The 72,089-nt window shown below is 53.4% G+C and overlaps 2 protein-coding genes across 2 annotated transcripts; both read right to left on the bottom strand.

The window, feature by feature from the left end:
* Window positions 1-30,078: 30,078 nt before the first annotated feature.
* Window positions 30,079-33,248, bottom strand: LOC142924131 (uncharacterized). The gene is made up of 4 exons (XM_076065776.1): window positions 33,024-33,248; window positions 31,998-32,616; window positions 31,135-31,850; window positions 30,079-30,830 (listed from the first exon to the last, which is right to left on the bottom strand). Exons 1-4 carry the CDS (start codon window positions 33,170-33,172, stop codon window positions 30,482-30,484), a joined length of 1,833 nt encoding a protein of 610 aa, XP_075921891.1. The 5' UTR covers window positions 33,173-33,248; the 3' UTR covers window positions 30,079-30,481.
* Window positions 33,249-34,277: 1,029 nt separating this feature from the next.
* On the bottom strand, window positions 34,278-57,988 carry LOC142924138 (dual specificity tyrosine-phosphorylation-regulated kinase 3-like). The gene is made up of 10 exons (XM_076065787.1): window positions 57,643-57,988; window positions 49,083-49,137; window positions 47,864-47,963; window positions 46,102-46,259; window positions 44,429-44,565; window positions 43,041-43,187; window positions 41,908-42,046; window positions 37,319-37,400; window positions 35,349-35,521; window positions 34,278-34,380 (listed from the first exon to the last, which is right to left on the bottom strand). Exons 2-10 carry the CDS (start codon window positions 49,083-49,085, stop codon window positions 34,279-34,281), a joined length of 1,041 nt encoding a protein of 346 aa, XP_075921902.1. The 5' UTR covers window positions 49,086-49,137; window positions 57,643-57,988; the 3' UTR covers window position 34,278.
* Between the last annotated feature and the right edge of the window lie 14,101 nt (window positions 57,989-72,089).

Raw genomic sequence — 72,089 nt, 5'->3', positions numbered from 1 at the left:
TATTCTCAGCAACCCACGACCTCGACCAAACCCTGCAGCACCTCACGGCTCTCCGAACCTCCGAGGAAAGGCTGCGGTAAGCCTTATTCTCCGACGTGGGATGCTCTAGCCGATGAGAGTTGGCCTGGCGCTTTGTCTCACTCAGCCTGAACACCTCCTCTGTCAGCCAGGGTCTCTGGGGAGGTCTGGACCGTGTACCCAAAGCAGCCATTGCAGCTGCAAGAGCCACAGTCCTAAATATCGATGATTTTCCCTCGACATCTGGAGAAGTGGGGGACGATGACAACCCCAGCTGCAAGTTATGATGGAATTCTCGCTTGCAACTTTCATCAGCTAGCTGAGACTATGCCACTATGGGTTTAAATGGGATCCTGGGTAGTATACCCACCAACGGAGTGGAAGAATGGCAGGCGCATCTTACAGATGACAAGTCGATGGTCAGAGGGCAGATAAGCTCCACGGTAGGTCCTGGTGTCAAGGACATGGGCCCGCATCCACTGTTCCGTCACTATGTAGTCCAGCAGATGTTCTTGCTTAGTCCCGGCATGCATCCATGATGTTGTGTGGATGCGCCGATGCTGGAACAGCATGTTGCTAATAACAAGCCCATGGGCTGCACAAAAATCTAGCCACCTCCTGCCATTGTTATTGTTCTGATCTGACCCATGCCTTCCAATCACTCCAGACCAGGTGCCAGCATCATGACCAACTCGGGCATTGAAGTCACCCAACAAGATGACTCTATCCTGAAGGGCCACTTTAGCTAGCACCTATGACAGGAGGTAATAGAAGGCATCTGACTCATCGGCCTTGCCTGCATTCCTCCACGGATGTTCGTCTTTGGGGTGGAGTATAAGTAACCACGACCACCACTCCTCACCTCTGGATGATGGAAGGCGAGCCCAAAGTAGCCTGGGGCTTACAGCTTCCCACACCTCAAGAAGAGCCACTTCCTGTTGTTTGACAGTCTCCTGCCCCAAGTAGAGGACTGTCCACCCCTCATAGTGGCAGGAGCCAGAGCTGGTCCACCGGACCTCCTGAATACCACAAAGATCCAGGCAAGGTGGTACCGGTCCAGCTCCCGACAGAGAAGTTGCAGCTTTTCCTCCGCAGTGAGCGTTTGAACATTCCACGTGGCCACCCGTAGTGGTTTTTTGTTGTTTCTGGAGAAGCCCCGAGGGTAAGGTTTCGGTCTCCTGGCTCCGCTAAATGGGGTTTGGCCAGGAGACAATCCCCATTCTGTCCACCTGGGCCTCCGGCACAAGCTTTTTAAGTGCATTTTTCAGTCGTGGTTTGGTGGTAATTAATTGAAGGTGGAGGGGTTACCAGCCACTCGCACCTGTTCAGAGCCCCCGTTTGGCCGCTGTGGTGGTTACAAACGCCATGAGGGGAATGGCCAATCTAATATTGGCCCTCCCCCTACGGCACTGCCCACCACAGCATTGCCGTCCGGCACCAACGAGGAGGTAGCGGGTTGTTTTTGCCGGATATTCACACTCAATCTCCCACTCACTTGTTCACCCTGCCAGGAACTCGTTCACTCTCCCACTCATTCGTTCACCCACCCACTCACCCTCCCATTGACTCGGTCACCGACCCGCTCACCGTCCTACTCACCGTCCTACTCACTCATTCACTCTCAAAACTCACTCGTTCACCCACCAACTCATCCTCTCACTGACCTTCCTACTCACTCATTCACCCACCTACCCACTCACCCTCCCACATATCCTTCCACCAACTCACCTTCCCACTCACTCACCCTACCATCCATTCGTTCCTGCTGCCACTCTTTCACCCTCCCACTCACCCTCCTACTCACTCGTTTACACACCTACTCACTCGTTCACCCTCCCACACACCCACCCACTCACCCTCCTAATCTCTCGTTCACCCTCCCACTCGCTCATTCACCCTCCCACTCGCTCGTTCATCCTCCCACCCACCCACTCACCCTGCCACTCACTCATTCACCCACCCACCCACTCACCCTCTTACTCACTCGTTCACCCTCCCATTCACACCCACTCACTCGTTCAACCACCCACCCACTCACCCTCCTACTCACTCATTCACCCTCCCACTCACTCGTTCACCCACCCACTAACCCTTCCACTCACACGATCAACCCCCACTCACTCGTTCAACCACAAATTCACCTTGCTACTCAATTGTTTACCCACCCACTCAGCCTCCCACTCACTCACTCCCACTTACTTACTCTTTAAATAATTCGTTCCCCCACCTACTCACTCGTTCCCTTCCGCTTACTCTCTCACTCAACACCCCACTCACTCGCTCACCCTCCCACACCCTCCCACTCACCCTCCTTCTCACTCTTTCACCCTGCCACCCACTTGTTTGCCCACCTACTCACCCTCCTACTCACCTTCCCACTCACTCGATCACCGACCCGCTAACCCTCCCACTCACTCGTTAACCCACCCACTCACCCTCACATTCATCTTCCCATCCACTCACCCTCCCGCTCACTCGTTCACACACCCACTCAGCATCCCACTCAATCGTTCACCCTCCCACTCACTTGTTCCCCCTCCCAAACCCTCCAAATCACACTCCTACTCACTCGTACGCCCTCCCACTCACCCTTCCACTCGCTTGTTCACCCTCCAACTCACCTGTTAACCCACCTACTTACCCTCCAACTCACAAGTTCACTTATCCTCCCACGCACTTGTTCACCCTCCCACTTACTCGTTCACCCTGCCACTCACACTCCTACTCGTTCACCCACCTAATCACTCTCCCACTTACTCGTTCACTCACTCTCCCACTCGGTGGTTCACGCTCCCACTCAACCTCCCACGGATCCTCCGACACATTCACCCTCTCACTCCATCACCCACCCACTCACCCTCCCACTCACTTGTTCACCCTCCCACTTACTCGTTCACCCAACCACTCACCCTCGTATTTCACGCTTCCACCCACTCGATCACCCTCCCGCTCACTTGTTCACCCACCAACTCACCCTCCCACTCATACGTTCAACCACCCACTCACCCTCCCACTCACTCGTTCAACCACCCAGTCACTCTCCCACTCACTCGTTCACCCACCCACCCACCCACTCACCCTCCTACTCACTCATTCACCCTCCCACTCACTCGTTCACCCACCCAATAACCCTCCCTCTCACTCGTTCATCCTCCCGCTCACTCGTTCACCCACCCACTCACCCTCCCACTCACACGATCACCCTCCCACTCACTCGTTCAACACCCCACTCACTCGCTCACCCTCCCACTCACTCTTTCAACCTGCCATCCACTTGTTTGCCCACCTACTCACCCTCCTACTCACCTTCCCACTCACTCGTTCACCGACCCACTAGCCCTCCCACTCACTCGTTAACCCACCAACTCACCCTCACATTCATCTTCTCATCCACTCACCCTCCCGCTCACTCGTTCACACACCCACTCACCATCGCACTCAATCGTTCACCCTCCCACTCACTTGTTCACCCTCCCAAACCCTCCATATCACCCTCCCGCTCACTCGTTCACACACCCACTCACCATCCCACTCAATCGTTAACCGACCCACTCACCCTCACATTCATCTTCCCATCCACTCACCCTCCCGCTCACTCGTTCACACACCTACTCACCATCCCACTCAATCGTTCACCCTTCCACTCGCTTGTTCACCCTCTCACTCACCTGTTAAATCACATACTCACCCTCCTCCTCACTCCTTCACGCTTCCACTCACTCGTTCAATCTCCCACAATCTCCCATTCATTCGTTCACCTATCCACTAACCCACCCACTCACCATCCCACTCAATTCTTCACCCTCCCACTCACATGTTAACCCCTCCTACTTACCCTCCCACTCGTTCACCCACCCAGTCACTCTCCCACTTACTCGTTCACTCACTCTCCCACTCGGTGGTTCACGCTCCCACTCACCCTCCCACTCATCCTCCGACACATTCACCCTCCCACTCACTCCATCACCCACACACTCACCCTCCCACTCACTTGATCACCCTCCCACTTACTCGTTCACCCAACCACTCACCCTCCTATTTCACGCTTCCACCCACTCGATCACCCTCCCACTCACTTGTTCACCCACCAACTCACCCTCCCACTCACTTGTTCACCCAATCACTCACCCTCCCACTCACTCGTTCAATCTCCCACAACCTCCCACTCACTCGTTCCCTCACCCTCCCACTCACTCGTCCACCCTGCCACACCCTCCCACTCACCGTATCACTCACTAGTTCACACACCCACTCACCCTTCCACTTACTCGTTCACCCACCCACTCACCCTCCCACTCACTCGTTCACCCTACCACTCACTCTTTCACGTTCTACTCACTCGTTCACGCTACCACTCACTGATTCACCCTCCCAAACCCTCCAACCCACCTTTCTACTCACTCGTCTACCCTCCCACTGACCCTTACACTCACTTGTTCAACCTCCCACCAAACTGTTCACCAACCTACTCACCCTCCCACTCACGTGTTTACTTACCCTCCCACAGACTCGTTCACGCTCCCACTCAATTGTTCACCTTCCCACACCCTCCCACTCACTTCATCACCCTCCCACACCCTCATACTCACTCGCTCACTCTCCCACACTCACCCACCCACTCACCCTCCTACTCACTCGTTCACCCACCTACTCACCCTACCACTTACTCGTTCACCCACCAACTCATCCTCCCACTCACTCGTTCATCCACCCACTCACCTTCCTACTCACTTGTTCACCCTTCCATCCATTCGTTCCCCCACCCACTCAATCGTTCACCTTCCCTCTCACTCGTTCAATCTCCTACAACTTCCCACTCACCCGCCTAGTTACTCGTTCACCCTCCTGGTCACTCGTTCACCCACCCACTCACCCTCCCACACTGTCGTTCGAAAATTTATAAAATTATGCAAATGTACGAAATTATAAAATTAAGCAATATTTATAAAATAATGAAACGTGTGTATTTCATGTTAATTGATGTTAATTTAGGGTAAGTGTGATGTGATCACTCGTATGTGTGATTAAACGTGTGTAAAATATCACGTGGAAAAGTAGGTATATGATCTATATGTGTGTGTTTCGGAGTATTATTAATGTGTGTCTGGCAAGAACAACCCCCTACCTCCTCGTTGGTGCCAGACGGCAACGCTTTGGTGGGTAGTGCCATGGGGGGAGGGCCTTTTTAGATTGTCCATTCCCCTCATGGCGGTTGTCACCAACTACAGCGGCCAATAGGGGGCTCTGGACGGGTGCGAGGGGCTGGTAACTTCTCCACCTTCAATTCATTACCCCAAAACAACGACTGAAATTTTTAATTAAAAAGCTTATGCCGGAGGCCCCGGGGGGACAGGCGTCTATGACGTCTCCTGACCAAACCCCATTTGGCAGAGCCAGGAGACTGAATCCTTACCCTTGGGCCTCCTCCAGAAACAACAAAAAACCACTACGTGTGGCCACGTGGAATGTTCAAACTCCCACTGCGGAGGAGAAGCTGCAACTCCTCTGTTGGGAGCTGGTCTGGTACCGCCTGGATCTCTGTGGTATTCTGGCGGTCCGGTGGGGCAGGAAACTGCCAACAAACAGGGATTGGCTCTTCTTCTGAACAAAATAATGAAGGGAGCGTGCCGGTGAGGTGTGCGAAGCTGTAAGCCCCAGGCTACATTGGGCTCGCCTTCCCATCAACCAGAAGTGAGGAGTGTTGGTCGTGGTTACTTATGCCCCCACCGAAGACGAACATCCGTGGAGGGATGCAGGCAAGGCCGATGAGTCAGATGCCTTCTATGACCTCCTGTAAAAGGTGCAAGCTAAAGTTGCCCCTTGGAAAAGAGTCATCTTGTTGGGTGACTTCAATGCCCGAGTTGGTCATGATGCTAGCACCTGGTCTGGAGTGATTAGAAGGCATGGGCCAGATCAGCTCGATAACAACGGCAGAAGGTGGCTAGATTTTTGTGCAGCCCAGGGACTTGTAATTACCAACATGCTGTTCCGGCTTCGGCGTATCCACACAACATCATGGATGCATGCCGGGTCTAAGCAAGAACATCTGCTGGACTACATAGTCATGGAAGAGCGGATGTGGGCCCATGTCCTTGACACCAGGACTTACCGTGGAGCTGATCTGCCCACTAACCATCGGCTTGTCATCTGTAAGATGACAAGTCGATGGTCAGCCAGCCCTGTGAGTGGCTGGCTGAGGTGCCATCTGTTGAGAAATTACCAAAGGCGATCCGGAGTCTGAGACCAGGAAAGGCACGGGGCAGAGCTGATCTCCCAAGCGAAATGCTGAGGGAGGGTGGCGTTTGTGCACATGGCACATGCCATATTTTCTGTCCGTCTGCTACAGCAAAGACGTAGGGAATTCCAACAAGACCTACATCTCTGCATTATTGCCCTGGTCAAGGTCTATGATACCATCAGGCCTGGGCTCTGGGTTGTTCTTCATGATTTCAGATTTCCTGACCCTCTGCTCACGATCATTAAGGACCTTCATGATGGTGAGCGGGCCCGGGTAAAACTACATGGCCGAGAGTCGGAGCCTTTCCCTGTACACCTTGGGGTGTGACAGGGATGTCCTCTGGCTCTCACATTTTTTAGCATCTATTTCAACCACGTAGTTCGTGAAGCCTTCAACAACTGTACCGGAGGAACTTCCATCTGGTACAGATACAATGGGAGGCTGATCGATGCCCGGGTGTGGTCAAGGGATGGCTCCCTATTGGTCAACCATGTTAGGTATGCTGCTGAACTGGAGCGTGCCACTAAGCAGTGGGGCCTTACCATCAGCTCCACCAAAACGAAGCACCTGTCTGGGTATTTTGTAGCATCGGACACTCCTCCCCCACAACTCTCAATTGGTGATGAGGCAGTTGTGGAGAGAGTGGAGAGTTTCCCATGTCTGGGCAGTGTGCTCATGACCGGCTCTGGTTTGACAGTCGAGGTCTCATTTCGAATCAGTCGAGCGGCATTATCTTTTCATCAGTTACTGTACATAACGCTGTGTGGAAGCTACCTGGTCTGTCGTCAATCCCCCTAATGGAACATCTTCGCTGGTTAGAAACATGTAGGCTGGCCTGCCTACGACCCATCCCCGGTTTATCCAGGCTGGCTTGTGAGGAGCTCACAAATCCTTGAAAGATCTGGACAAAGTCCATTGGTGAGCTCCTCCGGCAGGCAAGGCTGCGTTGGATAGGTCATGTAGCCCGCCTGCCCAGCCACTGCGTGCCTAAACAGCTTTTGCTTGGCCGGATTAAGGGGGCTAAATGGGCGTGGCACGGGCTAGAGAAGAGATGAAGTGATGTGGTATAGGAGGATGTGGAGCTGAGTGGACTTGCCGATGACTGGATCCATCGGTGTCAAGGTCGGGCTCTTTGGAGGAGGCTCGTGAAGGATGCTACTGGGCAATTGGAGGCAGTCGCCCTCCAACAACAACGGAGGGCAGAGGAGCGACGCTCGCAACAAGGAGCTGAGCGCCGGGTGGCTAAAGCACAGCAATTTGGCACAGTAGTGGGCACAGATGGTGCATCAGCCAGTCTTTTTTAGAATGAATCATCAGCCAGTCATCTCAGTCAGTCGACCCCTGGCACCTGGGTCTGCCCCGCAACCTCCTGGCAGCAGGTGTTCGACATTTCACGTGGCCTCAACGTGTACATAGCCTGGCAAAGGTCTCGTGTTGACGTCACCGCCACTTAGTGGCGAATGGCGGTGTGTTAGTTTGTATTACGATCAATAGGTGTGTGTAGTTACATGTATTATTATTGGCTCTTTCGTTGTCTTGGGGGTGTATTATGTGTGTCGTTATTTGTAATTGATGTGTGATTGTGAGGGTGGGGCTAGGCTTCATTGTCTAGGGGCGTATTGTGTGTGTGTGATTAACCTGTGTATCTATGTGTAATGCTTACCATCGTTGTTTAGGGGTGTATTCACAATTTTGATAATACAATAATTTTCATTTTAACTTTTACTGATTATGATTCTCGCTTAAACATTTACTGATCATGATTTTGTGTATTTATGTCTGGTCTCAGGACTGAGATCTCGCCACAGGATCTTACAATTAAGATAATTACGCATGAACTTAGGAAGGAAACACTCACGATCTTCTGTGTAAGCAACTTTTATATCCAGGAACACTCTAATGTTAACACACTTATGTAGGTGGTGATACAATCTTGATTTGAAGCTTTTGTGACTGCGGGAATCTATACTCTTTGATTATTTCGGTAAAGTCACGCAGGTAGAAATAAAATCAAACAAATCATGATGTTTCGATCGCAACAGAAGCAATCTTCATGAGGTGGAACAACCACAGCAAGAAAAATGCTGAAGTAGGCGAGAGAGCTGCCGTGGCAAAGGTTTTATCAGTAAGAAAGGCGGGAAGGGCAAGGGGAGATAGAGAGAGGGGGGAGGGGGTGTGGAGCAGGGGAAGGGGGGCTGTGTGAGTGCTAGGGGGAGAAGAAGTGAGGCTGGGGGGGAAGTAGGCGGGGCTAGAAGTGGGAAGCTGAGTGTGGGACACGGGGGGAAAGTAACTCGGAAAAATTATACTAGTGTAGAGTAGGAGTTAGTGACGTCATGTCACGCTCGCCCTCTGGTACGATGACGTCACGGATGGTGACGTCATGCACAGGGGGCGGGACGTTGACGTCATGTCCCCCCTCGGGGATTTAAGCCGGAACCCGTCACGGGTTCAGGGTCGTCTGGAGAGTCCGGGAACGTGTACTGCACAGTCGGGACCCGGGGGGGGGGGGGGGGGGGGGAATTGGCACCAGGCTAGGGTAGCCTGCGGGTGTGCTAGGGACCTCCCCAGTACCTTTCCCCTGGGGTGTGGAGTGTAGGCACTGAGTGTGCAGTACACGGAGTCGTGTGCGGAGAAGTCTTTAATAAAACAACTGGCGTAAGCCCTTAATAAAACTGGCGTGAGCCCCTACACGAACATCTGCCTCGGAGTCATCATTTACGCCTCACCAACTGACGTCAGGAGTGGACTTTTTCAAGGCGATGCTCTTGAAAAAGCGGAACCCACTTGTTGCGTCTTCCAACGACGCAGAGGCGGCAACCCGGGACCGGACGATCCCGGGCTCCGTGGCCCCGGTTATTGCGGCCACGGCTGGTGTGTCTACAGCACCAGTGAAGGACATCGGGCGCGCTGGGGAGACGCCATTACAGGTCCTCTAGCGACCACGTGGCAGGCCGCCGCCATCTTGACCATCGCGGTGGAGAAGCGGGCGGGACCGGCCATTTTGGAGGTGTCACGTGGTGCGCAGCCTGCTGCTGAAGCAGCTGTGGCACGGGAAGGAGCCGCGAGCAGAGGACGCCGTCGTCGCTTCGGAGGGCTGGTCGGCGTGCAAGATTCTTCCCAGCGCTCCACCCTGCCGTCCTCCGCTCGTCACAGCTTGTCAGGCGAGGTGTGACGCGCCACACACCGGCCCCTGTTGACACCTCATCCATCTTGCGTGCGCCTGGTTGTGAGTTAATGTTATTTTTTATTGTTTTCCCGCCGGGATGCCGGGTGTCCAATCGCTTTTAATAATTTGCGTCTGTCCGTGGCGTTCATGTCGGGTGTCCGCATATACCATTTTTGTTCATTACGGCGTCGGGATCGTTATGTTAAGGAGCCAGTTAATGATTAATTTGGCTAGGTGGGGGGTCTCGGGCTCCGTTAAGATCCAGTGGATTGCCGGGTTTATGATTTGTTGACACTTGTTGGTTACCGTTGCGTAGTCGCGATTGTTTTGGGTATACAGTATGGAGCTTCGCTTGTGAGTGTTGTCAACGTGTGACTGTGGAAAACTCTGTTCATCATTGTTAATGTATAGCTGTGCTGTGATTGTTAACAGTTTATAGACTGTATGAAGCATTGCTCGAGATGGTTAGCTGTATGCAGACTGCATAGACTGCATATACTGTATTACCCCATTCGGCGATTATTAGGCATTTTGTGTATTAAAAAAAAAATTGGTCCTCAAATTGGAATGCCTGAGTCCCATGGTAAATGTTGAGGGGGGTTTTGAAATGCAAGGTTCAAATTGTACGTGTTTGTGAGGGTGTGAGATTGCGATTGTGCGGGGGATGATTGCCTTGGTTTGTGGCTCTGCCGTCATTGGTATGGAGCATTTAAATTGAGATGGTGACATGCTGCCGGTGGTTGGAATTGTTGTGCTGGCTGTCAAATTTCTTGGGGCGCAGATCCTGACCAGGAGGGTCCAGGGGGTGTTGCGTGCCTAACATGTCAGTTGTGGTCCCGTCATGCTACGGCTGACGGCTTGACCTGGCGGCCCGGAGGTTGAGACCCTCCGTGGTGCATCTGGAGCTGGAGGCTCGCCCTTCCAGCCTGGAGATCGAGACACTCCGAGGCGCGTTGCAACAGAGGGCTGGTGATTCGTGGTGTTCGGGCGTTGTTGTCCAGTTGCGTTGAGACTGTATCCCTCCGTTGTTAGGGTGCATGTCGTGCAGTAAGTGAGCGCTAGACGATTCTTCCATCTTCGCTCTATCACAATCTGGTGGATGGAACGGGGGCTGGGGGTCGGGGAACCCTGCCACCCGTGTTGTGTGGGTGAAGGTGAACGTACAGTTGTACCCCGGAGATCAAACTTGATTCGTTCCAACACCGATTTGTTCCAACACCAATTAGTTCGGGTTCTGGTGCATTCCATCTCCGAGGTTCTACTGTATTTGGGTTCATCGCGGCGTTGGTTGTGCATCCAAGGCGTCTGAATTTGTGTTATTTTGTTCTTCTCCTCTCTCGCGCCGGCCGGAATCCCCTCATCTCAACTACACAGGGGGCCGGGTGTCTGTTGTGTCCGCTGAGCCGGGCCGCACGAGTTGTGATGGCGCGAGCGATGCCGTGCCTTTGTGTGCGCCTGCAGAAGCCCCGCCAATAATTCCACCAGCGGCGCCTCACCTGGCGGATTGGCCGGCAGACTGGACACCTGCCAGCACACCGCCGATTCTGACGCCGACGCAGCACGGAAGAGCCGGCCAGCGTCACGCACATGCTCGCGGGGCAAGCGGATACGGTGATGGACAGTGGGGCCGTTTCTTCATCCCCTGCCTTCGTCGGACACGTTCCGGTGTCCCCTGTGGGGAGTTGTCTTCCCATTCGGGTTGCCGGGCTCTGCTCTCGTAATGGTTGCAGCCGGGTCGGCTGATTTTTTTCACGGGGCGGGGGGGTGATGTAGAGTAGGAGTTAGTGACGTCATGTCACGCTCGCCCTCTGGTACGATGATGTCACGGATGGTGACGTCATGCACAGGGTGCGGGACGGTGACATCATGTCCCCCTGGGGGATTTAAGCCGGAACCCGTCACGGGTTCAGGGTCGTCTGGAAAGTCCGGGAACGTGTACTGCACAGTCGGGACCTGGGGTAGGGGGAAATTGGCACCAGGCTAGGGTAGCCGTGGGTGTGCTAGGGACCTAACCAGGACCCTTCCCCTGGGAGAGCGATGGGACCCCGGGATAGGGGGAAATTGGCACCAGGCTAGGGTAGCCGCGGGTGTGCTAGGGACCTCCCCAGTACCTTTCCCCTGGGGTGTGGAGTGTCGGAGAGGTCTTTAATAAAACAACTGGCGTAAGCCCTTAATAAAACTGGCGTGAGCCCCTACACAAAGATCTGCCTCGGAGTCATCATTTACGCCTCAACACTAGTACCCGGCACGTATGATGGAAACAACCACAACCAGTTAAAGCTTTATCTGGTTAATAGGATTCTTCCAATGATTGCTCAATTTGTATCCATCTTCTCGGTTCAAGTTATGTCTATGTTTATTTATCTGGATGGCTTCATGAACAAACCTCTGATAGTTGCCAGAAGGTTTGCAGATCACCTTAGTCTCGGAAAAAACAATATCATGTGAGCCCGTAGCATTATAAAAATGGTCAGCCACGGCAGAGGTATTGGTTCTGCCGTGTTTCAGATCTGCCTTGTGTTCGCAAACATGGTCCGAGACATGTCGTTTCATTTCCCCAATGTATCTGCTACCGCAGGTACAACTCAGTTTGTAGACTCCAGGATATTGCATGTCAGGGATTACCTCCTTCACATATGGGATTAGATCACGGATTTTGTATACTGTATTGAATCGGACATGGATCTTGTGTTTGTATCAGATTTTAGAAATATTTTTGGTAACACCTGTTATGTATGGTAAAGTGATGGTTTTGATTGGCTTCTAACGGGATTGATTCTCTATGATTGGAGAAACAGCTTTGCGAATAATGCCTGGTGTACGTGTTCCAGTTCAATGGCTAGGTGGTGTTGGTCGGAAATGCAGTGGACCCTATGGTGTAGTGTTTTGATGAGGGAATTCTTCTGTGCCGAGTGGTGGTGTGAAACAGGTTTCAGATAGGAATGTGTGGGTGGCTTTCCTGTGGACAGAGTGTCCCAACGAGCCATCAGGTCTCTTCTCAAACAAAACATCCAGGAATGGTAGCTTACCATCCTTCTCCACTTCCATGGTGAATTTTTTGTCCATGAAAACATTCGCTATCACTGGTGTTGAGGGGGAACCCATGGGGGTACCTTCATTTTGTTTGTAGAAAGTACCATTCCAGGTGAAGAAAGTGTTGGTAAGGCAGTGTCTAACCACAGTTGGTACATCAGGATTCAGTCCATCTTGGACCAAGTTTTCAATTAATGCTCAAGTGTCAGGTACAAGAGCCTTGGTGAACAGACTACATCAAAGCTTATTCTTAGCTCTTTCGGTAAAGTCACGTTGAAGGGAAACAATAAATAATAAAAAATATATAAAATATATATATAAAATAATAAAAATTCTCACGATGTTTCGACCATAACACAAACGGTCATCATCAGGTGTTATGGTCGAAACTTCGTGAGAATTTTTATTGTTTTATATATATTTTATTATTGTATTGTTTCCCTTCAATGTGACTTTACCGAAAGAGCTAAGAATATGAATTACTGCAGTCACGAAAGCTTTAAATAAAAAAAATACATCAAAGCTGACAAGCAAATCATCTGGAAATAGTGAAATGCCCTTGATTAGAGAAACCAAGTGAGCTGAGTTACGTACTGCTGAGGTAATCTTGCCCGTGAATGGAAGCAAGGTCTCGGACAAGTAGGTGAGTTGATAGTGGAAACGATGGGCCGAAGTAGAGTACCTTCTTTATGGACTTTTGGAAGACCATAGAATCTGGGTGGTCTAGTAGGAGAACGTTTTAGGGAGAGCCGCTTGAATGGTTAGATTACATAAGTCGAATTGGTAATTATGTTGGTTTTGTAGCCAGGTGGTTGATAGGGTCTTTGTTGTTTTTGGTGTAACTGCCATCATTATGAAGGTCCTGGATTTTCTTCTTGTACGTGGTTTTATCCATGATGACAGTAGCATTGCACTAGTCGGCTGCGAGGATGACTATGTCCTCTCTCTTTTTCAATTTGGCGAGTTCAGAACGCTCGTCTTTGCTGATGTTATTAATGGGGTTCTTAGCATTTTTAAGGATGGTGGCATTTCATATCTTACCATGTCTGTTGTGATGTGTCCCAAGCCTTTGAGGGCTACATCTACGTTGTTCAATTATATCATCCACTGGGATGTGTTTGGGGGTGAGAGCAAAATTCAGCCCTCGAGCTTGTACCGATTTTTTGGCTATCGGAGATTGTGCTGTTACTCTGACTGATAACAGTCTTGTTAACATCTAGCTTTTTAATGTGTGGATCTGGTTTATTTTTTGACAAGTTATTGAATATAGGAATAAGGTTAACCTTATATTTGGAAAACTGTTGCGGCAGAAGCAGTCATGTTATCTACAAGGTTCCAATCAGATGTGGACATTTTATCTGTCAATGTTAAGTGTGATTGTAAGAGACATTTGTCTAAATTATCAAGTTCAAGACTGAATAGTCGTATCCTCTCTGAGATTAGAGAAAGGCTAGCTCTGAATAAGATCCGGTTAAAGTTAGGAGAAGTAACAGAAGGAGATGTGGGTGTAAATGTGGTCGGTATTACCTTGTTGTCGTGGAATTTCTTCAGAAAGGTGAGAGACTCGATCATGTGAGCCTTCTTGTCTCACAGTCTGTTAAAGGCTCTAACAGACGTGTGGAAAACCTCTCCGTAGAGGTGGTTCAATCTTGATTTGAACTTTTATGACTGCAGGAATCCATACTCTTTGGTTTTTCGGTAAAGTCACGTAGGTAGAAATAAAATAAAATAAATCACGACGTTTCGATCGCAACAGAAGCAATCTTCATGAGGTGGAACAACCACATCAAGAAAAATGCTGAAATAGGCGAGAGAGCTGCCGTGGCAAGAGGTTATATAGGTAAGAAAGGGGGGAAGGGCAAGGGGAGAGAGAGAGGGGGGGGGGTGGAGCAGGGGAAGGGGGGCTGCATGAGCGCTAGGGGGAGAAGCAGTGAGGCTGGGGGGGAAGTAGGCGGGGCTAGAAGTGGGAAGCTGAGTGTGAGACACGTGGGGAAAGTAACTCAGAAAAATCTACTAGTACCCAGCAGGTTTGATGGAAACAACCACAACCAGTTAAGGCTTTAACTGGTTAATAACATCCTTCCAATGATTGCTCAATTTGTATCCATCTTCTCGGTTGAAGTTATGTCTATGTTTATATATCTGGATGGCTTCATGAACAAACCTTTGATAGTAGCCAGAAGGTTTGCAGAGTACCTTGGTCTCAGAAAAAACAACATCATGAGAGCCCACAGCGTTATAACAATGGTCAGCCACGGCAGAGGTATTGGTTTTGCCTTGTTTCAGATCTGCCTTGTGTTCACGAACACTGTCCGAGATATGTAGTTTCGTTTCCCCAATGTAACAGCCACCACAGGTCCAACTCAGTTTGTAGACTCCAGGATATTGCATGTCAGGAATGACCTCCTTCACATATGGGATTAGATCACGGATTTTTAGTACGGTTTTGAATCTGACCTGGATCTTGTGTTTGTTTAAGTTTTTAGAAATCTTTTTGGTAACTCTTGCGATGTATGGTAGAGTTGATGGTTTTAAATGGCTTCTCAAGGGATTGTTTCTCCATGGTTGGAGAAACAGCTTTGCGAATAATGCGGTCCGAGTACCCATTCATTTTGAGGGCCTGGTGTACGTGTTCCAGTTCACTGGCTAGTTGGTGTTGGTCGGAAATGCAGTGGGCCCTATGGTGTAGTGTTTTGATGAGGGAATTCTTCTGTGCTTGATGGTGGTGAGAATCAGGTTTCAGATAAGATTCTGTGTGGGTGGTGATGTTGATGGTGTTAATGGTGGTGTTGGTGGTCGAGTTGGTGGTGGTGTTAGTGGTGTTGATAGTGGTGGTGTTGATGTTGCTCGTCGAGCTGGTGGTGATGTTACTGGTGTTCGTGGTGGTGTTGGTGTTGATGGTGATGTTGTTGGCGGTGGTGTTGGTGGTGGCGTTGTTGGTGGTGGCGTTGTTGGTGCTGGTGTTGCTGGTGGTAGTGATGTTGGTGGTAGTGTTGGTAGCGGTGGTGTTGTGGGTGGTGTTGTTGGTGGTGTTGGTGGTGGTTCCTACGATCCATCCTGGGTTTAACCTAGCTGGATTGTATGAGGAGGTCACAGATCCTTGAAAGATCTGGACACATTTCCACCAGTAAGCTCCTCCGGCAGGCAAGGCTGTGTTGGCTGGGTCTTGTAGCCCGCATACCCAAGCAGTTTTTTCTTGGGCCACATAAAGAGGGCTAAACGGGTATGACATGGGCTGTAGAGTAGATGGACTCATGAAGTACGGGAGGTTGTGGAGCTGAGTGGACTTGCAGAAGACTGGTACCAGCGGTGTAAATATCGGTATCTGTAGAGGAAGCTCGTGAAGGATGCTACTGGGCAGTTGGAGGCAGTCGCCCTCCAACAAAAACTGAGGGCAGAGGAGCGACATTCACAATGAGTGGAGCACCGGGTGGATAAAATTCAGCAAGTAGGCACCGTTAGGGGTGCAGCTGGTGTATCTACCAGTCATCTTAGTTGGCCAACCTTTGAAACCCTGGGTCTGTCCTGTGATGTCTTGTTAGCGAGCCTTCGACACTTCACGTGGTCACAAAGTGCACCTGGCCTAGCACAGGCGCCATGGTAACATCCCCGCTAATTAGTGGCGAATGTCGGTTGTTGTTTTTTTGTTTAGTGTTTTGGGTAAGTGGTGATGATGTGAGTCTGTGTTGATGATGTAGGTTCATGGTGTGAATGTGAATCCGCGTTGTGACTTGACTCGTGTTGAGACGCGGTGCTGTCACGCCCCCTCGACTCTGTGTGATCCTCGCCTTCGTCTCCTGCTCCGCATTGTGGCAACCTGCTCTGCAAGTTGCCACAATGGAGGTACGTGTGGCTCCTCCACTCGTGTGGTGAATTATGGATGGACGTGTGCTCTCCACTTTCCGTTTACCTACCTGTCATCTATCCATATACCTGAGTGTGCATTTGCTTGCCCGCCAGAGTGTGTGTGCATCTATAAGAGCATCTCCCCGAGATCCTGTCTGTGTACCTGCCTGTCTACACGTGAATGTTCTACAGTACTTTTATTTATCCACCACTGAATGAGGGCCTCCATCCCTGAGACCCTGCTACCCCGCACAATCCTGTGATGTAATAATCCACCAAGCACTGATTTCGTCGCTCCATTTTTCTGGCAGCTGTCCTCTCAGGCGTGTTCCGATACTTGGCTGCATCTCCGTTATTGTTCTTAACCATTGGCCATCGTTGTTCCTCCTGGCCGTGGCACGTCCTGGCCCAGCCCCACTCCTCTTAACAGTTTGAAGGATCCAATAACCTGCGTGTGTCCTCTAAATCCACACGTGTCTCATTGTAAATCCAAGTGTGACATCTGATATTGGCCAAATATCCCAACGCTGAGAACTGACGAAATCTCGGAAGAACCATCCTGGAAGTCGAGCCCAGGATCTCAGAGATCCTGGCTCAGTGCCAGCCTCCTGCACTTTCCCCAACATATTGCTAAAGCCTATGTGGTGGACCTTTGTCTTTGTGTGTGTGTAGATTAGCCGAGCTGGAGAGGCGAGGAGTAAGGGTGAATCTTGCACCACGTGGAGTGCGCTGTCCTCAGAGGGCACCGCCTCCATCTGCATCAAATTGCAGCAAGGTAAGAACAGTCATGTGGGATATCACAGAGGGCCATGGTGAATGGTGGAACATCACGATGGCCATGTTACATGGGGAAGTCACAGTGGCCAAGTTGCATGGGGGACTTAATGTTAACCATGTTGCATGAGGGACTGCATCATGGTGGCCATGTTGTATGGGGATCATTATCTGTGCTCTTGCCTTAGGACATCACGCTTTCAGATGCACTTCCGATATTAGGATTATTGTCCTTTCCCCACATATCCATTTAGCACAATTGGCTATGTACGGTGCAAAAGAAGTTCAACATATATACAGACATAACTGGTATTGGCCAAAACATCCCAATCCTGAAATATTTTGCCTACAAATTGCTTCAATTTTGGATCAAACAGCTGTTATTCTCATGTCTGCACAAATCCTGGCTCTCTTTGGCCCTCACTTAACCAACTGTGAGAAGCGGGAACTTGCAGCCATGCAGCAAGTGTGGTACTTTGCACTCTACTACAAATCCGAGGGTGTCAACAATGATAGATATGACGACTACGGACAAAATTCCACTCTGGTGAAGCTTGCCACAAAACACCGGCTGTGGGCGTGGTCACAGGGCCCATCGGTAGCAGGGCTTGTGGCCTCTTATTATTGCACCTGAAGTACCAACCAGGGCTATCACACACGCACACACCAACGCACTTCAGAATCCCCTGCAATACTGCACATGACGTGCTGAAAACGATTGGAGGTCAAGGCCAGGTGATCCAGTGCCTTTATCACAAAAGGAACACCCTTTGAGGCCGACGTTTGTGTTAAGTCCGTTTCCACGGGCGGCCGTGCAATGCAGTGGTGACACTCATGCCTCGCAGCGAGGAGGGGGGCCTGAGTTCGACTCCTGATTCAGGTGCCGTCTTGTATGGAGTTTGCATGTTCTACCTCTGTTCTGCATCAGTTCCTTCTGTGTTTTCATACTTTTTCCTCCCTAAAGCTTAAAATACACAAAGACAGTGTAAACTGGTATTGGGGCAAAACATCCCATTGCTGAAAGATTACCTGCACATTACGGTAGTTCCTCATTTAATGCTATAGATACATTACTGAAAAGTTCCGCGTTCAACAAAAAAGTATTGAGCGAAAATAATTTCCTCATAAATAATATAATAATAATGTTTGGCGAGATACAATGTACACATACAATTTAAGATGGCGAGACCAATAACTGAGGGTATGCCGTCACGTTACTTTATCATTGCGAGTAATGTATCATTGTAGCTCAAGAAAGTAGTTCGTTGTCGGCTCCTCAAAAATCGCGTTATAACGGGCAGGTTCCGCGCTTTAACAGGCGTGTTCCACATTATAACAAGTGCGTTTCGTTTTAAAACGAGAAGCGTTCTGTGTTGCAATGGGCGCGTTCGTGTTATTGCGGGCACATTCCGCGTTGTGCGAAAAGTGTGTCCTAATGGAAGAGCCATGTTAAAGCGAAAACAAATGTTAACATGCGATTGCATTTAGATTTCTCAAATGACCAATCCGATTTGAATATCTTCAAATCCTATTGGGCGCCCTACGTCGGCTCCTGCTTCTTCTGTGGTAGCTCCTCACCAATGAGAGTGAAGTGTACTACTGGAACTCACGGTGCTATTAGACCTGGTGAAATGATATTTAATTATTTCATTATGAACATGATTTATCTCTGGATATTCCTGAAACATGTGTAGGCTCCTCACTTTTTGCGATTTCCTTTGTGCAGCTCTAAGCAGGAAACATTCCCAAGATGGAGCTTGTTGTATCTAGGCCCCTTTTCCATCTAAATGTTAACAAGTAATTTTCCGATACATATAGATACATGTTTCTATTGTTTTTTTTAATAATAATGAATAAAAACACCAAACCAGGCCTCCGCATGGCATGTGGAGGTTATCTTTACCATGACCCACTAACACGATTTTGACATTAAGAGCCCTCCCAGGGTCAGAGGGAGCAGATAGAGAGCAGAGCACAGCGAATTGCCAGGGGCTGACGTAAACACACCAAGCCAGGGTCACTGGGAGTTTGCGTTAGCCTAGATATAGTTCAGTCAAAAAGCTGATTGGTTCTACATTACTATTAAAGTAACTTAAAATCGGAATTCAACGACAGGGTAGGCTAAAGTTATTGATCTTCACACCAACTTCAATTGAACCCTGCCAATAGCTACATCAATGTAACCATCAACCGTCTATTGGTTTAACATTAAATCTATTGTCATATTTTAATAATTTTTATACGACTGGACCCAAAGCCTATAACAATCAGGTTTTCCGAAGTCAACATGCATGTTCTAACCCAGACATGAGCGAATAATGAGCAGAGTAGATATAAGGTTGGAGAAGAAAGGAAAATAAGCGCAGCAAACTGCAAACGTCGGCAAAAAGCCAGGAACAACCAACCAACCTAACAACAGCAAGCCGGGGCTAGACAGGCCATCGAATTAGATAAATCCCGGGGTCAGAGGTCACAGACCAAGGGCTGAGAGGCAGACGAAAACCAGAACTGACTTCAGGGTTAACTCGCCCTCACCTACACGGAGTGACGGAAATTAATGAGGCCTTGAATTGGCGGCGTCAGCGAAAACAGCGGTCACCACACGCTAGAGAGAGTGAGGGCCAAAGAGTGTAGAGAGACTGAAAAGAGAATAAGGGCGGGACCTTAGAGTGTCAACGCATTTCAGCGAAAATAACAGGCTGATAAAAATCAGTGCATTATTTCCTACTTAACATTCGTGTTGGCACCATTCACCGAGGCTTACACAAAACATGAACTACATAATGACTTGGGCAGTGTTAAACCCAAGGTGGGAAAGAAAGGGAAATCCCGGCCGTCTTTGTATCCCTGCAGCGCGGGGTAGGAGTATGTATACGCTCGGGGAAACACGAGTCAAACACCACAACGGGAAGCTAACCCAGACCTTGGATTAATACAGAATCATAACTGTGGAACTCTGATGAAATGAAATGTTAACTTAAAACGTTTTAACCATTTCATTGTGCGTCGGTGAAAGTCGGAGGGAATATCGCCCCTCCCTCCAGGTTGTGCACCCAGACAGAGAGGCGCCTTCGAGACAATTTATAACATTTGATTGTTTTACTTGTGGGTTTTATGGTAGGAGTATGACAACGGAATATACCGTGGGTGATGCACAAGGACACACACTGACACACGTACGGACACACACGGACACAGATACATACGGACAAATCCTGACACAGCAAAAATCGAAAGAAACCCCGCCTTGTGGGCAGGATCCGAGTGAAGGGATTTTTGGGCATAAAAAAGGATCCTGAACATTGAAACCTCAGTTCGACCGGGGGGTCGACTCAGGAGCGAGCTGCGACCAGCGGGTCGGCTCGACTCGTCCGCAGTTCATCGGAACTCAGCTGAGTTCGATCGGCTCACCGGAGCCGGCCATCGGGGGTTCGACTCATCGGAGCGGCTCCCCATCTCATCTGCACGCGGGCAAGACCCGCTTGACAGCTCAACTCGCCCCTGCGTGGGTCAGCCTCTGCCGACGCGGAGGTCTCTGCTGCCGCCGGGGTGGTGAGGCTCGCTGTTTGGCGACGAGGCTGCGTGCACACCGTGCATCGCCAGCCGAGTGCGCACCCCGAGTCAACACTCAACCACCGTGCACGCTGCGAGCGAGCTGTGGCGCCATCTACCGACCGCGTCCTGACCTGCAGCAGCGTATCGACGACATCTGAATCCGTTCAACACGGTGACCGCCGAATCGACTGATACGTATGACGCGCACCGCCCCCTCACCACACGACAAGCAGGCGTCTGTTTGACACAAGTTCGACCCCGAACACTGACTATTCAAACAATTCATGTCACTCAAACATACACGGGTCCTTAAACCAGAAGCCAACACTCAAGTCTATCGGTCATCAGTGGCCGTGAAGGCGTCACAACGAGACCGAGTGTTCATACATATGTCGTTATAAGCGTATCCATAGTTGTCCTCTTTACTATTTAGTGGGCTGTACTCTTAATCGCATAAATATTCAACAGATCCATCAATACGAATTTACTTTTGACACCTTCTCCCGTAGAGCCACGCTCTTGTGGGGAAGGGTGTGTCCCACCAGATCCTCATCAGGCGATCTGGTCCACAATTAATTAAAACTTGGTATCAGGTGAGGTCCTCAGGAGAAAGGAGCACCCCATCGCATGCCCTTACTCCAAGCCATTATGTAGTCAGATAATCTGCCGATGTATCTGTTGAGATTTGTGCCTTTAAGAATAATAACTGTTTTATTGTTTTTCTTATCGTCGTATAATCTTTAAAGTACCTTTCATTCGTAATCGCCGCACGTACTCGCGTACTCTACAGAATAATCACCTGTTCTGAGACCCAGTGTGCTAACAACGTGATAAGGGTTGCATATGATCGATGATCAATAACGAGTGCGATACTGCGGGAATAATTCTAGTATAATCATTCATTATAAGTTACGGTTTTTGTTTAGATAGCATTTGCATGTTCTAATAACTCTCTCCTTCTCTAACAACCATCGCTTTATGCGGGGTCCATGTGTTATCAAAGTGAAATCGTACAGTCGTTGATGATACTGTCTTGATACCGTGTGGATACCGTGTTGAAGTTCCGAGATTGAGAGTTCACATACATATTATAGTTAAGGTTTAATTAGAAAATAAATTGATTAATACAGAAGTGGTCGTGTGATTCTTTCCTGAAATTTTTGCATAAGATCTGTATCCTGCGACGAGATATGAACTCGGGAACCTAAACTATAAACACACCAATCCACACTCATTAAACTTTAAAGCGAATGATATGAACTTGGGACCTAAAATATGAACACTCGGGGAGTGTTAAAGCGAGAATCATTGTATTATACTGATCAATAATACGAAGTTAGACAACGAGGCCGAATTGACACTAGCGTAACTGCACACGATTGATTGCGTTATCCTGATTGATAACCCCACCTCGTCAACGAGGCGGGGCCTGATTATCATAAAGGCTATCATTAACACAACCACACCCACTCGTATAAATGAATACGATTACCTCTCTAATTAGCATAGTTACACGCATAATTACACGAATTAGCATAATTTCGGATTAATTATGCAAATTTCGAATTTCATTTAATTTTAATTATTTTTCATCAATTTTCACACACCCACATATACAACAAGCTGCAGATAGCTCTGGAACTTCAGGGCGAGGGCAGTGATGAAGATTTCAACATCATAAAAGTCCTGAACAGATTTTATTTCAGAGAACACCGCTGTATCGTTCTGAAGCTGAAGTATGTACTGTGTGCTGCTGCCGCCGCCCCCCCCCCCCACCCGCCTATAACGTGGTTAACTAACTTAACAAACTTTCATAATATTTTTAAAGTGACCTGGCCACAAATTAAAGCTTAACAAAGTAGCATGTTGATTTTAAATGTGGAGGGGAAAACCAGTGGACCCACAGAAAAATCCAAGTGACCACGGAGAGAACATGCCACTCGCACCAGCATTTCGGCGAGCGGCCCGATGGTGACGGCCGACACCAGCATAGCGGCTATGGGTGTGAAGCGAGGGCGATTCGGCTTGGGTCCCAGGAACGGGATCCGCTCCCCGCTGCCCTCCACGGTGGCGCATCGCTGGCGGGGCTGCACGTTGAGCCCCAGCTTTTCCAGGAGGTCCGTACCTGCAATACACTCGTGGCATAACACACTCGAGACGTAGAATTCCTGGCTGCACACCTGGTGTCCGAGACGGACCTCGAGGGAGATCCTTCCCAGCAACCCCATCCCGGCTCCGCTCGCTGTGTGCAGCGTGCGATCCGGGGCCTGCAGGCGGCTCACGTGAACCCCGAGCACGCTGCAGTGTGCGGCGCTCACGAGTGAGGCTATGGCTCCCGTGTCCAATAGGATTCGGGTGCGCTGCCCGTTCACCTGTCTTTCCACCAGCGATGTGGCCCCCGTGATTCCTGCCACCAGATCCCGTAGCCAGTCGCCCGTCCTCACCGCATCCTTGGGTGTTGGGGTCGGAATCTGCGTGGGGGTCACTCGCTCACCATTAATATTATCGTCGTTTTGTTTCGGGACCTCATTGATTGCACCCCTAGGTGGTCCACTCTCTAGGGGGCGTTGGCGTTTAACCCTGGCGCGTTTCTAGCGCGGGCGATCTGAGGACAGTCTCTCACTAGATGTCCCCGGTGGTCGCACAGGTAACATGCCTGGGGGGCTGTTCCGTAGGAGGTCCCCTGTCCACCCCCTCTCCCCCTTCCCGTACGTAGCTGCCCAAGGTCGGCTGCTAACTGGGTCACCCGTCCGGCCAGTCCCCCCACTGTGGGGCATAGCTCACCCATTTCGGATTGAATGGTCTTTACATTTTTGTTCGCTTCGTCCCGTATATCTTTTATACCCGTCTGTATCCCCACTACCCAGCCCGGGGTTGTCTCGCGGGGCCCCGTAGACTCTCTTGCTCGACCCTTTATCGTGCGGGTGAGTCCCTCTTCCTCCTCCTCTTCCTCTTCCTCTTGGCCCAGGCTCGCGATGGCTCGCTCTCGTCCCGGGCCCCGGAGCTGCGCGCGTTGGCTGGAAAGTCTTTCACACTTACGCGCGCGCTCAACAAGGGCGTTAAAGGAAAGGCGGGTGCAGCTTAGATCGGGGTGCCACCATGAGGTACGAGTCAAGTATCGTAGGATTTTCTCGGAGGCGAGGTCCTCAACTGCCTCCGCCGTGTACCCTGGGCGTGCAAGCTGCGTTAGCGTACGCACGTCCTCGACATAGTCACACAAATCCTCGTTGGGTTGGCGGCGGCGTGCCTCTAAGGCGATCTTTGCCTCCTCCTCATTACTCACGCCGAACCCAAGTCAAGTTGGCGCATTAGCTCTGCTAGCTGGGTTTGTGTGCTCGCGGGTAGGGCTTTTATGAAGTCAGCCGCCCGTCCATCTAAGTGTATGGTTAGTTGCTCTAACGCCTGTGCGTCTATCCACCCATTATTTTTTTTAGCCCCTTAAACGTTGTGGGCAAATACCTTCCATGACGGGGTCCCCTGGCCGGTAAATATATGCCTTATTTTTACGTGGGGTCACGCGGGGGTTCGTACCGCTTCTGACGCCAAACTGTGGGGGCTACCGTCCCCTGCCATCACCGAATTGTCGGGGCCGTTGCCCCCCGACTCCCCCGTTCCATTCATACCACTACCCCCCGGTTGTTCTGTGGGGTTCGGGTTAGCGACCTCCACCTCCTCACCCCCCGGGGCCCCTGACTTTGTTGCCAACCGCGTAGGCATGGCTCAATTAGTGGGGCCGCCTGCTCTACGCTTACAACGCGCTATGTTGTTCAGTGGCGGCGTGCCGCGGTGAGCGCGCTCGCAAAGTAAAACCCCGTCCCGCACGTGAACAAACAGGTACGGTGTGCCGACGCGTGATTCCCTCACACACACGCTCTACGCGCTCAGGCAATAACAAACACGACGCTGCTACCTGCCGAGCCCCGTGCACCAATCCCACGCGAGGGAGTGGGGGGTCGGGGGTGGGAGGCCAGGGGCGTCTGCCGTGCGCGGGCTGCTGATTGGAGGGGGTCACTTCGCTCCGATTTAAAGGGTCGTTTAAACAGCCGCGCAAAAACGCGCACGCCAGGCGCCTAGCTCGCTACCTCGCTATAAACAATCGCGCAGGCACGCGACCGCAACACAGTCACACAGGGACGTGAGTGCTAAGCACTACTGTAAACAATCGCACAGGTACGCGAGCGCTAAACACCACCGTAAACAGTCGCGTAGGCACGCGCACGCTGAACGCTCCGCCTCATGGTAAACAACCGCGCATGCACGCGAACACCAAGCATGCTCTACCCTCCTCTTCACACTCCCAAAGACCACACGACACAGCTGATCCCCCTGCTAGCTATTTTATTTACCGCGAGTAACCCGTTAAACTACGCGTGATTGTGTGAGTCAGTGGATGCCAGCCTATTCCCCCTGGGCTCCTAGGCTCAATTTATCCTGCCTATCGTTCCGCTCTCTACCCTCGATTAAATAGCTCAAACTCACCGCTCACTGACTTATGCCTACGTCCACTCTGCTGCGCTGGAAGCTGTAGAAGGGCGATGCTGTGGGTCGTCTCCATAGAGGGTTGAGCCTGGCTGCATTGAAGCTCGTCACACGGACGTCTCGAACGGCTGACCCTAACACCTCGCTGCTCTCGATCTCTTGAAGAAGAACTCTCCTACTGTCTCAATCACCTGCCTTTTATCCTACCTATCACAAAAGGCATTTCCGCGGACCTTGCTTGCCCGTGCCCTTTTGTCCATTCAGATGCCTGGTTATTCTTGTCCCTTTGTTATCTAGATCCCTAATCCTGCCTATAACAAAGGCGTTGCGCTGTTCCCACACCTCGTGCCGCCCTGTCCATTCAGATGTCGGAATGCTCCTGTCCCGTTGTTATTTGGATCCGTAATCTCAACTTTATAACAAAAGGCATTCAGATGCTTCCGCACCCGTGCGGCCCTGTCCATTCAGAGGCCTGGCTATTCTTGTCCCTTTGTTATCTAGATCCCTAATCCTAACAAAGGCATTCCGATCCATACTCGTGCTTGTGTGTGTGCGGTTTCACTCACGGTGGCTCAACGGCCTCTGCCGTGACCACGTAACTTTAATATCAGGTCACGGCGCTGCGGTGCATGTCAGCCTCGGGGGTAGATCGCCCAATTGCCCGCCCGCAGGAAACCATGAAACTTGATCCCATTAGGGGCTTCTGGATAAAAACCTGTCGGCCAGGTGACCTTCCCTCCCGGCTCTACGTGGGGTATGCGTGCATTCATGTGGGGCGGGGGGGGAAGGGGTGGCGAGAGGCGCGCCGCGTCGGCGCTGTCACTCCCCGGTGGCGGTGTCACGGCGGTGGGCACGGCCCCGATGGAGCGGCTCCGCTGCGGCGGCACCACAGTCTCTGTGGCTGTGTGCAAGTATTCGTCTCTAAGTGTCTGTCTGAGTGTCTCTGTGTATCTGAGTGTCTGTACTTGTGACTGTTTATGTGTGTGATGCTGATGCTGTTTAAGACAGTGTATACATGCACATATGTATGTTGTTCTTGTGATCATTGTGCAGCTATGGATGTTCATGGGACCCTGGAATACTTGGCTCGGAAACTGTTGCAGGGCTATAGCTTGGCCTGTGGAAAGGATATGTGGGCACTGGGCTGCACGGTGGCGGAGTTGGCGACGGGCAGGGAATTTTTCTGGTCCGACAGCCACGTGATCCCCCTCTCTTTCCTTGGAGTCGTGGGCCATGGGGGGGCGGGGGGGGGCAGGAGGGTGGGTGGCCACTTTGTGATCTCTGAATAATGGCCGTCGTATGTTGCGTGTGGTTGTGTGTACACGTGTGCATCTTGTATGTGTGGGGGAGCGGTAGTGTAGCGGTTAGCCTGCTGTGCTAGAAACTGAGTTCGAGTCCAGCTCATGGCCAACACCAGTGACGATGATCTGAAGTGGTCCTGGGCCTCCCCTAGTTCGAGTCAGTCTCAACTGAGTACCTGGTGGAGTGTGTGAAGTACCTTGGTCAACGTGGCCCGCCACCCCTGTCTTTGTGTGTTGCTGCTTTTGCTATTCAATACTAACAGCACTTGCTCCATACAGTGTGCCAAAGCTATACGGGTGACCTTTGTCTTCATATAAACCGTGTGCAGATTCTGGGGATGCCTCCAAGGTACATGGTGGATGCAGCTCCCAACAGAACGCAGTTCTTTGGTGAGTTGAAGGGTGGGGCGAGTGACGGACCGGAATCTGTTTTAGGGAGTGGCCTCGGGCTGTTATATTTTTTTGGAGGGAACCTCTTTGTATTTTAAATTATTTGGGTGTGTGGGTGGGTAAATTAGTATGTGGGAAAGTGGGTGGTTATGTGGGTGAGTAGGCGAATAGGTTGGTGAGTGGGTGGGTCGGTGTGTGGATAGGCGGATAGGTGATTGGGAAGGTGGAAGAGTGGATGGGTGGGTGGGTAATGTGAATGCGTGGGTTGATGGATCGGTCAGTAAGTGGGTAGGTGGGTGACGTGGTGGTTGGTGACTTGGTCTCTCCCGCTGTGCATGGCTCCTGCAGACCATCGGGGGAAGATGTTCTGCCCAGGCAAGAAAAGGGTACCGGGGTGCTTCCCACTTCACAGGGTGCTCAAAAGCGATGACCCGGAGTTTGTCGAATTCATCAGCTCCTGGCTGCTGTAAGAACCACCTACTACTCCCACCACCTCCCCACGAAGTTTGCTCCCCTCCATGTGATCGCGACTGCTCTCCACCAATCACCAGGAAGATGTGGAGCCGAGTGGACCTGCCAATAAGCGGTACCACCGGCGTGAAGTTAGCCCTCTGTGGAGGAGTGGGAGGTCTGTGCAAGACGCTGCTGGGCATCAGAGGACTGCCACTGCTACTGCTGCTTCCCCTGCTGCTGTGCGTTCCTGGACCTCTTGGGAGAAGGGAAGGAACATCAAAGCTCTCACCATGACTCTCTAACCACGTGGCTGCGTGTGTCCCCCATGTGTATCTCAACAGATGGGATCCGAATTGTCGCATGACGCCAGCGCAGGTGCTGGCTCATAGCTGGCTCGGGACCGTGTCCACCAGCACCACCACCAGCAAAGCCACCACCACCACTGCTGCTGCTGCTGGCAGTGTGAAGAGCTCTGGAGCTGCTGAGCCACGGTAAGCCACTACCTGCTTGTCTCGTGGTCAAGGAAGTCTATAGGGGCGTGCGGGGCCTGGGGCTAATCACAACATGTGGGCCTTCGAATCGCGGATAAATCCTCTTTCGGTCTTAATTAGAATGATGCATGTGATGGCATTACTTGTGAGATATTCCGGTGCGATAGCCTACGTGTTAAACGGAAGTAATGTCTGACACTGTGACACCGAAGCGCAGGGCCCCCAAAAGCATGGGGCCCGGTGTAGTCGCCCCCATACACCGTACCTGGGGAACGACTCTGCTCCTGTATGTGTGTTTAGTATCGATTTCTTTTTATTACTACGACTACGCTTATTTAGCCAGCACGAGCCTCACTCAGTCTCAAGACTCTTTTTCAGAGGGTCCTGCCAAGTTGTTTGCAGTACAGAACAAATTTACTGCTACTGCTGCTGTGTGATCCGAATTGAGTGATTTGAAGATTACATTTCCAACACTGGCGGGGATGTCCATCCAACACTTGTTGCACAGCGTGTGTGTGAGGCTTCCATTGCCAAACCCAAAGGAATGGAAGTGAAATTTTAATGTGCAATTTTATTGATGGACTTTGTGTTGTCTTGGTGTGGTCTGGGGCAGTTTTTTTATTCAGTTTTTTTTGCCTTGCCCAAGCTTGCTTTGAGTATTGAAAAACTGACAGGATTTGATTTATACAATTTGTATTTATATGCTTTATTTTTTTGTGTGACTTCCTTACACTTTGCACTCCTTTTGGTTTTGTTTTGTTGTTGTAATCTGCTCAACACCCACTCACCAATCACTCTCACGCCTGCCTACCCACCCACTGACTCGCCCACCCACCCACCCACCACTCACACTCACACCCACCCACCACTCACTCTCACACGCATATACCCACTCTCACACACACCACTCACACCGACCCACCCACCATTCACTCTCACGCCCACCCACCACTCTCACGAATCACTCACGCACACCCGCCCACTCACTCACTCACACCCACTCACCACGAATTCACGACTCTCATGCCACCCACTAACCCTCACACTCACCCACACCCACCCACCACTCTCTAACACTCTCCCACCCACCCACTCACTCTCACGCCCACCCACCACTCACTCTCACAACCCACCCACCACTCACTCTCACACCCACCCACTCTCACGTCCGCCTACTCGCTCACCACTCACTCACCACTCACACCCAGCCACCAAACACTCACCACTCACTCTCACACCCAGCCACCAAACACTCATCACTCATTCTCACACCCACCCACTCTCACGCCCGCTCACCCACCCGCCACTCATCCTCACACACACTCAACACTCATTCTCACACCCACCCGGTGTTTGCGGTCGCGTGCGTATTTACCGAGCGCGTTTTACGCAGGGGGTTTACGTGGCGGCGATCGCATTAAGGGTTCGGCGTGGTGCGTAATTCTGGCGTGTGTGCAAGTAAGGCTGCGCTGCGCACTAACTCATTACCTGCGCCAGCGCTCGCGCAGCAGCCGCGCTATTTTTAGCGCGTGCACGTGGTGGGCAGCAGGTCCGGTTGTGCGCGCGCCCGCAGCCCCCGCAGCGTGAGTGGTGGTTTACGTGGGGGGTGGGAGGCAGAATAACGTGAGGCGGTGGAGAGCCAGCAACGAGCCATGTCCCACAGAGAGGATGCTGGTGCGGGGAGGCCGATGACTTGATCGGCGGCAGCCCGGCATGAAGGAGAGGAGGTCCAAAGGGGAGAGGAGGAGGGGGGCATCAGCCCTCAAACACCATCTAGCCATTTCTAGCGTATATACGGTGCTAAGCCGCCATCTTGTGTGGGGAAGGCGCCCAACCACCAGGCGGCCACCCACCATTATTTCACGTGGAAGGCGTACAACCGCCATCTTACGTAGGAAAGGCGCACAAACGCCCTCTTAGGTAAGGAAGACGGCAAACCGCCATTGTGCGTGGGGAAGGTGCCCAACCGCCATTTACGTTGGGAAGATGGCCAACCGCCATCTTACGTAGGGACTTTGCCCAACCACCATCTTCTGTGGGGAAGCCGCACAACCGCCATTTTACGTGGGGAAGGCGCCCAACCGCCATTATGCCCACCCTAGCTGGGCATTATGAACCCACCCTTCCTGACCATTATAACCCACCTTACCTGACCATTATAACCCCACTCTACCTGGCTATTATGAACCCACCCTGGCTGGGCATTATGACCCCACCCTACCTGGCCATTATAACCCCACCCTTCCTGGACATTATGAACCCAGACCCCCACACGGCACTGACGATCGAAGGCACCAAACCCCACGAAAAAAATCGTCTGCAACGTTTTTCACATACTGGTGACTTCATATATAATTATAACAATCATATTTACAATAATAATATACAAAACTACACACGTACAATGCTATTATAACACACACCACGTGTTAGGGTTGTAGCCTGAGATAAGGGGGGCCCTGGGTAAGCTACTGGTGAGTGTGTGGTGGGGTGAGCGTGTGGTGAGTGCAGTGAGTGGCTGTGTCCAGTCCATGTCTGGCGGCCGCTCTTCAGTCGTCTTCCACAACTGGTCTCCACGATAGTGAGTGTGGTGAGTGGGTGTGTGTGTGTGGGGTGAGTGAGTGTGGGTGGCTGGGTGTGTGTGGGGTGACTGTGTGTGTGGGTGGGTGGTGCGGTGCTGCTGCTCGTGGTGGTGGTGGTGGTTGGCACCGACTCCACCACCACCACCACCCCCCCGCTACTCTGCCGTGGGCTGCCCACCACACAGCAGCAGGCGGCGGAAGATCGAGGAGAGTGCCCTGCCCATATGGGCCAGACCCCTTTGCTTCTTTTTCTTCTTCTTCTCCTGCTGCTGTTGCACCTCCTCCTCCTCTTCCATCTGCTCATCCTCTGCTGTCTTCTCATCCACTTCCATCTGCTCCTCGTCTTCTGTCTTCTCCTCCACTTCCATCTTCTCCTCTTCCTCTGTCTCATCCTCCTCCTCCGTCTGATCCTCGTTCTCCTCCTCCTCCACCTCCTCTGTCTCATCCTCATCCAGCGATGATGACAAGGATGATGATGATGGGGGCTTTTTCTCCGACTCAGCTCTGTGGAGAGAGAGGCAGCAGCACCACAGCAGCGCATCATCATAATCATCGTCATGCTGGTACTACAGCCAGAGGTCGCGATCGGTCCCCACGGCCAGAAGTGGACCTGGCCATCACAAATGAAAGCAGCTCAACCAAGTGGCTGATGTCATCATCATCATCATCGTCACGTGGGGATTCATAGCGGCAGCCCAAATACTAAATTCATATAGATGCATCGAGACCCATACTCATAGAGACCCATACAGACTCACAACGACCCATACTCAGAGACCCTGCACTGAGCATACAGAGGGAGTCTCACCGTAGATCCGCAGCTCCAAAGGCCTCGCTGGTGATGGTGGTGGCCTCGATGGTGGTGGGGGTGGCCTCGCTGGTGGTGGGGGTGGCCTCGCTGGTGGCGGTTGTGGCCTCGCTGGTGGCGGTTGTGGCCTCGCTGGTGGCGGTTGTGGCCTCGCTGGTGATGGGGGTGGCCTCGCTGGTGATGGGGGTGGCCTCGCTGGTGGTGGGGGTGGCCTCGATGGTGGTGGGGGTGGCCTCGCTGGAGGCGGTTGTGGCCTCGCTGGTGGCGGTTGTGGCCTCGCTGGTGGCGGTTGTGGCCTCGCTGGTAATGGGGGTGGCCTCGATGGTGGTGGGGGTGGCCTCGACGGTGGTGGGGGTGGCCTCGACGGTGGTGGGGGTGGCCTCGACGGTGGTGGGGGTGGCCTCGACGGTGGTGGGGGTGGCCTCGACGGTGGTGGGGGTGGCCTCGATGGTGGTGGGGGTGGCCTCGATGGTGGTGGGGGTGGCCTCGATGGTGGTGGGGGTGGCCTCGATGGTGGTGGGGGTGGCCTCGATGGTGGTGTGGGTGGCCTCGATGGTGGTGGGGGTGGCCTCGATGGTGATGGGGGTGGCCTCGATGGTGGTGGGGGTGGCCTCGATGGTGGTGGGGGTGGCCTCGATGGTGGTGGGGGTGGCCTCGATGGTGGTGGGGGTGGCCTCGATGGTGGTGGGGGTGGCCTCGATGGTGGTGGGGGTGGCCTCGATGGTGGTGGGGGTGGCCTCGATGGTGGTGGGGGTGGCCTCGATGGTGGTGGGGGTGGCCTCGATGGTGGTGGGGGTGGCCTCGATGGTGGTGGGGGTGACCTCGATGGTGGTGGGGGTGGCCTCGATGGTGGTGGGGCTAACCTCGATGGTGGTGGGGGTGGCCTCGATGGTGGTGGGGGTGGCCTCGATGGTGGTGGGGGTGGCCTCGATGGTGGTGGGGGTGGCCTCGATGGTGGTGGCCTCCATGGTGGTGGGGGTGGCCTCCATGGTGGTGGAGGTGGCCTCGATGGTGGTGGGGGTGGCCTCGATGGTGGTGGGGGTGGCCTCCATGGTGGTGGGGGTGGCCTCCATGGTGGTTGGGGTGGCCTCCATGGTGGTGGGGGTGGCCTCCATGGTGGTTGGGGTGGCCTCAATGGTAGTGGGGGTGGCCTCAATGGTAGTGGGGGTGGCCTCCATGGTGGTTGGGGTGGCCTCCATGGTGGTGGGGGTGGCCTCCATGGTGGTGGGGGTGGCCTCAATGGTAGTGGGGGTGGCCTCCATGGTAGTGGGGGTGGCCTCCATGGTGGTTGGGGTGGCCTCCATGGTGGTTGGGGTGGCCTCGATGGTGGTGGGAGTGGCCTCGATGGTGGTGGGGGTGGACTCGATGGTGGTGGGGGTGGCCTCGATGGTGGTGGGGGTGGCCTCGATGGTGGTGGTCTCGTTCTGGAGCCAGCCGTGACTCAGCGCCTGCTCTGGTGTCATGCGGAGTTCTGGATCCCACCTGGGGGGGCGGGGGGGATGGAGACAGGGGAGGTGAGGATTTGACGTTCCCATCTGTACGTGTGTGTGTACGTGTGTGTGTGTAATGGACAGCGGTGGTGTTATGAACCCGGCAGAAACCCGAGTTAGATTCCTGCACACGGCCAACACCAGTGACAGCGATTATATTATCTGAACTGGTCCTAGGCCTCCCCTAGGTCGACTCAGCCTCAAATGAGTACCTAGTGTAAACATCGCCACTGGGGAGACAAAGGTGGCCGGACGTGGTGGTGCTAGCCACCCACCTCCTCTGTGTGTGCCACAGTGCCGGAGGCCTTCATAGGCGGTGCTGCTACTCGCTACTACTAACAGCACTTGCCCCTACAGTCGGCTTGAGGCTACACGGGCGGTATGTGTCTGTGTTCTTACTGCAGGCAGCTGCTAATGAAGGCCACAAGCTGAGCTCCACATCTCCGCAGCACCAAATGCAGGGGGACACTTGCCGGGAGTCGTTTCCTGGCCGGGCAGTGAGGCTGTCCGGCCTCGTCTGTAGGACAGAGACAGAGAGAGATATACATACACACAGAGAGGGAGATAGAGACAGAGAGATACACAGAGAGACAAAGAAAGAGGAAGAGAGACAGAGAGAGAGACATACACAGACAGAGAGATGGAAAGAGAGACACACAGAGAGAGGCACGCACAGTGTCACCAACCACCCACCCACCTACCCACCCACTCACCACCACACCGCTACCCCTACAACACTACCACCTCACCACCACCTCACCACCACACCACCTCCACTACCACCTCTACGCCACCACCAAAGCACGACCACCACCTCACCACCACACCACCACCACCTGACCACACCACCACTACCACCATACCACCACACCGCTACCCCTAGAACACCACCACACCACCACCATCGCCACCACCAACGCCTCACCACCACTACCTCACCACTACCTCACCACAACCACACCTCAACCACACCACCACCTCACCACCACACCACCACCACCTCACCACCACACCGCTACCCCTACAACACCACCTCACCACCACCACCACACCACCACTATCCATTGCCATACCACCACCTCACCAACACCACCACACCACCTCCACTACCCCATCTACACCACCATACCACCACCACCTCACCACCACCACCACCACCACACCATCACCACCTCACCACCACACCGCTAGCCCTATACCACCACCACATGACCACTACTTCACCACCATTATTGCCACCTCTACACCACCACACCACCACTACCACCATACCACCACACTGCCACCACCACACCACCACTATCGCCACCACTAACACCTCACCACCACTACACCTCACCACCACCACACCACCACCTCACCACTATCCACTGCCACACAACCACCACACCACCACCTCACCACCACCTCACCACCACACCACCTCCACTACCACCTCTACACCACCACCTCACCACCACCACCTCACCACCACCACCTCACCACCACCACCACCACATCATCACCACCACCTCACCACCACCACCTCACCACCACCACCTCACCACCATCACCTCACCACCACCACCACCACATCATCACCACCTCACCACCACACCGCTAGCGTTACACCACCACCACCTCACCACCACCTCACCACTACCTCACCAGCACTTCACCACCACCACACCACCATCACACCACCCTTCAACTCACCAAAGTATGCCGCTCTTTTGCGAGCTTTCTCCACCATTTCTTTTGGAGGCATGCCCAGGATCTGCGCAACCATTTCAAGACAGACACACAGAGGGACACACGCATGTTACACGAATGTTACACGCGTGTTACACACGGGGACCCATACAGAGACCCATAGAGATCCAGAGACTTATATAAAACCATAGGGACTCACAGAGACCCATATGGATCCACAGAGACCCATAGAGAGACCCATACGGACCGACAGAGACCCATACATAGACCCATAGAGGTCCAGAGACTCATATAAAACCATTGAGACTCAGAGGCCCACACTAAAACTGAATATTTCACCAGGGAAGGCCCCACTGAGCTACGTGGCTGTTTTTCATTGGCTGTACGACGAAAGACCTGAACGTGACATTATCGTTGTTGCTCAGCGCATCTAGCATCATGGGTGAGTAGGTGGGTGGGGGGAGGGTGAGTGGGTTAGTGGATAGGTAGGTGGGTGGGTGAGTGGGTAGGTAGGTGAGTGGGTGAATGGGTGGGTAGGTTGGTGGGTAAGTGGGTGGGTGAGTGGGTGAATGGGTGAGTGGATGGTTGAGTGGGTGAGTGGATGGGTGGATAGGTCGGTGGGTGTGTAGGTGGGTGCGTTACTGGGTGGGTAGGTGGGTGAGTCAGTGAGTAGGTGGGTGGGTGAGGGGGTAGGTGGGTGGGTGAGGGGGTGGGCGAGTGGGTGGGTAGGTGGATGAGTGAGTGGGTGGGTAGGTGGGTAGGAGGGTGAGTGGGTGGTTACGTGGGTGTGTAGGTAGGTGGGTGGCTGGGTAAGTAGGTGGGTGAGTGGGCAGGTAAGTAGGTAGATGGGTGGGTGGGTAAATGTGTAGGTGAGTGAGAGGATGCGTAGGTAGGTGGGTGGGTAGGTGAGTGGGTGGGTGGTTGGGTGGCTGGTTGAGTGACTGGCTGACAGGGTTGGGTGACTGGCTGGGTGACTGGCTGGCTGTGGGCCAGGTCGTCGCTCAAGGCCCCCCAGGGAGGCTCCCCAGTCACCTCGATGCAGCATGCCAGGTGGTCGTCGCGGCTGAACGAGAGGAAGAGTTCCCTGTCGGTGGCCAGCTTGGCGACGGTGCAGCCCAGCGACCATGTGTCCACAGCGCAGGTCGCCGGGTAGCCGAGAAGCACCTCGGGGGCCACGTAGGCGAGGGTTCCTCCCACGTGCGAGGCTGTGCAGACGACAACAGCAGCGATGATGATGAAGATTGTAGACTAGGTACATGTGTGTAGGTGGGTGGGTGGGTTGGGTGGCTGGGTTGGGTGGCTGGGTTGGGTGGCTGGGTTGGGTGGCTGGGTTTGGTGGCTGGGGCGGTGGCTGGGTGGGTGGGGGGTGGATGGTTGGGCGGGTGAGTGGGTGGATGGCTGGCTGGGTGGATGGGTGAGTGGGTGGATGGCTGGGTGGGTGGATGGATAGATGGATGGGTGAGTGGGTGGGCAGGTGGGTGAGTGGGTGGGTGGGTGGATTCATGGGTGGGTGACTGGATGGGCAGGTCAGTGGGTGAGTGGGTAGGTGGCTGGATGGGTCGGTGGCTGGATGGGTCGGTGGGTGGGTGGGTGCATAGATGGATGGGTGGGTGGGTCAGTGGCTGGGCGGGTGGGTGGATGGCTGGGTGGGTGAGTGGGTGAGTGGGTGGGTGAGTGGGTGGGTGAGTGGGTGGATATCCGGCTGGGTGGGTGGATGGGTGGGTGGGTGGCTTGATGGCTGGGTGGGTAAATGGCTGGGTGGGTGGGTATATAGATGGATGGGTGGTTGAGTGGGTGTATGGGTGGATGGGTGTATGGGTGGATGGGTGTGTGGGTGGGTCGCTGGATGGGGGGGGGACGGTGGGTGGGTGGGTGGATGGGTGGGTGGATGGGCGGGTGGGTGAGTGGGTGGGTGGGTAATTGGGTGGATGGCTGGCTGGCTGGCTGGGTGAGTGGGTGGGTGGGTGAGTGGGTGGATGGCTGGATGGGTGGATGGGTGAGTAGGTCGCTGGATGGCTGAGTGGGTGGGTGGATGGCCGGGTGGGTGGTTGGGTGAGTGGGTGGCTGGATGGCTGGGTGGAGGGGTGGATGGGTGGGTAGATGGATGGCTGGGTGGGTGAGTGGATGGCTGGGTGGGTGGATGTATGGATAGATGGATGGGTGGGTGGGTGAGTGGGTGGGTGGGTGGGTGAGTGGGTGGGTGGGTGAGTGGGTGGGTGGGTGAGTGGGTGGGTGGGTGAGTGGGTGGGTGGATGAGTGGGTGGCTGGGTAGCTGAATCAGTGGGTGGGTGGGTGAGTGGGTGGATGGCTCTCTGGGTGGGTGCGTGGATCGCTCGGTGAGTGGGCAGGTGAGTTGGTGACTGGATGGCTGGGTGGGTGGGTGTCTGGATGACTGGGTGGGTGGATGGATGGGTGGGTGAATGGCTGTGTGGGTGGGTGCATGGATGGATAGATGGATGGATAGATGGATGGGTGGGTGGGTGGGAGAGTGGGTGGGTGGGTGGATGGGTCGGTGGGTTGATGGGTTGATGGGTTGATGGGTTGATGGGTGGATGGGTGAATGGATGTGTGGGTGGGTGGGTGAGCGGGTGGGTGGATGGGCTAGTGGGTGGATGGGTGGGTGGGTGGATGGGTGGTGGGTGAGTGGGTGGCTGGATGGCTGGGTGGGTAGATGGATGGGTGGATGGCTGGGTGGGTGGGTAGGTGCATGGATGGATATATGGATGGGTGGGTGAGTGGGTGGGTGGATGGGTCAGTGGCTGGGTGGATGAATGGGTAGGTGGGTGGATGGGTGGGTGGATGGATGGGTGGGTGGGTGGATGGGTCAGTGGGTGGGTGGATGGGTGGGTGGATTGATGGGGGGGTCGGTGGGTGGCTTGATGGGTGGGGGAATGGATGGGTTGATGGCGAATGGATGTGTAGGTCGGTGGATGGGTGGGTAGATGGGTGTGTGAGGGTGTCAGTGGGTGGATAGGTGGGTGTGTGTGGGTGTCTCCACTCACTTTTGCCATCCACAAAGAAGCTTGAGGCGAAGTTCCTGACCCTGACGATGCCATCCGCGATGTTCGCCAACAGAACGTTGCTCTGGACGGGGAGTGAGCCGCAGGGAGGGAATTCACACCCAGCATGGTCAAGGCGGTGAGCGTCGTTTACGACCGAGCGTCTGTGCAGGGGGACTGCCTCCGCTCACAGACGTTCAACTTACGAAGTTTCAGAGATATGTGCAAAAAAAACAGTGACATCTACATCTGCAGAACGTGAAGAACCTGTGACATCTACATCAACAGAACATGAACAACCTGTGGCACCTACAGAACGGGAAGAACCAGTGGGATCTACAGAGCATGAAGAACCAGTGACATCTTCATCTACATAACGTGATGGAACAGTGGCATCTATATTTACAGAACGTGAGGAACCAGTGGCATCTACATCTACAGAACGTGAAGAACCAGTGGTATCTACATCTACAGAACGTGAAGAGCCAGTGGCATCTACATCTGCAGAACGTGAAGAACCAGTGGCATCTACATCCGCAGAACATGAGGAACTATTTGCATCTACATCTACATCTGCAGAACATGAAGAACGAGTGGCATCTACATCTGCAGAACGTGAAGAACGAGTGACATCTGCATCTGCAGAACGTAAAAACCAGTGGCATCTACATCTACAGGACGTGAAATACCAGTGCCATCTACATCTACAGGACGTTAAGACATAGTGGCATCTACATTTGCAGAACGTGAAGAACCAGTGGTATCTACATCTGCAGAACATGAAGAACACCAGTGACATCTACATCTGCAGAACATGAATAATCAGTGGCATTTACATCTGCAGAGCGAGCACCAGCGCCCCAGCGTGTACAACAACCGCCATTCGCCACTAAGTGGCGGTGACGTCACCACGACGCTTGTGCCAGGCCATGTGCACCTTGAGGCTACGTGAAGTGTCGAACGCCCGCTGGCAGGAGTTCACGGGGCAGACCCAAGTGCCACGCGTCGACTGACTCAGATGACTGGCTGATGCACCACCTGTGCCCCCTACTGTGCCAACCTTCTGTGCTTTAGCCACCCGGTGCTCAGCTCGTTGTTGTGAGCGTCGCCCCTCCATCCTCCGTTGTTGTTGGAGGGCAACTGCCTCCAACTGCCCAGCAGCGTCCTTCACGAGCCTCCTCCACAGAGGCCGATCTTGACACCACTGGTACCAGTCATCGGCAAGTCCACTTAGCTCCACGTCCTTCTGTGCCACATCACTCCATCTCTTCTCTAGCCCGTGCCGTGCCCATTTAGCTCCCTCGATCCGGCCGAACAAAAGCTGTTTCGGCATGCGGTGGCTGGGCATGCAGGCTACATGACCCAGCCAACGCAGCCTTGCCTGCCGGAGGAGCTCACCGATGGAACCGTGCCCAGATCTTTCAAAGATTTGTGAGCTCCTCACACAATCCAGCAGGTTAAACCCAGGATGGATCGTAGGCAGGCTAGCCTATATGTTTCTAACCCGCAAAGATGTTCCATTAGGGGGGTCCACGTTTCGCAAGCGTAGAGAAGGGAGGGAATAACCGTGGCCGAGAAGACCTGAAGCTTAGTGCGGAGCGACAGACCAGGTAGCTTCCACACAGCGTTACGCAACCGATGAAAAGATATTGCCACTCGACTGATTCGGAGTGAGACCTCTGCTGTTAAACTGGAGCCGGTCATAAGCACACTGCCCAGGTATGGGAAACTCTCCACTCTCTCCACAACTGCCCAATCACCGATTGAGAGTTGTGGGGGTGGAGTGTCCAATGGTACAAAATACCCAGGCAGGTGCTTAGTTTTGGTGGGGCTGATGGTAAGGCCCCATCTCTTAGTGGCACGCTCCAGTCTCAGCAGCAGCGTCTCCAACTCCTCCTCTGAATGAGCAGCTAATACCAAATCATCGGCATACATAACGTGGTTGAGCAATAGGGAGCCATCCCTTGACCGCACCCGGGCATCGATCAGCCCCTCATTATATTTGTACCAAATGGAGATTCCCCCGGTACAGCTATTGAAGGCTTAACGAACTACGTAGTCAAAATTGATGTTAAATAATGTGGGAGCCAGAGGACATCCCTGTCGCACCCCAAGGTGTACAGGTAATGGCTCTGACGCCCGGCCACGTAGTTTTACCCGGGCCGGCTCACCATCATGAAGGTCCTTAATGATCGTGAGCAGAGGGTCAGGGACTCCAAAAGCACGAAGAACAAGGTCAATAAAGCAGAGATGTAGGTCTTGTTGGAATTCCCTACACCTCTGCTGTAGCAGACGGACAGAAAATATGGCATCTGTGCAGGACCGCCCTTTCCTGAAACCACATTGGGGCTCCGCAAGCCTCTCCTCAGCGTGCCTGGCAAGGCGATGTTGAATAATCCTTGCCAGGACCTTTCCCGGCACACTGAGGAGTGAGATGCTCCTGTAGTTGTTACAGTTTTTGCGGTCCCTCTTCTGCCAATCCTGCGGAACCCATCCAGTGGTCCAGACTGTTGTTATGATGTCATATAGGGCAGTCTGTGCACAAACGCCACCCTCCCTCAGCATTTCGCTTGGGAGATCATCTCTACCCGGTGCCTTTCCTGGTCTCAGACTCCGGATCACCTTCAGTACTTCCTCAACAGATGGCACCTCAGCCAGCCACTCACAGGGGGTGACTTCTTCCAATATTTGAGGCACTGCAGCCTCAGCAGGATCATCCCCACTTCGTGCCACGATGTTTTCCTGGCTGATGGATTTCCCCTCCCCCAGGACCTCACAGAAATGCTCAGCAAATCTGCAAACCTGTTCCTGGGGGTCAGAGATTGGATCACCGTTTTTTCCCCTAATGATGGTAATAGGTGTGGCGCTGCAGGTTACTTTTTTGATGGAGTTAAATAGAGATTTGTGATCGCGGGCCACTGAGGCAGACTCCATCTCCTCAGCAACCTGCGACCACCACCCATCATTGCAGCGCCTCACGGCTCTCCGAACCTCCGAGCGAAGGCTGTGGTAAGCCTCCTCATTCTCTGACGTGGGATTCTGTATCCGATGACAGTGGGCCTGTCGCTTTTTCTCAACCAACCTCAACACCTCCTCTGTCAGCCAGGGTCTCTGGGGAGGTCTGGACCACGTACCCAAAGCAGCCATTGCAGCTGCATGAGTCACAGTCCTAAACCTCGCCCATTTACCCTCGACATCAGGAGGAGTGGGGGACAATGCCAACCCCAGCCGCAAGCAATGATGAAATTCTCACTTGCAACTTTCATCAGATAACTGAGACCAGGCCACTTTAGGTTGGAATGGGGTCCTGGGTGTACACCCACCACCGGAGTGGAAGAATGGCAGGTGCATCTTACAGATGACTAGTCGATGGTCAGAGGGCAGATCAGCTCCACGGTAGGTCCTGGTGTCAAGGACATGGGCTCGCATCCGCTGGTCCGTCACTATGTAGTCCAGCAGATGTTCTTGCTTGGACCCGGCATGCATCCATGATGTTGTGTGGATGCGCCGATGCCGGAACAGCGTGTTTGTAATTACAAGCCCATGGGCTGCACAAAAATCTAGCAGTCTCCTACCGTTGTTATTGAGCTGATCTGGCCCATGCCCTCCAATCACTCCAGACCAGGTGCCAGCATCATGACCAACTCGGGTATTGAAGTCACCCAACAAGATGACTCTATCCTGAGGGGCCACTTTAGCCAGCACCTGTGGCACGAGGTCATAGAAGGCATCTGACTCATCGGCTTTGCTGCATCCCTCCACGGATGTTCGTCTTCGGAGGGGGCATAAATAACCACGAACACCACTCCTCTCCTCCGGTTGATGGGAAGGCGAGCCCAAAGTAGCCTGGGGCTTACAGCTTCCCACACCTCACCGCCACGCTCCCACGCCCCCTTCATTCTTTTGTTCAAAAGAAGAGCCACATCCTGTTGTTTGGCAGTCTGTTGCCCCGAGTAGAGGACTGTCCACCCCTCATGGTGGCAGGAGCCAGAACCGGTCCACCGGACCTCCTGAATGCCACAGAGATCCAGGCGGTACCGGTCCAGCTCCCGACAGAGGAGTGGCAGCCTCTCCTCCGCAGTGAGCGTTCGAACATTCCACGTGGCCACACGAAGTGGCTTTTCGTTGTTTCTGGAGGAGCCCCGAGTGTAGAGATTCAATCTCCTGGCTCCGCCAATTGGAGTTTGGCCAGGAGACATCATAAATGCCTGTCCCCCCGGGGCCTCCGGCACAAGCTTATTAGTTACATATTTCAGTCGTGGTTTAGTGGTAAAATTTTGAAGGTGGAGGGGTTACCAGCCCCTCGCACCCATCCAGAGCCCCCCGTTTAGCCACTGTGGTGGTCACAGACGCCATGAGGGGAGTAGCCAATCGGAATTGGCCCTCCCCCCACAGCACTGTCCACGACAGAGTTGCCCATCCGGCACTGCGAGGAGTTAGCGGGTTGTTTTGCCGTGTACTCACCCACACACACAGACACACCCACACACAGACACCCACACACTCACACACAGACACCCACACACATATACACCCACACACACAGACACCCATACACACAGACACCATTACACAGCATGCACTCCACTCACGGGCTTGATGTCACCGTGTACGATGCCCCGGGACTTGGTGTGGGCCAGGAAGTGGAGGATGGCCCTAGTGTACGACCTCACCGCATCCTCGTGACTTTGCCACAGCGTCATCTGTCTGAGCACGCAATGGAGTTTCGCCCTGCCACGCAGAGAGACAGCGACCATGTCAGTCACATCAGCGACGACGTCAGCGACGACGTCAGTGACATCAGCGGTTAGCGTGCTGCGCTGCGAACCTGGCGAACTGGGCTCGGTTCCCGCTCATGGCCAACACCCAGTGACGATTATCTGAACCGGTCCTGGGTCTACCCTAGGTCGACTCAGCCTCAAATGAGTACCTGGTGCGATGTGTAAACATCGCCACTGGGGAGACAAAGGCGGCCGCGCGTGGTGTTGGCCACCCACCCCCTCGTGTGCCGTGCCGGCCTTTAAAGGTGCTCGCTAACAGCACTTGCCACTACAGTCTGTTAAGGCTATATGGGGGATCTTTGATCTTTGTGTGCGTATGTTGAAATTCATTCACACCGTACGTAGCCAAGCATGCTAATGTGTGGGTCTCTATGGGTGTCTGTGTGGGTGTCTCTGTGGGTCTCTATGGGTCTCTGTGGGTCTGGGGGTCTGTGGGTCTCTGTGTGTGAATGTATGCAGAACTTCTTTTGCACCATACATAGCCAACCGTACTAATGTATGGGTATGGGTGTCTCTATGGGTCTGTATGGGTGGTGGTGTTGTGGTGGTGGTGTTTAGTGGTGGTGGTGTTTGGTGGTGGTGTTTGGTGGTGGTGGGTGCTGGTGGGTGATGGTGGATGGGTGGTGGGTGGGTGGTTATGGTGGGTGGTTGGGTGAGGGGTTGTGCTGGTGATGGTGGGTGGTTGAGTGGGTGGTGTGGTGGTGATGGTGGGTGGGTGGTGGAGGGTGAGTGGGTGAGTGGGTAAGTGGTGGTGGTGAGTGAGTGAGTGGGTGAGTGGTGGTGGTGGTGGGTGAGTGGTGGTGGTGGTGATGGTGAGTTAGTTGGTGGTGGTGGTGAGTGAGTGGGTGGTGGGTGAGTGAGTGAACGAGTGAGTGGGTGAGTGAATGTTGGTGGTGAGTTAATGAGTGAGTGAGTGGTGGTAGTGGTGCTGGTGGTGTGCGTACTTCAACAGCTCCATGACAAGGCATTTGTGGCCTCGAAAGTAAAAAGTCTCCAGGACCCTGACTACGTTGTAGTCCACGTTGCTACGGTCGCTCTGGAGCTCCATGGACATTAGCAGCTCCGTTCTCTGGTGCTTTTCTTCCCTGGAGCTGCGAGCGAGTGAGCAAGTTCACAGAACGAGAGAGAGAAAGAAAGAGAGACAGATAGAGAGAAAGAGACATAAAGAAACAGAGATCAAGACAGAGACAGACAGAGAGAGACAGACAGAGACAGAGAGTTTAGACTTTAATATACAGTGGGTCTGTGTGTGGAACACTGAGTAGTAGTAGTGGGTCTGTGTGTGGAACACTGAGTAGTAATAGTGGGTCTGTGTGTGGAACACTGAGTAGTAGTAGTGGGTCTGTGTGTGTAACACAGAGTAGTAGTAGTGGGTCTGTGTGTGTAACACTGAGTAGAAGTCGTATTGGATCTGTGTGTGTAACACTGTGTAGTAGTAGTGGGTCTGTGTGTGTAACACTGAATAGTAGTAGTGGGTCTGTGTGTGTAACACTGAGTAGAAGTCGTATTGGATCTGTGTGTGTAACACTGTGTAGTAGTAGTGGGTCTATGTGTGTAACACTGAGTAGTAGTAGTGGGTCTGTGTGTGTAACACTGAGTAGTAGTGGGTCTGTGTGTGTAACACTGAGTAGTAGTAATGGGTCTGTGTGTGTAACACTGAGTAGTAGTGGGTCTGTGTGTGTAACACTGAGTAGTAGTAGTGGGTCTGTGTGTGTAACAGTGAGTAGTAGTAATGTGTCTGTGTGTGTAACACTGAGTAGTAGTAGTGGGTCTATGTGTGTAACACTGATTAGTAGTAGTGGGTCTGTGTGTGTAACACTGAGTAGTAGTAATGGGTAATGCGTAGTTGGTCTGTCGCTATCAATATTATCCACAATAGAGGTGAGTTTGGGTTATATGACGTAAATATAAATGTTGTGTCATTAAACCCGCCACACTGACACACGCCCAATTGGTTGACGTGGTTTGTCACCTAAACACAAAACGCTTGGCCAGCTCGTTACTTGCTCAGCACTTAACCGGTTGTTGTGTTGGAAAGTATCAAAGTCAATTGTCAGTGTTGTGGTGGGGTTCGTCTCCAACACACAACCAGTGGTGGCGGTGGTGGTGAGGGTGGTGGGGAGGTGGTGGTGGGGTGGGAGTGTCGCTGTGGAGGTGGTGGTGAGGAGGTGGTGGTTGAGCGATGGAGATTCAAGTAAAAGATGTTCAGTCATTGTTTGTTGTTGTGGTTCACAGCCAGCAGCAGTCCCATAGTGTGTGTTTGTTTATTGTTCTTGTTATTGGTGGTGTTATTGTTGTTGTTGACTGCACTGCTGCGCCAGGGCCCACTCACGTGGAGGGCGAGGCGAGGATCTTGAGAGCCACCATCGTCCGAGTCTTGTGGTCCAGACACCTCACCACCACGCTCTGCCCACCCTGCCCAATCTTCCTGTCCAGCTGGAAGCGGTAGTAGAAGTGCTCGTTCTGGACCTGCAGGGGTCACGGGAGGTCAGGGTGGGGGTCACGAGGAGGTCACATGTAGCCAACAGAGCTAATCTGTGGGTCACTGTGGGTGTCTGTGGGTGTCTCTGTGCGTCTCTATGTGTCTGGGTGTCTCTGTATGTGTGTATGTTGAACTTCTTTCGCACTGTACATAGCCAACCGTTCTAATCTGTGGTGCTTTATGGGTATCAGTGTCTCTGTGTGGGCCTTCATGATAGTGAACAGGCCCGGGTAAAACTACGTGGCCGGGAGTCAGAGCCATTCCCTGTACACCTTGGGGTGTGACAGGGATGTCCTCTGGCTCCCACATTATTTAACATCTATTTTGACCACATAGTTCGTGAAGCCTTCAATAGCTGTACCGGGGGAATCTCCATTTGGTACAGATATAATGGGAGGCTGATCGATGCCCGGGTGCGGTCAACGGATGGCTCCCTATTGCTCAACCACGTTATGTATGCCGATGATTTGGTAATAGCTGCTCATTCAGAGGAGGAGTTGGAGACGCTGCTGCTGAGACTGGAGTGTGCCACTAAGAGATGGGGCCTTACCATCAGCCCCACCAAAACTAAGCACCTGCCTGGGTATTTTGTACCATCGGATACTCCACCCCCACAACTCCCAATCGGTGATGGGGCAATTGTGGAGAGAGTGGAGAGTTTCCCATACCTGGGCAGTGTGCTTATGACCGGTTACAGTTTAACAGCAGAGGTCTCACTCAGAATCAGTCGGGCGGCAATATATTTTCATCGGTTGTGTAACGCTGTGTGGAAGCTACCTGGTCTGTCGCTCCGCACTAAGCTTCAGGTCTTCTCGGCCACGGTCATTCCCTCCCTTCTCTACACTTGCGAAACGTGGACCCCCCAAATGAAACATCTTCGCCGGTTAGAAACATTTAGGCTAGCCTGCCTACGATCCATCATGGGTTTAACCAGGCTGGATTGTGTGAGGAGCTCACAAATCATTGAAAGATCTGGGCAAGGTCCCATCGGTGAGCTCCTCCGGCAGGCAAGGCTGCGTTGGATGGGTCATGTAGCCCACATGCCCAGCCAACGCATGCCGAAACAGATTTTATTCGGCCGGATCAAGGGGGCTAAACGGGCGCAGCACGGGCTAGAGAAGAGATGGAGTGATGTGGTACAGGAGGATGCGGTGTCAAGATCAGCCTCTGTGGAGGAGGCTCGTGAAGGACGCTACTGGGAAGTTGGAGGCAGCCGCCCTCCAACAACAACGGAGGGCGGAGGAGCGACGGTCACAACAATGAGCGGAGCGCCGGGTGGCTAAAGCACAGCAGGATGGCACAGTAGGGGGCACAGGTGGTGCATCAGCCAGTCATCTCAGACAGTCGTCCCGTGGAACCTGGGTCTACCCCGTGACCTCCTGGCAGCGGGCGTTCAACACTTCACGTGGCCTCAAGGTGCACCTGGCCTGGCACAAGCGTTGTGGTGACGTCACCGCCACTTAGTGGCGAATGGCGGTTGTTGTTGTTGTGTCTGTGTCTTTGTGTGTGTCTGTGAGTCTCACAAGGATGTAGTTGTTGTCGTCGTCGTCAAATTCTCCGTTCTTCACTCCCCCTCGTGAGCTTCCTTCCCCGTCCAGAGTGAAGAACCAAACTTCCTGCATGGTGGCCAGCTCCAGCTTCTGGCGCTCAGTCAAGTGAGGCTTGAAGAGACTCAGGATCGCTGCACACGTGACAACAATAACAACTTAAACTATAAACTAATTTTATTTACGCACACACCGGGTTAAGCCCCCCACCGAAGTGACTGGTATCATCATCCTAATCGTCGTCATCATCGTCATCATCATTATCATCATTGTCATCATCGTCGTCGTCATCATTATCATTGTCATCATCGTCGTCATCATCGTCATCATCATCGTCGTCATCTTCATTATCATCATCGTCATCATCATCGTTGTCATCGTCGTCATCATCGTCATCATCGTCATCATCATCGTCGTCATCGTCGTCATCATCATCATCGTCAACATCGTCATCAACGTCATCGTCGTCGTCATCATCACCGTCATCATCATCGTCACCATCGTCGTCATCACCATGTGGGAGCAATTTGCTCTAAGTGCACGTTGATACAGACTTATAGAGACTCATAGAGAACCACAGAGATCCTCAGAGACCCACAAAGAACCATACTCATATAGAACCATAGAGACCCAAGGAGACCCATAGAGCCCCACAGAGATGCACAGAGACCCTCATAGACCCACAGAGACCCATACTCATATAGAACCAGAGACCCACAGAGACCCACTCATATAGACCATAGAGCCCCACAGAGATGCATAGAGACCCTCATAGACCCATACTCATATAGAACCAGAGACCCACAGAGACCCATATTCATATAGAACCATGGAGACCCACAGAGACCCACACAGAACCATACTCATATAGAACCATAGACCCAAGGATACCCATAGAGCTCCACAGAGACGCAGAGACCCTCAGAGACCCACTGAGACCCATATTCATATAGAACCAGAGACCCACAGAGACCCATACTTATATAGAACCATAGAGCCCCACAGAGACGCACAGAGACACTCATAGACCCACAGAGACCCATACTCATATAGAACCATAGAGACCCACAGAGACTGCCACTCATATAGAACCAGAGACCCACAAAGACCTATACTCATATAGAACCATATAGACCCACAGAGACCGATACTCAGAGACCCACGGAGCGGTACAGGGTGCTTGTACGGATGATGAACTTCGTTCGCACTGCACGTAGCTAACCGTGCTAAGGTATGGGTCTCTGTGGGTGTCTATGGGTGTCTCTGTGGATCTATGGTTCTTTGTGGGGTGTATCTGTGTGTTTATGGGTCTCTATGGGTGTCTCTATGTGTCTTTGGAGTCTCTTTGGGTATCTCTGTGTGTCTATGGGTCTCTATGGGTGTCTCTATGTGTCTATGGGTATATCTGTGAGTCTCTATGTGTCTATAGGTGTCTCTGTGGGTCTAAGGGTCTCTATGGGTGTCTCTGTGGGTGGCTGGGTGTCTGTGGGTCTCTATGTGTGTCTCTGTGGGTCTCCGTGGTGGTCACTGCGTGGATTTGTTCCCCTTCACATTTTGAGGAATCACCATCGTCACGCTTTTATCAAAGTGTTTTTTCGCTGCTGCTGTGCATTTCCAGGCGATGACAATGATGATGATTTGATGATATCAGGCCACTTGGTTGAGCTGCTGCTATTTGAGCTGCTATCATTCTTAGACTTTGATGATTTTCCTGCTCATCTCTCTCTCTCTCTCTAACCTTTGGGTGATTTGCTGCGGATTAATCCGGTGCCGGAGGTGAACGCGCTCCACGTGGTGATAGACAGAGGCTGCCTCCCACTCGGTCCAGCTCGACTTGTCTACACACACACATAAACACACACACGTACAAAGACAAAGATCCCCCGTATAGCTTGTAACAGACTGTTGGGGAAAGTGCTTATAGCGAGCCCCTATGAAGCCCAGCATGGCACACGAGGGGGTAGGTGGGCAGCACCATGCCCGGCCGCCTTTGTCTCCACAGTGGCGATGTCTACACACCACACCAGGTACTCATTTGAGGCTGAGTCGACCTACGGGAGGCCCAGGACCGGTTCAAATAATCGTCACTGGTGTTGGCCATAAGCGGGAATCGAACCCGGGTTGCCAGGTTCGTGGCAGTGCGCAAACTGCTACACTACCGCTCCCCACATACACATAAATAAAAAATAAAGATCCCCCATATAGCCTTAACAGACTGTAGGGGGCAAGTGCTGTTAGCGAGCACCTATGAAGGCCAGAACGGTACACGAGGGGGTGGGTGGCCAGCACCACGCCCGACCGCCTTTTTCTCCCTAGTGGCGATGTTTACACACCGCACCAGGTACTCATTTGAGGCTGAGTCGACCTAGGGGAGGCCCGGGACCGGTTCAGATAATCGTCACTGGTGTTGGCCGTGAGCGGGAATCGAACCCGGGTCGCCAGGTTCATAGCGCAGCGCGCTAACCGCTACACTATCGCTACACACATACACACACACATAGACAAAGGTGCAGTAGACTCGTCAACACACACACACAAAGACAACGGTCCCCTTGAGGCTGTAACAAAACTGTGTTCAAAGGTGTGGGTGTTTGTAAGTGTGGGTGTTCATAAGTGTGGGTGGTGTTCGTAATTGTGGGTGTTGGTAGGTGGGTAGTGTTCGTAAGTGTGGATCTTTGTAAGTGTGGGTGGTGTTCGTAAGTGTGGGTGTTCGTAGGTGGGTAGTGTTCGCAAGTGTGGATCTTTGTAAGTGTGGGTGGTGTTCGTAAGTGTGGGTGTTCATAGGTGTGGGTGGTGTTCGTAAGTGAGGATGTTCGTCAGTGAGGGTGTTCGTCGGTGTGGTGTTCGTCAGTGAGGGTGTTGGTGTGGTGTTTGTAAGTGAGGGTGTTCATCAGTGTGGGTGGTGTTTTGTAAGTCCTGGTGTGGTTCATATGTCGAGCAAAAGGGGTCACGCATACCATGGCGCTAATTCTGAGAGTAGCGTTGTTGTGCTCCGTAAATATCTCGGTGTCTCTGCGTGGAGAGTGGAGGGGGGGGGGACGGAGGAGAGAGTCAGTGGAGGGCGAGGTCACCGCGATCACAAGTGGACTCACATCGTCAACACGGACTCACACATTCATCACAAACTCACATTCTCACCACGAACCCGCATCCTCACTACGGACTCACACCCTCACCAATAACCCACAATACAAACCCCATTCACCAAGAACCCACAACACGGACCCACACACTCACGACGAACCCACAACACGGACCCACACACTCACCACGAACCCGCAACACGGACCCACACACTTCCCACGAACCCACAACACGGACCCACACACTCACCAAGAACCCACAACACGAACCCACACACTTACCACGAACCCACAACACGGACCCACACACTCACAAAGAACCCACAACACAGACAAACACACTCTTACCACGAACCCACGACACGGACTCACACACTCACCACGAACCCACAACACGGACCCTTACACTCACCAAGAACCCACAACACAGACAAACACACTCTTACCACGAACCCGCAATACGGAACCACACTCTCACCACGAACCCACAATACAAACCCACAATACAAACCCACACTCACCAAGAACCACAACACGGATCCACACACTCACCAAGAACCCACAACACAGACCAATACATTCACCACGAACCCGCAACACGGACCCACACACTCACCACGAACCCACAACACGGACCCACACACTCACCATGAACCCACAACACGGACCCACACACTCACCACGAACCCACAACACGGACCCACACACTCACCACGAACCCACAACACGGACCCACACACTCACCCCGAACCCACAACATGGACCCACACACTCACCACGAACCCACAACACGGACCCACACACTCACCACGAACCCACAACACGGACCCACACACTCACCACGAACCCACAACATGGACCCACACACTCACCACGAACCCACAACACAGACCAACACACTCACCAGGAACCCGCAATACGGACCCACACTCTTACCACGAACCCACAACACGGACCCACACACTCACCACGAACCCACAACACAGACCCACACTCTCACCACGAACCCACAATACAAACCCACACTCACCAAGAACCCACAACACGGACCCACACACTCACCAAAAACCCACAACACAGACCAATACATTCACCACGAACCCGCAACACGGACACACACACTCACCACAAACCCACAACACGGACCCACACACTCACCACGAACCCACAACATGGACCCACACACTTCCCACGAACCCACAACACGGACCCACACACTCAACACGAACCCACAACACGGACCCACACACTCACCACGAACCCACAACACGGACCCACGCACTCATCACGAACCCACAACACGGACCCACACACTCACCAAGAACCCACAACACGGACCCACACTCACCAAAAACCCACAACACAGACCAATACATTCACCACGAACCCGCAACACGGACACACACACTCACCACGAACCCACAACACGGACCCACACACTCACCACGAACCCACAACATGGACCCACACACTTCCCACGAACCCACAACACGGACCCACACACTCAACACGAACCCACAACACGGACCCACACACTCACCACGAACCCACAACACGGACCCACGCACTCACCACGAACCCACAACACGGACCCACACACTCACCACGAACCCACAACACAGACCAACACATTCATCAGGAACCCGCAATACGGACCCACACTCTTCCCACGAACCCACAACACGGACCCACGCACTCACCACGAACCCACAACACAGACCAACATACTCACCACGAACCTGCAACATGGGCCCACACACTCACCACGAACCCACAACACGGACTCATACACTCACCACGAACCCACAACACGGACCCACACACTCACCACGAACCCACAATACAAACCCACACTCACCAAGAACCCACAACACGGATCCACCCACTCACCAAGAACCCACAACACAGACCAATACATTCACCACGAACCCACAACACGGACCCACACACTCACCACGAACCCACAACACGGACCCACACACTTGACCACGAACCCACAACACGGACCCACACACTCTTACCACGAACCCACAACACGGACCCACACACTCACCCCGAACCCACAACATGGACTCACACACTCACCACGAACCCACAACACAGACCAACATACTCACCACGAACCTGCAACATGGGCCCACACACTCACCACGAACCCACAACACGGACTCATACACTCACCACGAACCCACAACATGGACCCACACACTCACCACGAACCCACAATACAAACCCACACTCACCAGAACCCACAACACGGATCCACCCACTCATCAAGAACCCACAACACAGACCAATACATTCACGACGAACCCACAACACGGACCCACACACTCACCACGAACCCACAACACGGACCCACGAACCCACAACACGGACCCACACTCTCACCACGAACCCACAATACAAACCCACACTCACCAAGAACCCACAACACGGACCCACACACTCACCAAAAACCCACAACACAGACCAATACATTCACCACGAACCCGCAACACGGACACACACACTCACCACGAACCCACAACATGGACCCACACACTTCCCACGAACCCACAACACGGACCCACACACTCAACACGAACCCACAACACGGACCCACACACTCACCACGAACCCACAACACGGACCCACGCACTCACCACGAACCCACAACACGGACCAACACACTCACCACGAACCCACAACACAGACCAACACACTCACCAGGAACCCGCAATACGGACCCACACTCTTCCCACGAACCCACAACACGGACCCACGCACTCACCACGAACCCACAACACAGACCAACATACTCACCACGAACCTGCAACATGGGCCCACACACTCACCACGAACCCACAACACGGACTCATACACTCACGACGAACCCACAACACGGACCCACACACTCACCACGAACCCACAATACAAACCCACACTCACCAAGAACCCACAACACGGATCCACCCACTCACCAAGAACCCACAACACAGACCAATACATTCACCACGAACCCACAACACGGACCCACGCACTCACCACGAACCCACAACACGGACCCACACACTTGACCACGAACCCACAACACGGACCCACACACTCTTACCACGAACCCACAACACGGACCCACACACTCACCCCGAACCCACAACATGGACTCACACACTCACCACGAACCCACAACACAGACCAACATACTCACCACGAACCTGCAACATGGGCCCACACACTCACCACGAACCCACAACACGGACTCATACACTCACCACGAACCCACAACATGGACCCACACACTCACCACGAACCCACAATACAAACCCACACTCACCAGAACCCACAACACGGATCCACCCACTCATCAAGAACCCACAACACAGACCAATACATTCACCACGAACCCACAACACGGACCCACACACTCACCACGAACCCACAACACGGACCCACGAACCCACAACACGGACCCACACTCTCACCACGAACCCATAATACAAACCCACACTCACCAAGAACCCACAACACAGACCCACACACTCACCAAAAACCCACAACACAGACCAAGACATTCACCACGAACCCGCAACACGGACACACACACTCACCACGAACCCACAACACGGACCCACACACTCACCACGAACCCACAACATGGACCCACACACTTCCCACGAACCCACAACACGGACCCACACACTCAACACGAACCCACAACACGGACCCACACACTCACCACGAACCCACAACACGGACCCACGCACTCACCACGAACCCACAACACGGACCCACACACTCACCACGAACCCACAACACAGACCAACACACTCACCAGGAACCCGCAATACGGACCCACACTCTTCCCACGAACCCACAACACGGACCCACGCACTCACCACGAACCCACAACACAGACCAACATACTCACCACGAACCTGCAACATGGGCCCACACACTCACCACGAACCAACAACATGGACTCATACACTCACCACGAACCCACAACACAAACCCACACACTCACCACGAACCCACAATACAAACCCACACTCACCAAGAACCCACAACACGGATCCACCCACTCACCAAGAACCAACAACACAGACCAATACATTCACCACGAACCCAAAACACGGACCCACACACTCACCACGAACCCACAACACGGACCCACACACTTGACCACGAACCCACAACACGGACCCACACACTCTTACCACGAACCCACAACACGGACCCACACACTCACCACGAACCCACAACACGGACCCACACACTCACCACGAACCCACAACACGGACCCACACACTCACCCCGAACCCACAACATGGACTCACCCACTCACCACGAACCCACAACACGGACCCACACACTCACCACGAACCCACAACATGGACCCACACACTCACCACGAACCCACAACACGGACCCACACACTCACCACGAACCCACAACACGGACCCACACACTCACCACGAACCCACAACATGGACCCACACACTCACCACGAACCCAGAACACGGACCCACACACTCACCACGAACCCACAACACGGACCCACACACTCACCACGAACCCACAACACCGACCCACACACTCACCACGAACCCACAACACGGACCCATACTCTCACCACGAACCCACAACACGGACCCACACGCTCACCACGAACCCACAACACGGACCCACACACTTACCACGAACCCACAACACGGACCCACACACTCACCACGAACCCACAACACGGACCCACACACTCAACACGAACCCACAACACGGACCAACACACTCACCACGAACCCACAACACAGACCAACACACTCACCACGAACCCACAACACGGACCCACACACTCAACACGAACCCACAACACGGACCCACACTCTTCCCACGAACCCACAACACGGACCCACACACTCACCACGAACCCACAACACGGACCCACATACTCACCACGAACCTGCAACATGGGCCCACACACTCACCACGAACCCACAACACGGACTAATACACTCACCACGAACCCACAACATGGACCCACACACTCACCACGAACCCACAATACAAACCCACACTCACCAGAACCCACAACACGGATCCACCCACTCATCAAGAACCCACAACACAGACCAATACATTCACCACGAACCCACAACACGGACCCACACACTCACCACGAACCCACAACACGGACCCACACACTCACCACGGACCCACACACTCACCACGAACCCACAACATGGATCCACACACTCACCACGAACCCACAACACGGACCCACACACTCTTACCACAACACGGACCCACACACTCACCACGAACCCACAACACGGACCCACACACTCACCACGAACCCACAACACGGACCCACACACTCACCACGAACCCACAACACGGACCCACACACTAGACCACGAACCCACAACACGGACCCACACACTCTTACCACGAACCCACAACACGGACCCACACACTCACCACGAACCCACAACACGGACCCACACACTCACCACGAACCCACAACACGGACCCACACACTCACCCCGAACCCACAACATGGACTCACACACTCACCACGAACCCACAACACGGACCCACACACTCACCACGAACCCACAACACGGACCCACACACTCACCACGAACCCACAACACGGACCCACACACTCACCACGAACCCACAACACGGACCCACACACTCACCACGAACCCACAACATGGACCCACACACTCACCACGAACCCAGAACACGGACCCACACACTCACCACGAACCCACAACACGGACCCACACACTCACCACGAACCCACAACACGGACCCACACACTCACCACGAACCCACAACACAGACCAACACACTCACCACGAACCCACAACACGGACCCACACACTCAACACGAACCCACAACACGGACCCACACTCTTCCCACGAACCCACAACACGGACCCACACACTCACCACGAACCCACAACACGGACCCACATACTCACCACGAACCTGCAACATGGGCCCACACACTCACCACGAACCCACAACACGGACTCATACACTCACCACGAACCAACAACATGGACCCACACACTCACCACGAACCCACAATACAAACCCACACTCACCAGAACCCACAACACGGATCCACTCACTCATCAAGAACCCACAACACAGACCAATACATTCACCACGAACCCACAACACGGACCCACACACTCACCACGAACCCACAACACGGACCCACACACTCACCATGGACCCACACACTCACCACGAACCCACAACATGGATCCACACACTCACCACGAACCCACAACACGGACCCACACACTCTTACCACAACACGGACCCACACACTCACCACGAACCGACAACACGGACCCACACACTCACCACGAACCCACAACACGGACCCACACACTCACCACGAACCCACAACACGGACCCATACACTCACCACGAACCCACAACACGGATCCACACACTCACCACGAACCCACAACACGGACCCACACACTCTTACCACAACACGGACCCACACACTCACCACGAACCCACAACACGGACCCACACACTCACCACGAACCCACAACACGGACCCACACACTCACCACGAACCCACAACACGGACCCACACACTGGACCACGAACCCACAACACGGACCCACACACTCTTACCACGAACCCACAACACGGACCCACACACTCACCACGAACCCACTACACGGACCCACACACTCACCACGAACCCACAACACAGACCAATATATTCACCACGAACCCACAACACGGACCCACACACTCACCACGAACCCACAACACGGACCCACACACTCACCATGGACCCACACACTCACCACGAACCCACAACATGGATCCACACACTCACCACGAACCCACAACACGGACCCATACACTCTTACCACAACACGGACCCACACACTCACCACGAACCCACAACACGGACCCACACACTCACCACGAACCCACAACACGGACCCACACACTCACCACGAACCCACAACACGGACCCATACACTCACCACGAACCCACAACACGGATCCACACACTCACCACGAACCCACAACACGGACCCACACACTCTTACCACAACACGGACCCACACACTCACCACGAACCCACAACACGGACCCACACACTCACCACGAACCCACAACACGGACCCACACACTCACCACGAACCCACAACACGGACCCACACACTGGACCACGAACCCACAACACGGACCCACACACACTTACCACGAACCCACAACACGGACCCACACACTCACCACGAACCCACTACACGGACCCACACACTCACCACGAACCCACAACACGGACCCACACACTCACCCCGAACCCACAACATGGACTCACACACTCACCACGAACCCACAACACGGACCCACACACTCACCACGAACCCACAACACGGACCCACACACTCACCACGAACCCACAACACGGACCCACACACTCACCACGAACCCACAACACGGACCCACACACTCACCACGAACCCACAACATGGACCCACACACTCACCACGAACCCAGAACACGGACCCACACACCACGAACCCACAACACGGACCCACACACTCACCACGAACCCACAACACGGACCCACACACTCACCACGAACCCACAACACGGACCCACACTCTCACCACGAACCCACAACACGGACCCACACGCTCACCACGAACCCACAACACGGACCCACACACTTACCACGAACCCACAACACGGACCCACACACTCACCACGAACCCACAACACGGACCCACACACTCAACACGAACCCACAACACGGACCCACACACTCACCACGAACCCACAACACAGACCAACACACTCACCACGAACCCACAACACGGACCCACACACTCAACACGAACCCACAACACGGACCCACACTCTTCCCACGAACCCACAACACGGACCCACACACTCACCACGAACCCACAACACGGACCCACACACTCACCACGAACCTGCAACATGGGCCCACACACTCACCACGAACCCACAACACGGACTCATACACTCACCACGAACCCACAACATGGACCCACACACTCACCACGAACCCACAATATAAACCCACACTCACCAGAACCCACAACACGGATCCACCCACTCATCAAGAACCCACAACACAGACCAATACATTCACCACGAACCCACAACACGGACCCACACACTCACCACGAACCCACAACACGGACCCACACACTCACCACGGACCCACACACTCACCACGAACCCACAACATGGATCCACACACTCACCACGAACCCACAACACGGACCCACACACTCACCACGAACCCACAACACGGACCCACACACTCACCACGAACCCACAACACGGACCCATACACTCACCACGAACCCACAACACGGACCCACACACTCACCACGAATCCACAACACGGACACACACAGCTCACCTCGTAAAGATTTTCGAGTGGATGGCTTCGACAGAACCTGCTCGAAAGTCGATGATGAAAATGAAGCAGCCGTAGATCCAGCAGCAGCCGCCTCCTTCACATCCGTCTAAAATTCTGAAAAGACGTTATTGCAGCCACGCCCCGTCGAGTGACGTCTTACAACGCGACCACGCCCACCGACAGCTCCTCCCCTGGGCACCACCCACCACCCCCGCGTCTACTTCCGGGTTGTGGAGATTGGAGGCGGCGGCGGGAAAATCTGAACCCTATCTGGGCCTCCTCTAGGTCGACGCAGCCTGAAGGTGCCTACACGGGACTCAGTGTGATGAGTTTGTGGGTCTCTGTGTGGTGAGTTTATGGGTCTCTGTGGTGAGTTTGTGGGTCTCTGTGGGTCTATGTGTGGTGAGTCTGTGGGTCTATGTGATGAGTTTGTGGGTCTCAGTGTGGTGAGTCTCTGTGTGGCGAGTCTGTGGGTTTCTGTGTGGTTTGTGGATCTCTGTGTGGTGAGAGTAGGTTTTTGTGTGTGGTGAGTCTGTGGAACTTTGTGTGGTGAGTCTCTGTGTGGTGAGTCTGTGGGTCTCTGTGGTGAATCTGTGGGTCTCAGTGTGATGAGTGTGGGTCTCAGTGTGATGAGTCTGTGGGCCTCTGTGGTTTATGGGTCTCTGTGTGGTGAGTCTGTGGGTCTCTGTGTGGTGAGTTTATGGGTCTCTGTGGTGAGTTTGTGGGTCTCTGTGTGGTGAGTCTGTGTGGCGTGTCTGTGGATCTCTGTGGCGATTCTGTGGGTCTATGTGTGGTGAGTTTGTGGGTCTCAGTGTGGTGAGTCTCTGTGTGGCGAGTCTGTGGGTTTCTGTGTGGTTTGTGGATCTGTGTGGTGAGTGTAGGTTTTTGTGTGTGGTGAGTCTGTGGAACTTTGTGTGGTGAGTCTCTGTGTGGTGAGTCTGTGTGGTGAGTCTGTGTGTCTCTGTGGTGAGTCTGTGGGTCTCTGTGTGGTGGTGCAGTGGTTAGTGTGCTGTGTGTGTGGGAGAGGTGGTGCAGTGGTTATCGCACTGTGTGTGGGGAGCGGTGGTGCAGTGGTTAGCGTGCTGTGTGTGTGTGTGGGGAGCAGTAGTGGAGTGGTTAGTGCGCTGTGTGTTGGGAGTGGTGGTGCAGTGGTTAGCGTGCTGTGTGTGTGGGGAACGGTGGTGTAGTGGTTAGCGCACTGTGTGTGTGGAGAGCGGTAGTGCAGTGGTTAGCGCACTGTGTGTGTAGGGAGCGGTGGTGTAGTGGTTTGCGCACTGTGTGTGTGGGGATCGGTGATGCAGTGGTTAGCGCACTGTGTGTGTGGGGAGCGGTAGTGGAGTGGTTAGTGCGCTGTGTGTGTGCGGAGCGGTGGTGCAGTGGTTAGCGTGCTGTGTGTGGGGAACGGTGGTGCAGTGGTTAGCGCACTGTGTGTGGGGAGCGGTGGAGTCGCGTCGATAGAAAAATAATAATCAAGGTAAGGTTAAATCTTCATTTGAAGCTTTCGTGACTGCAGGAATCCATACTCTTTGGTTAGCGCACTGTGTGTGTCTGTTGGGGGAGCGGTGGTGCAGTGGTTAGCGCCGATGCAGCTCCCTATCGATGTGCCTGTTACAGAGACAGATTGCCGGAGCCTGCCACTTGCAGAACTGAATTGTGTGTGTTGTGTCTCTGCTTATATCTGAAATTCCCTCCCCTCGGCTCGCCTTCTCAGAAAGGACCGGAATTCCTTTGATTTCGCTCTCAGCTTGTGGGGGCAGTTGTTTGTCCGGTGTACGTGTGTGTGTCTGTTTTAGTTTATTGAAGTAACTGTTAAGTCTCATCAAGGCCTGGTTCCCGTCCCCCTCCGCAATCCACCCCGCGATCAATGGAAACAGATGCTCCAAATTGCCCCTAAGTGTGTTTTTCTAGTTTTTCAACTTTCTGCAATAATTAATCTGGAAGGAGGAGGGGTTCCTTTTGTCAGGCTGCGTTCTACCTCCTCCTCTACATTTTCTTGTCTCTCACGAAGAGGGGCGCCGTCTCTTGAAGTTTGACCTCCCGTTACCATGTTTTCCGTTCACTCTGATGGGTTGTGAGTTGCGAGAACAATAAACATGATTTTCCACCCCTTATCTTAGAATGTGTCCCTTTTTGCGGTGTTGACTCTTTAAGTGACTCAAGGTATGTTTTGAGCAGTGTTTACAGTGCGTCCGTCGTGGTTTGGAAGACAAAGGCGGTTGGGAGACTGATTCTATGGAATACATATTATCTTGGTTGTGTGTGATTGACCTGTTTTGCATTGTATTTCTTCTAGATGGCCCTCGGTCTAATGCTTACTAAGTATTATTTGGTCTATGTTTAACCAAGGTTTTGTGATGACATAGTTGTTACCACATGTATTCCTAGGGTTTTATTAATCTTTGTTCCCCGTCTGTATCCAGTGATCCGTGCTTTTTATTCACGAGTTGTATTTTGATATCTTGAGGTTTGAAGATCTGGCTAAGTTTTGACTTAGACTTTCGTGACTGCCGGAAATAATTCTTTGGTTATTTTGGTAGAGTCGCGTCGATAGAAAAATAATAAAGGTAAGGTTAAATCTTCATTTAAAGCTTTCGTGACTACAGGAATCCATACTCTTTGGTTCTTTCGGTAAAGTCACGTAGTTAGAAATAAAATCAAATAAAACAAATCGCGACGTTTCGATTGCAACACAAGCAATCATCATCAGGTGGGAAAAACCACAGCAAGAATTTTTTTTGCTGAAGTGGGAGAGAGATGCCGTGGTAAGAGGTTATATAGGTAAGAGACTGGGGAGGGGCAAGGGGAGAGAGAGGGGGGGTAGGGGGGGGGCGTTGCGTGGACGCTCGGAGAGGGACGTGAAGCTGGACAGGGAGGAAATAGGTGGGGCTGGAAGTGGGAGGGCGAGAGAGCTGGGATGCGGGGGGGAAGTTAACTGGGACACACGAGCGGTGCAATGCAGCAACAATGCCAATGCAGCAGCAACGCCAATGCAGCAACAACGCCAATGCTGCAACAATGCCAATGCAGCAACAACGCCAATGCAGCAACAATGCCAATGCAGCAACAACGCCAATGCAGCAACAACGCCAATGCAGCAACAATGCCAATGCAGCAACAACGCCAATGCAGCAACAACGCCAATGCAGCAACAATGCCAATGCAGCAACAACGCCAATGCAGCAACAACGCCAATGCAGCAACAACGCCAATGCAGCAACAATGCCAATGCAGCAACAACGCCAATGCAGCAACAATGCCAATGCAGCAACAACGCCAATGCAGCAACAACGCCAATGCAGCAACAATGCCAATGCAGCAACAATGCCAATGCAGCAACAACGCCAATGCAGCAACAACGCCAATGCAGCAACAATTCCAATGCAGCAGCAATGCCAATGCAGCAACACTGCCAATGCAGCAACAATGCCAATGCAGCAACAATGCCAAACGCTGGGGATCGGGGGGAAATTAACTCGGAAAAATAGACTAGTACCCGGCAGATATGATGGAATAACCATTAAACATTTCGATTTAAAGCTTTCGTGACTGCAATGATTCATCTTCTTTGGTTCTTTCGGTAAAGTCACGTAGAATGAGAATAAAATAATAAATTGATAAAATAAAATAACACTAATATTCTCACGACGTTTCGGCCACAACACAAGCTCCAGCGCTGTCCTACCAGACAGTCTCGCCCCCTTCACCTTATGAAGGCCGCTTGTGTTGTGGCCGAAACGTCGTGAGAATATTATTGTGTTATTTTATTTTATCAATTTATTATTTTATTCTCATTCTACGTGACTTTACCGAAAGAACCAAAGAAGATGAACCATTAAACAGTTAAGTTTTTACCTGGTTGTTTAATCTTTGGCGTTAAAGGATTGGTATTTCAGGGTTGGCGTTCAAGGGATGCTATTTAAAGGTTCGCGTTTCAGGGTTGGTGTTTAATGGTTGGCGTTTACGGGTTGATGTTTATCGGATGGTGTTTAAGGGTTGGGCTTTAAGGGTTGGCGTTTTAGAGTTTGCGTTTAAGGGTTGGTGTTTTTTGGGTTGGCCGTTTAAGCTTCGGCGTTTAAGTGTTGGTGTTTAAGGGTTGGTGTTTATTGGTTGGTGTTTATGGGATGATGTTTAAGTGTTGGGGTTTAAGGGTTGGCGTTTAAGGGTTGGTGTTTAAGGGTTGGCGTTTAAGGGTTGGTGTTTAAGGGTTGATGTTTAGGGGTTGGGGTTTAAGGGTTGGCTTTTTAGAGTTGGCGTTTAATAAGGGTTGGCGTTTATGGGTTGGTGTGTAAGGGTTGGCGTTTAATGAAGGTTGACGTTTAAGGGTTGGCTTTTAACGGTTAGTGTTTAGGGTTGGCGTTTATGGGTTGGTGTTTAAGGTTGGCGTTTATGGGTTGGTGTTTAAGGTTGGCGTTTAAGGGTTGGTGTTTAAGGGTTGGCGTTTATGGGTTGGGGGGGGGGGGGACGAGGTACGTTGATGGGTTAGGAGGGAGACGAGGTGAGGTGATGGGTGATGTGGGAGAAGAAATAATGGGTGAGGAGAGACTAGGTAAGGTGATGGGTGAGGAGGGAGACGAGGTGAGGTGGTGGCTGTGGAGAGACGAGGTGAGGTGATGGGTGAGAAGGCAGATGAGCTGAGGTGATGGGTGAGGAAGGGGACGAGGTGAGGTGATTAGTTGATAGGCGAGGAGATACAAGGTGAGTTGATGGGAGGGAGACGAGGTGAAGTGAGGGGTGAGGAGGCAGACGAGGTGAGTTGGTGGGTGAAGAAGGGGACGAGGTGAGGTGATGAGTGAGGTAGAGGAGGTGAGGTGATGGGTGAGGAGAGTCGAGGAGTGGCGATGGGTGATTAGGAGGCAGAAGAGGTGAGTTCATAGGTGAGGAGAGACGAGGTGAGGTGATGGGTGAGGAGAGACAAGGTGAGTTGATGGGAGGGAGAAGAGGTGAAGTGAGGGGTGAGGAGGCATACGAGGTGAGTTGATGGGTGAGGAGAGACGAGGTGAGGTTATGGGTGATTAGGAGGCAGAAGAGGTGAGGTGATAGGTGAGGAGAGACGAGGTCAGGTGATGGGTGAGAAGGCAGACGAGGTGAGGTGATGGTTGAGGAGAGACGAGATGAGCTGATGGGTGAGGAGAGACGAAGTGAGGTGATGGGTGAGAAGGCAGACGAGGTGAGGTGAAGGGTGAGGAGGCAGGTGAGGTGATGGGTGGGGAGAGACAAGGTGACGTAATGAGTAAGCAGAAACGAGGTGAGGTGATGGGTGAGAAGGCAGATGAGAAGAAGTGATGGGTGAGGAAGGGGACGAGGAGAGGTACACGAGATGAGGTGATGGGTGAGGAGTGTCGAGGTGAGGAGATGGGAGGGAAACGAGGTGAAGTGAGGGGTGAGGAGGAGACGAGGTGAGTCGATGGGTGAGAAACTGGACGAGGGGAGGTGATGGGTGAGGTAAGCGAGGTGAGGTGATTGGTGAGGATTTCGACGTGAGGAGATGGGTGATTATGAGGCAGACGAGGTGAGTTGATAGGTGAGGAGAGACGAGGTGAGGTGATGGGTGAGGAGAGACAAGGTGAGGTGAAGGGTGAGGAGGGAGAAGAAGTGAGGTGAATGGGTGAGGCCGACGAGGTGAGGTGATGGGTGAGGAGAGACAAGGTGAGGTGAAGGGTGAGGAGGCAGACGAGGTGAGGTGATGGGTGAGGAAGGGGACGAGGTGAGTTGAGTTGATAGGTGAGGAGATACAAGGTGAGTTGATGGGAGGGAGACGAGGTGAAGTGAGGGGTGAGGAGGCAGACGAGGTTAGTTGGTGGGTGAGGAAGGGGACGAGTTGAGGTGATGGGTGAGGTAGACGAGGTGAGGTGATGGGTGAGGAGAGTCGAGGAGAGGCGATGGGTGATTAGGAGGCAGAAGAGGTGAGTTGATAGGTGAGGAGAAACGAGGTGAGGTGATGGGTGAAGAGAGACATGGTGAGGTGATGGGGGGGGGGGAGACGTGATGAGGTGATGGGTGAGGAGAGACAAGGTTAGGTGATGTGCAAGTAGAGACGAGGTGAGGTGATGGGTGAGGAACGGGACGAGGTGAGGTGATGAGATGATAGGTGAGGAGAGACAAGGTGAGTTGATGGGAGGGAGACGAGGTGAAGTGAGGGGTGAGGAGGCAGACGAGGTGAGTTGATGGGGGAGGAAGGGGACGAGGTGAAGTGAGGGGTGAGGAGGCATATGACGTGAGTTGATGAGTGAGGAGAGACGAGGTGAGGTTATAAGTGATTAGGAGGCAGAAGAGGTGTTAAGTGTGGATCGACAAGCTGACGTGATGGGTGAGGAGAGACGAGTTGAGGGGATGGGTGATGAAGGGGACGAGTTGAGGGGATGGGTGAGGAGATACGAGGTGAGGTAACGTTTGAGAAGGGAGATGAGGTGATGGGTGAGGTAGACGAGATGAGTTGATCGGTGAGGATTAGACGAGGTGAGGTTTTGGGTGATTACGAGGCAGAAGATGTGAGGAGATAGGTGAGGAGTGACGAGGTGAGGTGATGGGTGAGGAGAAACAAGGTTAGGTGATGGGTGAGGGCGACGAGGTGAATGATGGGTGAGGAGAGACAAGGTGAGGTGATGGGTTTGGAGGGAGACGAGGTGAGGTGATGAGTAAGCAGTAAAGAGGTGAGGTGATGGGTGAGGAAGGGGACGAGGTGAAGTAGAAGAGATGTGGTGATGGGTGAGGAGAGACGAGGTGAGGTGATGGGTGAGGAGAGATAAGGTGTGGTGATGGGAGGGAGACGAGGTGAAGTGATGGGTGAGGAGGCAGACGAGGGGAGTTGATGGGTGAGGAAGGAGACGATTTGAGGTGATAGGTGAGGAGAGACGAGGTGATGTGATGGGTGAGTAGGAGGCAGACGAGGTGAGGTGATAGGTGAGGAGAGATGAGGTTAGGTCATGGGTGAGGAGGGAGGCGAGGTGAGGAGATGAGTGATTAGGAGTTAGAAGAGTTGAGGTGACAGTTGCCGAAAGACGTGGCGAGGTGATGGGTGAGGAGAGACGAGGTGAGGTGATGGCAGGGAGACAAGTTGAGGTGATGAGCAAGCAGAGACGAGGTGACGTGATGGGTGAGAACCCAGACGAGGTGAGTTGATGGGCGAGGAAGGCGACGAGGCGAGGTGATGAGTTGATAGGTGAGGAGAGACAAGGTGAGTTGATGGGAGGGAGACGAGACGAGGTGAGGTGATGGGAGGGAAACAAAGTGAAGTGAGGGGTGAGGAGGCAGACGAGGTGAGTCGATGTGTGAGGAAGGGGACGAGGTGAGGTGATGGGTGAGGTAGACGAGGTGAGGTGATGGGTGAGGAGAGTCGAGGTGAGTAGATGGGTGATTAAGAGGCAGAAGAGCTGAGTCAATAGGTGAGGAGAGACGAGGTGAGGTGATGTGTGAGTCAAGACGTTCACCTCCCACTAACCCTCCCACTCACCCTCCCACTCTCTCGTTCACACACCCACTCACCCTTCAAATTACTCGTTCACCCTCCCACACCGTCCCACTCACTCGTTCACCCACCCACTTACTAGTTCACCCACCCACTCACCCTCCCACTCACACGTTCACCCTCCCAAACCCAACTACTCACTTGTACACCATCCAACTCACTCACTCACCCTCAGACTCACTCGTTCATCCTCCCACTCACGCTCCCACTCACTCGTCCACTCACCCTCCTACTCACTCTTCCATCCACCCACCCACTCACTCGTTCAGCCACCCACTCACCCTCCCACTCACTCGTTCACCCTCGCACACACTCGTTTACCCTCCCATTTACTCACTCGTTCACCCTCGCACACACTCGTGCAGCCAAACCCTCACCGTACAAATCACTCGTTCACCCTTCCACGCCGTCCCACTCAGTCGTTCACCCACCCACTTACTAGTTCACCCACCCACTCACCCTCCTACTCACACGTTCACCCACCCACTCACTCTCCCCTTCACTCTTTCACCCTCGCACACACTCGTTCACCCAAACACTCACCCTTCAAATATCTCGTTCACCCTCCCACTCACCCTTGCATTCACTCGTTCACCCTACCACTCACCCTCCTACTCACTCGTCCGACCACCCACTCACTCGTTCACCCTCCCACTCAAGCTCCCACTCACTCGTTCACCCTCCCACACACTCGTTCAGCCAAACGCTCACCCTCCCACTCACTCGTTCACCCTCCCACTCACGCTCCCACTCACCCTTCCACCCATTCGTTCCCCAACCCACTCACTAGTTCACCTTACCACTCACCCTCCCACTCAGTCGTTCACACTCCAACACCGTCCCACTCACTCGTTCACCCACCCACTTACTAGTTCACCCACCCTCTTATTCTCCCACTCACACGTTCACCTCCCACTCACGCTCACACTCACTCGTTCACCCTCACACTAACCCTCCCACTCACCCTCCCACTCATTAACCTACCCACCCACTCATCCTGCCCATCAATCACCCTCCCACTCACTCGTTCACCCAGCCAGTCACCCTCCCACTCACCCTTCCATCCATTCGTTCCCCAATCCACTCACTCGTTCACCCTCCCACTCACCCTACTACTCACTCGTCCACTCAGCCTCATACTCACTCGTCCACCCACCCACTCACTCGTTCACCAACCCATTCACCATCCCACTCAATTGTTCACCCACCCACTCACCTTCCCATTCACCCTTGCATCCATTCGTTCTCCAACCCACTCACACGTTCACCCTCCCACTCACTCTCCCACTCACCCTCCCACTCACTCGTTCACCCTCCCACTCACGCTCCCACTCACCCTTCCATCCATTCGTTCCCAACCCCCTCACTCGTTCACCCTCCCACTCACCCTCCTACTCATTCGTCCACCCACCCACTCACTCGTTCACCCTCCCACTCACCCTTCCACTCACCTTCCCACTCACTCGTTCACCCACCCACTCACCCTCCCAATCACTTGTTCACCCTCCCATTCACTCCTCCACGCAACGACTTACTCGTTCACCCTCCCACTCACCCTCCCACTCACCCTTCCATCCATTCATTCCCCAACCCACTCACTCGTTCACCCTCCCACTCACCCTCCTACTCACTCGTCCACCCCTCCACCCACCCACTCGCTCGTTCACGAATCCACTCACTCACCCTCCCACTCACTCATTCACCCTTCCACACACTCGTTCACCCTCCCACACCGTCCCACTCACTCGTTCACCCACCCACTTACTAGTTCACCCACCCACTCACCCTCCCACTCACTCGTTTACCCTCCCACACACTCGTTCAGCCAAACACGCACCCTCCCACTCACACGTTCACCCTTACACTCACTCGTTCACCCTCCCACTCACGCTCCCACTCACTCGTCCACTCACCCTCCTACTAACTCTTCCATCCACCCTCCCACTCACTTGTTCACCCTCGCACACACTCGTTCACCCTCCCATTTACTCACTCCTACACCATCCAACTCAATCATTCACGAATCCACTCACTCACCCTCCCACTCACTCGTTCACCATCCCACACACTAGTTCAGCCAAACGCTCACCATCCAAATCACTCGTTCACCCTTCCACACCGTCCCACTCAGTCGTTCACTCTCCCAGTCACGCTCCCACTCACCGTCTTACTCAGTCGTTCACCCACCCATTCATCATCCCACTCACTCGTTCGCCCTTCCACTCACCCTTCCATCCATTCGTTCCTCCACCCACTCACTCGTCCACCCACCCACCCACTCACTCGTTCACCCTCCCACTCACCCTCCCACTCACCCTCCCACTCACACGTTCACCCACCCACTCACCATCCCCTTCACTCTTTCACCCTCGCACACACTCGTTCCCCCAAACACTCACCCTTCAAATATCTCGTTCTCCCTCCCACTCACCCTTACACTCATTCGTTCACCCTCCCACTCACCCTGCTACTCACTCGTCCACCCACCCACTCACTCGTTCACCCTCCCAATCAAGCTCCCACTCACAGGTTCACCCTCCCACTCACCCTCCCACTCACTCGTTCACCCTCTTTTTCACGCTCCCACTCACCCTTCCATCCATTCGTTCCCCAACCCACTCACTCGTTCACCCTCCCACTCACCCTCTTACTCACTCGTCCACTCAGCCTCCAACGCACTCGTCCACCCACCCACTCGCTCACCCTCCCTCTCCCTCGTTCACCCACCCATTCACCCTCACACTCACTCGTTCACCATCCGACTCGCGCTCCCACTCACCCTTCCATCCATTCGTTCCTCCACCCACTCACTCGTTCACCTACCCACTCACCCCCCTACTCACTCGTTCACCCTCGCACACACTCGTTCACCCTCGCACACACTCGTTCACCCTCGCACACACTCGTTCACCAATACACTCACCCTTCAAATAACTCGTTCACCATCCCACTCACCCTCCCACTCACTCGTTCACCCTCCCACTCGCCCTCCTACTCACTCGTCCACCCACCCACTCACTCGTTCACCCTCCCACTCACTCGTTCACCCTAGCATACACTCGTTCACCCAAACACTCACCATTCAAATAACTCGTTCACCCACCCACTCACCCTCCCACACACTCGTTCACCCTCCCAATCCCACCTACTCACTGGTACACCATCAAACTCACTCGTTCAAGAATCCACTCCCTCACCCACCCACTCACTCGTTCACTCTCCCACTCACCCTTACATCCATTAGTTCCCCAACCCACTCACTCGTTCACCCATCCACTCACCCTCCTACTCACTTGTACACCATCCAACTCACTCGTTCACGAACCCACTCACTCTTCCTCCCACTAACTCGTTCACCCTCCCACACACTCGTTCATCCAAACACTCACCCTCCTCTCACACGTCCACCTCCCACTCACCCTCCCACTCACCTTCCCACTCACTCGTTCACCCACCCACTCACTCGTTCACCCTCCCACTCACCCTTCCACTCACCTTCCCACTCACTCGTTCACCCACCCACTCACCCTCCCAATCACTTGTTCACCCTCCCATTCACTCCTCCACCCAACGACTTACTCGTTCACCCTCCCACTCACCCTCCCAATCACCCTTCCATCCATTCATTCGCCAACCCACTCACTCGTTCACCCTCCCACTCACCCTACTACTCACTCGTCCACTCCTCCACCCACCCACTCGCTCGTTCACGAATCCACTCACTCACCCTCCCACTCACTCATTCACCCTTCCACACACTCGTTCACCCTCCCACACTGTCCCACTCACTCGTTCACCCACCCACTTACTAGTTCACCCACCCACTCACCCTCCCACTCACTCGTTTACCCTCTCACACACTCATTCAGCCAAACACGCACCCTCCCACTCACACGTTCACCCACACACTCACTCGTTCACCCTCCCACTCACGCTCCCACTCACTCGTCCACTCACCCTCCTACTAACTCTTCCATCCACCCTCCCACTCACTCGTTCACCATCCCACACACTCGTTCAGCCAAACGCTCACCATCCAAATCACTCGTTCACCCTTCCACACCGTCCCACTCAGTCGTTCACCTCCCACTCACCCTCCCACTCACCCTCACACTCACTCGTTCACCCTCCCACTCACCCTTCCACTCACCTTCCCACTCACTCGTTCACCCACTCACTCGTTCACCCTCCCACTCTCCCTTCCACTCACCTTCCCACTCACTCGTTCACCCACCCACTCACTCTCCCAATCACTTGTTCACCCTTCCATTCACTCCTCCACCCAACGACTTACTCGTTCATCCTCCCACTCACCCTCCCACTCACCCTTCCATCCATTCGTTCCTCCACCCACTCACTCGTTCACCTACCCACTCACCCTCCTACTCACTCGTTCACCCTCCCACACACTCGTTCACCCTCCCATTTACTCACTCGTACACCATCCAACTCACTCGTTCACGAATCCACTCACTCACCCTCCCACTTTCGTTCACCCTCCCACTCTCGTTCACCCTCGCACACACTCGTTTACCCTCGCACACACTCGTTCACCAATACACTCACCGTTCAAATAACTCGTTCACCATCCCACTCACCCTCCTACTCACTCGTCCACCCACCCACTCACTCGTTCACCCTCCCACTCGCCCTCCTACTCACTCGTCCACCCACCCACTCACTCGTTCACCCTCCCACTCACTCGTTCACCCTAGCATACACTCGTTCACCCAAACACTCACCATTCAAATAACTCGTTCACCCACCCACTCACCCTCCCACACACTCGTTCACCCTCCCAATCCCACCTACTCACTCGTACACCATCTAACTCACTCGTTCAAGAATCCACTCCCTCACCCACCCACTCACTCGTTCACTCTCCCACTCACCCTTCTATCCATTAGTTCCCCAACCCACTCACTCGTTCACCCATCCACTCACCCTCCTACTCACTTGTACACCATCCAACTCACTCGTTCACCCTCCCATTTACTCACTCGTACACCATCCAACTCACTCGTTCAGGAATCCACTCACTCACCCTCCCAGTCTCGTTCACCCTCGCACACACTCGTTCACCCTCGCACACACTCGTTCACCCTCGCACACACTCGTTCACCAATACACTCACCCTTCAAATAACTCGTTCACCATCCCACTCACCCTCCCACTCACTCGTTCACCCTCCCACTCGCCCTCCTACTCACTCGTCCACCCACCCACTCACTCGTTCACCCTCCCACTCACTCGTTCACCCTAGCATACACTCGTTCACCCAAACACTCACCATTCAAATAACTCGTTCACCCACCCACTTACCCTCCCACACACTCGTTCACCCTCCCAATCCCACCTACTCACTCGTACACCATCTAACTCACTCGTTCAAGAATCCACTCCCTCACCCACCCACTCACTCGTTCACCATCCCACTCACCCTCCCACTCACTCGTTCACCCTCTCATTCACCCTCTCATTCACGCTCCCACCCATTCGTTCCCCAACCCACTCACTCGTTCACCCTCCCACTCACCCTCTTACTCACTCGTCCCCTCAGCCTCCAACGCACTCGTCCACCCACCCACCCACTCACCCTCCCTCTCCCTCGTTCACCCACCCATTCACCCTCCCACTCACTCGTTCACCATCCGACTCGCGCTCCCACTCACCCTTCCATCCATTCGTTCCTCAACCCACTCACTCGTTCACCTACCCACTCACCCTCCTACTCACTCGTTTACCCTCAAACACACACTCGTTCACCCTCCCATTTACTCACTCGTACACCATCCAACTCACTCGTTCACGAATCCACTCACTCACCCTCCCACTCTCGTTCACCCTCGCACACACTCGTTCACCAATACATTCACCCTTCAAATAACTCGTTCACCCTCCCACTGGCCCTCCTACTCACTCGTCCACCCACCCACTCACTCGTTCACCCTCCCACTCACTCGTTCACCCTAGCATACACTCGTTCACCCAAACACTCACCATTCAAATAACTCGTTCACCCACCCACTCACCCTCCCACACACTCGTTCACCCTCCCAATCCCACCTACTCACTCGTACACCATCTAACTCACTCGTTCAAGAATCCACTCCCTCACCCAACCACTCACTCGTTCACTCTCTCACTCACCCTTCCATCCATTAGTTCCCCAACCCACTCACTCGTTCACCCATCCACTCACCCTCCTACTCACTTGTACAACATCCAACTCACTCGTTCACGAATCCACTCACTCTTCCTTCCACTAACTCGTTCACCCTCCCACACACTCGTTCACCCAAACACTCACCCTCCTCTCACACGTTCACCTACCACTCACCCTCCCACTCACCCTCCCACTCACTCGTTCACCCTCCCACTCACCCTTCCACTCACCTTCCCACTCACTCGTTCACCCACCCACTCACTCGTTCACCCTCCCACTCACCCTTCCACTCACCTTCCCACTCGTTCACCCACCCACTCACCCTCCCAATCACTTGTTCACCCTCCCATTCACTCCTCCACCCAAACGACTTACTCGTTCACCCTCCCACTCACCCTCCCACTCACCCTTCCATCCATTCGTTCCTCCACCCACTCACTCGTTCACCTACCCACTCACCCTCCTACTCACTCGGTCACCCTCCAACACACTCGTTCACCCTCCCATTTACTCACTCGTACACCATCCAACTCACTCGTTCACGAATCCACTCACTCTTCCTTCCACTAACTCGTTCACCCTCCCACACACTCGTTCACCCAAACACTCACCCTCCTCTCACACGTTCACCTCCCACTCACCCTCCCACTCACCCTCCCACTCACTCGTTCACCCTCCCACTCACCCTTCCACTCACCTTCCCACTCACTCGTTCACCCACCCACTCACCCGTTCACCCACCCACTCACCCTCCCAATCACTTGTTCACCCTCCCATTCACTCCTCCACCCAACGACTTACTCGTTCACCCTCCCA

This window comes from Petromyzon marinus, chromosome 9 (assembly GCF_048934315.1).
Source record: "Petromyzon marinus isolate PM22_M1 ecotype Great Lakes invasive population chromosome 9, UKy_Petmar_22M1.pri1.0, whole genome shotgun sequence".
Lineage (NCBI taxonomy): Eukaryota > Metazoa > Chordata > Hyperoartia > Petromyzontiformes > Petromyzontidae > Petromyzon > Petromyzon marinus.
The sequence above is the reverse complement of the archived record's forward strand: the minus strand, read 5'-3'. Positions and strand labels throughout refer to the sequence as shown.

Excerpts from the sequence above, each read along its gene's own strand:
- LOC142924138 (XM_076065787.1), bottom strand. Across the intron at positions 35,522-37,318 it reads CTTCTTTGTGGATGGCAAAA|CCTCGCACGTGGGAGGAACC; the intron begins GTGAGTGGAGAC and ends TCGTCTGCACAG. Across the intron at positions 34,381-35,348 it reads ACCTGGCATGCTGCATCGAG|ATCCTGGGCATGCCTCCAAA; the intron begins GTGACTGGGGAG and ends ATGGTTGCGCAG.
- LOC142924131 (XM_076065776.1), bottom strand. The coding sequence starts at position 33,172 with ATGTATATCTCTCTCTGTCTCTGTCCTACAGACGAGGCCGGACAGCCT. Across the intron at positions 32,617-33,023 it reads TTCATTAGCAGCTGCCTGCA|GTGGGATCCAGAACTCCGCA; the intron begins GTAAGAACACAG and ends CCGCCCCCCCAG. Across the intron at positions 31,851-31,997 it reads CCACCCCCACCACCATCGAG|GCCACCCCCACCACCATCGA; the intron begins GTTAGCCCCACC and ends ACCACCATCGAG.